Source organism: Physella acuta, unplaced genomic scaffold (assembly GCF_028476545.2).
Source record: "Physella acuta isolate Inbredline_101_S28 unplaced genomic scaffold, ASM2847654v3 ptg000469l, whole genome shotgun sequence".
In the NCBI taxonomy this organism is placed as follows: domain Eukaryota; kingdom Metazoa; phylum Mollusca; class Gastropoda; family Physidae; genus Physella; species Physella acuta.
Window position 1 is genome coordinate 385,466 of NW_026731988.1, and position 72,089 is coordinate 457,554.

The 72,089-nt window shown below is 34.7% G+C and overlaps 2 protein-coding genes across 2 annotated transcripts in view; both read right to left on the reverse strand.

Annotated features, from left to right (window-relative positions):
• Nucleotides 1-16,423: 16,423 nt before the first annotated feature.
• LOC131943840 (hemicentin-2) lies at nucleotides 16,424-53,987 on the reverse strand. Its single transcript, XM_059304124.1, has 18 exons — nucleotides 53,932-53,987; nucleotides 39,086-39,154; nucleotides 38,212-38,375; nucleotides 37,815-37,995; nucleotides 32,497-32,628; nucleotides 31,578-31,745; nucleotides 30,202-30,345; nucleotides 28,998-29,162; nucleotides 28,031-28,171; nucleotides 27,625-27,741; nucleotides 26,848-27,135; nucleotides 22,683-22,724; nucleotides 21,974-22,015; nucleotides 21,749-21,797; nucleotides 21,532-21,590; nucleotides 20,946-21,017; nucleotides 20,706-20,798; nucleotides 16,424-16,521 (listed from the first exon to the last, which is right to left on the reverse strand). Exons 1-18 carry the CDS (start codon nucleotides 53,942-53,944, stop codon nucleotides 16,433-16,435), a joined length of 2,028 nt encoding a protein of 675 aa, XP_059160107.1. The 5' UTR covers nucleotides 53,945-53,987; the 3' UTR covers nucleotides 16,424-16,432.
• An 11,405-nt stretch (nucleotides 53,988-65,392) lies between these two features.
• The window catches only part of LOC131943841 (uncharacterized), a 12,668-nt gene continuing 5,971 nt past the window's right edge, over nucleotides 65,393-72,089 (reverse strand). The window contains exons 4-9 of the mRNA XM_059304125.1: nucleotides 70,654-70,855; nucleotides 69,458-69,754; nucleotides 67,658-67,939; nucleotides 67,001-67,333; nucleotides 65,810-65,914; nucleotides 65,393-65,526 (exon numbers count right to left, since the gene is read on the reverse strand). Coding sequence (XP_059160108.1) covers nucleotides 65,393-65,526; nucleotides 65,810-65,914; nucleotides 67,001-67,333; nucleotides 67,658-67,939; nucleotides 69,458-69,754; nucleotides 70,654-70,855 — 1,353 coding nt within the window. The remainder of the gene's footprint in view (nucleotides 65,527-65,809; nucleotides 65,915-67,000; nucleotides 67,334-67,657; nucleotides 67,940-69,457; nucleotides 69,755-70,653; nucleotides 70,856-72,089) is intronic.

The window sequence follows — 72,089 nt, forward strand, 5'->3', positions numbered from 1 at the left end:
CAGAAAGGGAAGGTTATTATATTGGTCGAAGGCTACAAATATCAAAAGGACAGAGCAAATGCTGATGGAAGTACGACATGGAGATGCTGCAAGAAAGATGGCTGCCGAGGACGAATGAAAATGCTGAACGATGTTGTTCTGTTATCATCGGAATACAATTACGCTCCTGATCCGGCTAAAAACGAAGCAGCGAAAGTTGTTTCGGCTATATAAAAATGGGCAGTGGAAGGGGTAGAAAAACCAAGGCTGATTATACAACAAGCCAGAGCAGGAATTTCGATGGAAGTAGCACCTCATTTGCCGGCATACGTCTCTTCACAACGTGCTATAGAAAGACAGAGAAAACGCATCTGCCCTACCCAAATCCGCAGAACCTTGCAGAGATAACAATTCCTGAACCTTTTCAAACGACAACAAGAGGGCAAAATTTCGTCTTGTAGGATTAAGGACCGAATGACGTTTACAGCATGATGATGTTCGGAACAATGGATAATATCAATCGTCTATACCAGATTTTTAGTTAAAGAAACTGAAATATTAGTTTTTTAATGAAACAATAAAGAGTTAACATAAAAAAATGCCTTTTGATATGAGATAATTTTCTTGTTCTTATTTATTAAATATGGTATTTCGATCTTTAGTTTGCGCTCTTATGTCGGCGCTCTTTTGTCGGCAAATTAGTGTGCTCTTATGTCGGCGCTCTTATGTCGGCGCTCTTTTGTCTGCGCTCTTATGTTGGCGCTCTTTTGTCGTGCGCTCTTTTGACGGGTCACCAAAAAATATATGGGATGGGGGCGCCAAATTGAAAGCTTGTCCCCGGGCGCCGGGAAGGGTTGCTACGCCTTTGATACGGCCTTTACACTATTTACACATAATGGACGCTTGTAAAACAATTGCTAAAATGTATTAACAATTTAATAGTTTGATTGAATCCCCATCTCTTTGCAATGAGAAATGACTATGGTAATTAGTCTTAAAGTAAAATTAACATCTGCATTATGAGTAGTAAATAAAACATATTTTTAAAAAGACAAATATTGAATTCCCTCCTTTAATAATCGAACTTTCAATGTTAAAATTTGTGATGTTAAAGATTATTTAGAGCACATGAAAATTCAACAATTTCTATTGTTTTTATACGTTCACGATAATACTCAATGATAAAGTAGTTTAATTTTAAAAAAAATGAAAAAAAAGTACCATGAATAACAGGAATGTGAGCTGTGTCATTAAGAAAATAACCCACTTGAATCGGTGCCAGTTGCGCACTAAAGATACCATTACTGTAAGTTTTGTTTGCAGTGATATTGACAGTGAAAGTATATAGTTTGTTTTCTTTTTTTGAAGTGTAATAGCATCCTTTGCCATTGTTGCTACAAATGTTGCTCTCCTTAACTGTGCATACCTAGATAAAGAAATGTAAATGTTAATAACTCATACGTCAGCAAAATAAAATGTTACCAAATCTATCTATATATATAATTCTCTTCTTGGAGAAGTGTTTTAAAGCAAATATTTTCAATGGCAGCATTGGTACTGTCGAATTCACAAATTATGAATTACTGAAAAGTAGAAAAAAAACAACTAAATAGCGGCTCGTGTTATATATTACTAGACTACCCGTTATTCTTGAATAACCCCGTCTGTATAGGGGTCAGCCATAAATGACGTCACTTTTGTTTGACGATTTATCTTTCCCGTTCCCTTCCCACTGTCACACATCGTCAGAAAAAGTCAGACCCCACATTGAAAAAGACGTCACACATCAGACAACATGGTTTTGTCTTTTAAAAACACAGATTTTGGCTGAGCATAGGTCTGACCACATTATCCCTTCATATGCTGAGGTCACAGAAAAAGGTGAACTCTACTTCTCCTACCCCGTGTCCCGATAGGCAACATTATCATTCACCTAAAAAAGAAAGATTGAAAAAAATTAATAATGACATGATGTGACTCGAACCCGTACCACCCACATGATAACTGTTACACCATCATCTCTGCCAGCTGGACACATACAATACAGTGCAAATTTATTGAGGTAATTTACTTGGCATAATATTATTATTAATAAAGTTAAATTACGCAAATATTATTTAATATTTAATAATATCCTAATTTAGCCAATTCCAATGCTAAACAAACATCGATTTATATACAATACATATGGCCTGAAATGGTTTAGTATAGAAACTCATTATTTAACTAGATCTAGAATCTAGAGAGCTAGGTCTAGAAATCTAGAACTACAAAATCAACGGCTGGCTTAAGCCTAGTAGCTATCGAAGCCGCAATGTTTCATTGTTTATTGTAAAAAATTAAAAATGAATCAATTGACGTCACTATAAAGTAATAGTTCGGAACTTTTATTATAATTAAAGTGTGTTTCTAACAATAAATTAATTAATGACGTCATTTAAGGGATGGTTTGGCTTTTTGTGATTATGTGTTTAGGTGGGGAAGGTAGAGAGGGGGGGGGGGAAGTATCCACAAAAGTGTGACGTCATTTATTAGTGACCCTTTACAAATCTGTAACAATTAAGAAACTAGACTACATGTTGATATATATTTGGAACTGAATACATCTACTTCCAAATATCTGTGTCACAAACAACACAATCTACACGTTTCAGAAGCGTGACACCATTTAGGGGGGGGGGTGACACCAAGGCAAAAAATAGCAAAATATATAGAGAAAAACTTGAGGGAGGGGGTGCAAATCGAAAACTTAAAAGTTTATCCCCGGCAAGGGTCGCTACGACTTTGGGGGGTGACACTATTAAGTGCCGCACCGGGTGACACCCGACCTCGCTACGCCACTGGTACGTTTACAAGACTTTCTCTATACTTTCGTATATACGAGAAAGTAATAAAGTAGGCTACTCTTCAATTAATTTGGTCAAGAGATTTCATAAAGCAGAGTTCGTGTGTTCCTGTGAACTAAGCATCTGGAAGGTAAATGGCCGCCAACCTATAATTTTATATTATAGCTCGGTGTACTTACATTAAGGCATGCAAGTTAGTTTCTGATTCACCATACAGTTTCATTAATATAGAAATGTTTTCTTTTGAAAACTAAACACATAGAAACAATATTAAAGATTTTAAATCTTACGTTGTGAAATTCTGTTGAAGAATTTTCCCAAAATTCAATAGGAATATTAAGTTTCCAACCGGCTGAACTTGCATTTTGTAAGTCTATTGTACCATTAAGAATGATGTTATCTTTTCCTTCCAGCAATTCTCGATTATCGCAAGACGTCGATGTTGTTACGTACTCTAATGTTATATACTGACCTGAAAATATGGGTATTATATTATTTCTTAATTACTATTAATTCGCTTTTGCGAGAAACATAAGCCTACTTTTAAAAAACCGTTGATATCCATAGGTGTAGTTAAAAGTTGAAAAATTTCAAATGAGGAACAAATAAATGCCTAAGAGAAGAGATCCTTTTCCAATTACGTTATTACCAATATTTACCACATATTCTAAAAATAATTTCAAATCGTAGGATAAATGGGTAAAATGTTATTTACCAACATTGACCCTGAAATGAAGTAGGGTATTACTGTAGTTACTGGTGAAGCTTAAGGGATACATTGTTAGAATTACAATTTAAATTCATTATTCTTAATTCTTTTTGAAAGCTATAAAAATGATAATTATTTTTAAAAAGTGTTTTGTCATTTCAAGATAAAAACGTGTTCATACATGTGACAAAGCACATCGATTTACGGACACCACACATTATTCGTGAATAATTAAAACAAAGAGTTCCTAAAATGATTTTTCCGACTGTATTTCTATACTCTTATTTTTAACTTAACCTAGGTTTCAATTTACTTACAATTAATGTCTTCAAATATCTTCCAAAACGACGTAATTCTAATAGTTGCTCAAGAGGACCCGCAAAAGCATCGTATTTGTTTTCTAAGAATTCTTGTACTTAGTATATTATGTAATATAATGTAGATGCTTTTTGCAGCAAGTGATATGAGATAAATTTTTAACTAGAATGCATCGACAACCATGGTAGGTATACTGGAAAATATTTGACTTTACTGAGAGCTTTACCAGCTCTAATGGGTACTTGTTAGGTTAATTAAGTCTGATGGGCATCATACTGACTATATTAACTCCCTGTATGCCAAGATTATTTAAAAACATATGAGCTTTACATGTTCCGCCGTTTGTGTCTTGGGCACATACACGAAAGGATGACGATATTACCTTTATTAGCAAATCTACAAGAGATTGATATTTTTATAGACGGCTTTATGGTTTGATTTTCTTTTGTAAGTAGCCGTTTGTCTTATACAGCTTTAACACTGGCGTACCAGAGCGGTCACTAGTGAGGCTCATTAAATTTCTCTCAACCGGCCTGACAGCAGGAGTGGTTGATGGTTTATTTGGATTTTGAAGAGGCATATGAGACAATCAAGGAAATATGAAGAAAAAAGTTTAACACAATAGCGTAAAATTAAAACCAAATACGGTTAATTCATCAATAAAATTCAGCTATATTAGAACAAATTAAAGAATTCTATCCCTTCTTTGGGTCGTTTTTCATTTTTTCAATAACACTGTTTTTATCAAAGTGAACTCTTTTAACTACATAAAGTGCAATCTTAATAAAATTAGTAAATAAAATTTAGAAAATAGTTTACCTTTGGCACTACGCAGCAAAAAAAGTAAAATAAGTAGACAGTTGCAGGAATGCAGGTTAACACTTAGACAATTCATTTTATGGATTATAACTGAAGGCCAATAAATAAAATTGTAGATCTTGAAATGTTGGATCTTCTTTTGATTTATGCCTACTTAGTAGCAATGGACATCAATATTACAAACTTTAAGTTCAATTACTTAATAAGAAGTTACGTCAAATATGTAAATATAAAGTTCCCAGCCTGTATTATTTATAATAAATAAACTAAGATGTTCAAAACACTAAAACACAGCGCCTTTTGTATTCTTCAGCATCAAATTGAATGCATAATTTAAGTTCCGAGGATCACTTTTATACTTGCGCAGCGTTCAAAAGTCGATATATTTACGACATAATAGCGTTGCGCGACTTTGCTCCGGCCGCGAAATTTGTAGAAGGACGGAGCGGTAGCTGTCTGTCTGTCTGTCTGTCTGTCTGTCTGTCTGTCTGTCTGTCTGTCTGTCTGTCTGTCTGTCTGTCTGTCTGTCTGTCTGTCTGTCTGTCTGTCTGTCCGTCCGTCCGTCCGTCCGTCCGTCCGTCCGTCCGTCCGTCCGTCCGTCCGTCCGTCCGTCCGTCCGTCCGTCTGTCTGTCTGTCCGTCCGTCCGTCCGTCCGTCCGTCCGTCTGTCTGTCTGTTCGTCTGTTTGTCTGTTTGTCTCTCTGTCTCGCTGTCTCTCTGTCTCTCTGTCTCTCTGTCTGTCTATCCTCTTGTGAACAGGTTTACCACCTGTCTGTAAACAGGGTATAGTTTGAGTAAGGTTTACGAAAGTTCATAAAAAAAAACATCAAATTTGAAGTTTTCTATCCACCTTTGAGCAGTATTGAATTGTAACCAGAAGTAGTTCATTAGTCTATTTTCATCGGAACACAATAACGTCAGTCTAGGGGAGAGCTCTCTCTCGTTTTATTTAGTTACCTCAAAGAATTAGACATTTACAGTTTGCATAAGCTCATAAATATAAAAATCGTTACACCAAATTTAGATGTAAGCTTAGTTTTAGTGATACAATTTATTGTTTTGTAACCTAAAGATTAAGTCATTACATGTTTAATAATCCAAACATTTTGTTTTAAGAGAAAACGTGTCGTAGAAAGGAAGCATTCGTTTTGGGCATTTAGCTCTGGGGTCATTCATTAAGTTGATGTTTATTTTAAATTTCAGAATAGTTGTTACTTGTTGTGTCATGTTAGTTCCGTTTGCGCTATAACATTTTGGGTTGCTTTTTTTTTGTTTTGTTTTTTTCAATTTAACCCATTTTGTAATATTATACTTACTTTTCAATCGTCCACACTGTGGCCACTTGCATAGGCTTTATACAGGCATTGTACTGTCCATTGTCTTTACATATTTATGAAATGGGGGAATGGGAACATCAAAACAGAGCAATGTTGTAGTAGTCATTAGCACGCCCTAGTTTTATGCAGTCTTCTAAAGTGTGTATCTGATGTCAACATTCATTATATTAGTGCTATAGATACCCAAATATTAATCATATTTAATATCATTATTTAAACAATTGTAGGGCAACTTTAAAGTAATGTGGTAATATTCATTATATAATTAACTTAATGATATATACAAAGAAAATATACAACAATTATGTTATCTTTGTTTTATATATTATCACTAACAATATAGGCCTACGGTATTTATGTGTATAGTTTATTTTAATGGGATCCACAGAGTAATTATGCCCATAATAATTTATACATACTATATATATATATATATATATATATATATATATATATATATATATATATATATATATATATACATATATATATATATATATATATATATATATATATATATATATATATATATATATATATATATATATATATATATATATATATATATATATATATATATATATATAATAGGCTTATTTTGTCTGTCACATAACTCGAAAATATTTCAAATAGCTTTTATTTTAAAACCATACGTTTCCATAATAAAAAACATTTCGTAAAATCTATAGAAATTTTAATTTAAACTTTGGTTTAGCATTTTGTTAAAAAAAATCAATTATTATATAGTTTATTAAATGTTTTTTAAAATGGCATAATTATTGTAAACAAGCTGATATATAATAAAATAATAACTGGATTACATATTTGCAATATTAAAACTTTAGAAGCAATATATTTAGTTCATAGTCGAATAATGATCAATGATGGTGATATAATAATCACTAGAAGTCTGTGCTGGCTGTAAACGCTGATTAGTCGTGGCTGTGTTTGTTTCATACTCATCTAAAGGTGTTATATAATCATCGTGAACGTCTTGTGTGACCTTTGGCCCCGTTGGGACCTTGCATTCTGCCTGAATGTGCTGGTGACTTTGGCTGTCCACACCCGGATCACCAATCACACTGTAGTGGTTACTGTGGCTGTCGTAACCAGGTACAGCAGAGTCACCAGTCACACTGTAGTGGTTACTGTGGTTGTCGTTACCAGGTACAGCTACGTCACCAGTCATACTGTAGTGGTCTTTGTGGCTGTCGTTACCAGGTACAGCTACGTCATGAATCACACTGTAGTGGTTACTGTGGCTGTCGTTAACAGGTACAGCTACGTCACCAATCACACTGTAGTGGTTACTGTGGCTGTCGTTAACAGGTACAGCTACGTCATGAATCACACTGTAGTGGTTACTCGGTGCAGCTGTCCCCTTGGTATCATCAACAGGCCGATAGCTCTCGTTGTTGTACGTGGTAGCTGTTCCAGAGCGTACACCATAGGTCCTAGCCAGGTGACGAGGTGTTTTTAAATCTAGGTCAATAGAAAATAATTAGCTGCGAGTAATTAATACTGTTGCTGTGGGTTTTGTTTTATCGTCGCATTAGTTTAACAAATGTGTTGTTTTTATTTTTTGATTTTAATAAGTGTGCTCATTTATGATTGCATTTTAAATTCAGGCATTTTATACAGTCAGAACAAAGCTTGGCCAGAAACCCTACTTTTTATAAATTTGTTCTACGCTGTTCAACAAATGAAATAATTGAAATATATTACTTTTAATATATATATGAATATATTATTTATTTCGTATGTGTTAATTGCAAATTTAGAAAAACATCGAATTGTTTTTTTTTTCTAAAAATCGTAAGAAATTCTAACATTCTACGTAGGTGTAGACAAGCATGCACAATGCGATATCGTGTTTAGATAAAACAGTAAAAAGCAAAAAATAGATGGCAGTTCAAATACATATTTTAGATACTCACACTTACACATATGAGTGGTATTTGCAGTATTACAATATCCCAAAAGTTAACTACTTCTGGAGGCCAAGCAACCTCGGTCACCGCCCCTCTGATATAAAAATTTTTATAGCATAAACCTTTCCAGGAGTTTTCTAAGAAACTTCGCAAAATTTTATAGCATAAACCTTTCCAGGAGTTTACTAAGAAACTTCGCAAAATTTTATGTCGATCAATATGAGGGGTTTAGTAATCCATAACAGACCCACAGACATTATTTTTTGCAAATATAATACTAAAATATATTATGTAACTGAGTAACATGGTTATACCTCTCTCGTTTAATGGAGGGGATGCAGCATTTTTTAAACGTCGAAGTTTTTTCCCTATTGAAAAACACATTTATTTTACACGTTAGTAAAATTACGTTGTATTACTTTTAAAAATAAATGCATAGTAATATCAGGTTTTTTTAATGAATAAGAATACAAGTAATTATGTATATTAAAAAATTATCATTTGCCGATTCAGTACATACGTTTTATGACAATCAACAGTAGTACGCCTAAGGTCTCTAAGCTAACAATGACTCCACCAAGAGCAGCAGGAACCACCACTGCTGATACGCTTGTGGCAGGTGTGTTTTCTTCTGTATTTACAGATAACATAATTTACTTGTCGATATATATATATATATATATATATATATATATATATATATATATATATATATATATATATATATATACGCTAAATATATAAGGTAGTATTTAATTATCAAATTTGTACGTTATTGAACTTTCGCCGGATGTCTGAAATTATATTGTTTTGCTACTCTTATAATCATTTAACAATTTTTTTTGGTAATTTTCAATTAACTGCATAACATGTCAAACATATATCAAATTATCTTCACTTGTTTACGATATTATTCATATAAAAAACTCATTCAAAAGTTTATAAAATACGGCATTTTATATTTAAGCATGTTCAGTTTCGTTAAGTAGTGCAAAGTATATTTAAGACATAGGCCTACTTTTTTTATGGAACTGATTATACATATTTATATATTATTTCTCATTTTTTTTATTGATTCGCTTCATGTTATATTCACATATTTACATCGATAATCTTATGCTAAAGTAAGTTTGGTATAACGTAAAACCTTACTTATATCAATGCTCAGGTCATTAGCTCTGACAGCAAACTGTGTACCGTTGATGACATCAGGATAAAGGTAGGCAGAAAAGACATTTGTACCCAGCTGTAAGCCGCCAACTTGTGTTACAAAGCTGCAGGTTGTTGTCATGTACTCGTTACCAGAGATGGTGTAGGATGTTGATGTACACGTTGTGTTGGTGTAGGTTTCGTTGTGCTGAAAGTTTAATTTTATTTTGTGTTTTACAACAATTGTAGTTATAAAAAGAATGATAAAGACTATTAATTATTTCACATGAATGGTAGAAAATGTACCACACTTGGTATACTCATACATAAGTTAAAATGAGTATGTTATAGTAACACAATCGGCATTGGACATTACTCCATTCATTAATCTCCAGGTCTTTAACCCTAAGTAAATTACCCCGCCTTACCCCTGTCGTATTATTTGTAACTTAATTACCCCGCAGGTGAGTTCCCCCCCCCCCCACCGCATTATTAGCTCCCTTGGAAATACGTCATACCTATTTCTATCCAACCCCGTATCCAGATCCCTACTTATAATCGTAACCATATAAATATCTATCACAATCACAATCATATCCTTTACTTATCCTTAACCTATCCCTAACACAATATCTAGTGCTACCCCAACACTGATCTTAACTCTAATACTAACCTAAACTGTATCCTTGTCTCACTCTCTCTCTCTTAGATCCTATAAATTAGTAACTGCAAGTGGGGGAGAGAGGGGGAGGCGTGGCAAAGGTCAACTGTAATAGTTTTGGGTATCGGGGGTTTATTGACAGAGAATAGATGTACAACTTACAAGCCAGACCGTCAATATTAAAATTTATACTAGTACCTTAATTTATCAACATCCATACCAACCTACCATAGCAACATAACCATACCAACCTACCACAGCAACATAACCATACCAACCTACCACAGTAACAAAACCATACCAACCTACCTCAGCAACAATACCATAAGACAAAACCTACCACAGTAACAAAACTATATAAACCTACCACAAACACATTACAATGTAAACCTACCACAGACACAATACACTTCGCTGCTGGATAAGTCTTGTTTGTGGTGCAGACAATAGAGACGTCCTGGCCGTCCGCTGACAAAGTTGGAGTGTTGCATACAACGTTTTCAGGTGGCACTGAAACCAACGAGACTCAAGTTTAGAGTTTTCTCCATCGTCAAAACGAGAGCTTTCACAAAATACTTTAAAGTGTTTTTTGGTACAAATCTAATTATTTTAAATAACTTTGTTTGCCTGTGTATACAAAGTCATAATATGTACATCTATTTATTATAAATGTAATGCTTCTTACCGTAGAATATAAAAGATAAGCAAGGGATGATCAAACCACCTATGTAACTACAACGCAACGGAAATGTAAGTTCAAACCAAGCTCGGTTGCTGCGAATAATTACTAATGTACTGCTTTCTATGTAATTGTTTACACATTTCACAGAAAATTTGTAATATTCAGGCGAATAGGAATCGCAGTGACAACCTTCACATGTAGTCATAACAGCACCTGCCTTTGTCTTCCAGGCAAATGTGGTGACTGCTTTAGAAATTCCGAAATAACAATTAACTTCATTGGAGGCTTCCTCTTTAAACAGACACGTGTCATGGCTACTTGCCTCTGTGATTTTAAAAAAAAGGAAACAACACGATTTAATTCGCTGTGATATAAATGTTTTTAACTTAACATGAACGTGTGTTTGTATTACTTTATCTAGGTGTATTTTGGTCTGCCGATATGCTACTCACTCATATAAACTTTTATTTATACAAACACACACACATATTATATATATATATATATATATATATATATATATATATATATATATATATATATATATATATGTGTGTGTGTGTGTGTGTGTGTGTGTATTTGTGTGTGTGTGTGAGAGAGAGAGATAGAGAGAGTATATTTGTGTGATTTACTTTTAACTTTACATCTATTACTATATTACCTGCCGTGTTATCAACTAAAACAATAAATAATACTCCACATAATGTAATGGTGTAGAAACCCATGTTTATCAATGTTTCAGTTGCTTCTTATGTATTCCTTTGTCTCTTTTTAAACATCAACTTGTTTGAAACCTTTTTTTGTAACTTTTCTAACTCTGAATACTAACTACGTAAACACTGGAAAACTTTCACAAGCGTATAAAACATCACCTTCCAAATGTTTGTGTGAAAGTAAATTACGCCACGTTTCAAACAGATAAATATTTAATATTCTATTAAACCAAAAAAACATCTTCACTAATTATAAATAATGAATTTTTTTACAAGTTCAAAAGTAAAAACACACTCATTATTCGGTAGTGAACAGCCAAGAATTAATATAAAAAACATGCTTGTTTTACACACCCTTAAGTAGGATTGTTTTCTGAATATATACATTAAGTCTAGTAAATATTTTTAAAATTAAATTCTCAACCATCGAAAAATACATTTTAATACAACAATGTTCTGAACTCTTATCATAATGTATTGTTTAGAATCTTGTAAAGTTAATAAAAAAATGTCCATCATCTAACTATCATATTATTTTAAATATCCTTTTTGTAAGACACGGTTTAATGTTAGTACTTGGCATACTTAAAATAAACCAAAACCAAGCTACGGTAGTATATTTGTTGTTAATTTTACTCCTAACTAGAGGCCTAATACTGAATATCAACATTGTTTGTGTAGACCAGGGGTCTCCAAAATACGGCCCGTGGGCCGAATGCGGCCCGCGAGTTCCTCTCATCCGGCCCTCGGAGATCTTTTTGTCCACAGAAAAAAACATGTTTGTTGTCGGTGGCTGAGGAAAAATGCCCCCCCCCCCCCCCAATGAGATGCCTGGAAGAAACTCTGGCCCTCGAACTTAGAAATTGATAGTTAATGCGGCCCTCGGGCTGAAAAGTTTGGAGACCCCTGGTGTAGACAAAACGATGTTTTAAATATGCAAACGATGAATCACTGTGTTTTAATTGCATTATCTTTAGTTTGCACAATGCACTGACATTAAATCGAAAACACTTATACTAGATAATATCATTATCAGCAGCTAACATCAGGACATCATTTCGATCATCCGTTTTCTAAAGATTTTTTTATGGAAACAGAAGAACAAATTAATTCGGCACTTTTAAAAAAGCAGATTATCTCCTTTGATTTTAAACAAGCATAAACCCATATTACATGTTTAAATTTTACATTTTTACGTAATATATTTAAATTTGAATAAGTAAACATTCATACGCATCCGTATTTAAGCGACCTTCTATTTTATTGATTGAACAGGTGTAAAAATCATTTTTTTTAAAATTATATTTACTCTTCGATCTGACTCTGACACCCCTCTGCCCTCCCCCCTTTTCCCCGATGTTATTGTGTTACAGTGGGGAAGTTGACAGCGTGATAGTCGCCTTATGTTATGGTAGTAAGTGCATGTGTACCTGTGATGGATAAATGAGTCAAGTCTGACACAGAGTACCTCAGTATACAACGGTGCTGAAAAAAAGTTTTAAATCTTAACAGAATTTAAAGTTCCACAAGAAGAGATTTAGGAAAGAGTTCGTGCTTTATGCCAAACATCCTGAATATAAAGTGACTTCATGGTCGGATGGTGGAGCTTATTACTGCTAGCCAGTGGCGTCGACTGGTCGGGTGTCACCCGGTGCGGCATATCGCGGTGTCACCCCTCCGCCAAAGAAAAAAGTGTATATATATATGTATATATATGTGTGTGTGTGTATGTGTGTGTGTCGGCCTAAATAGGCCTATAATACCCTGCCCTTTTGCAATAATTGTTAATTTGTACTTAAAAGACTATTTAACTTTAATCACTAAAATGGATCTGACAAAAAAGTCATTTTTCTTCTGTACTTTTTGCAATTTTTTTCCTTGGTGTCACCCCCCCCTCCTAAATGGTGTCACCCGGTGCGGTCCGCACCCCCCCCCCCCCCCTCCCCGCCACCCCTCGCCTCTGCTGCTAGTTTGAAATTTTTCAGTAAAGATCCCAGGTTGAGTCTGTAGGACATCTTCGAGTCCATCCAGCTTTGACAGTTAGCGTTAAGGAAACTTTATAGGGAAGTAAAGGTGGCTGGGCAGTGCTGACTGTAGTCGGACACATCAGGATCTGGATAGGTTAATATTTACGGTCCAGACAATACAGCATTCTTAGTATGATGGTTGCTAATTGCTCAAGAAAAAGATCTTAATCTCGCCTGAAGAGGATCAACTAAATTAACTTAGAAAAATATGATCTCACTTTCATGTACATTGAAAATGAAAAAAAAAAAATACTCAATGCAAACAGGTCTTATATAACTAATTCGAAAACCCCAGATAGACCCAAAATGTACTCAAAAATTTATTCTCCTAATAACCACTAAAAAAGTCTAACAAAAACCTTAGTCTCCAAAAAAAGAACAGTTCCTACACAAATTAATATATGTAACATCACAGTGAGGAACAAACAAAATCACTATCACCTAATCACAGAGATTATTCAGTATACACATGATAAAAATACCCAAGCATGCATTCTCAACTTAGACCAGGAAAAAGCTTTCGACTGAGTAGCGCACACATATCTTCACAAAATTCTCAAAACAATTTAGATTTGCTTTTCGTGACATGGGTTCTACTAAAACGCAGACAACCACCTACTGATAGACCATAACATGTCACAACCCTTTATTATTTTAAAATCAGTTTGACAAGGATTAGACAAATAGACATAATATTGAAAAAATGTAAATATTCTCAAAACCCGAAAAGCGCCGGGTGCTGCTAGATTCCAAATAATTATCAGACTATCTTATTAATCAAGTTCTCAAGTCAGGAATCTTTTCAGGGAGGAGGGGGGGGGTGAGATGCAGTAGAAGGGCAGCCCCCCCCCCCCCCATTAAAATAAAAAGTTATGATGGTAAAAAAAAATACTTTATCCAGCTTTCGCCCCTCGGAAATTTTAAGTGCCCCCCCCCCCCCCCCGAAGGAAAAAAGTCATAAAGAAACCACTAGAAGGCTTAACTATTCTTCAAAACAACATTTAGGCCAGGTGCTTTGGTGAAAAGTAAAATCTGTGTTTCTGAAATTTAAACATTACCACTGTTTGATGGTAGTTAATGCGATTGGCTCGAACGCGACTTGGCATTACAGAAGGTATATGGGACAAAACGTAATAGTGGCAATAAAAGTTGGCTATCCCCTAAAAAAATGTCAAAGTATTTCTTTCATACTTCACTTGAAGGGGGGTTACCTCAAGTAAGATTCTCCCAAAAGGGCGGAATAAGAATATTATTAAAAACGAGCTGACCCGCAGCGTATCATACGCCGCTATTTAGTTGTTTTATTTTCTACTTTTCAGTAATTCATAATTTGTCAATTCGACAGTACCAATGCTGCCACTGAAAATATTTGCTTTAAAACACTACCCCCCCCCCCCTTTCCCCTAACCCCGACCCTACACCCAACCCCCCCCCCCCCCCCCCCCCCCCCCCCCCGTGAAACAGCCTCCTCTTAGTTATTTCTTAGTTACCTCCTGTAAGTTTAAAATCAAACTAAATTATCTGCCCCTAATAGAAACCCGGCTCTACGATTTGTAAACATTCAGCTTTGTAAACATTTAGCGTGACAACAGCTCACCAGACAATGTGGGGGTGGTAGTGATAGTGAAAGAGAGGGGACTGCAAGGAGGCGCTTGCAGCTTGTTTTCTAACGGCTCCCAGAAGAGAATTATATATATAGATATTTGCTTTGATCTCTAGGGAGAATTGTCTGAAAGAAAAATTGCTAATATGCCTACTGTAGTATCATTACTGACAGACGAAGTAGTTCCCAACACCCTCTACTGCGCCTCCCTCCCCAACTAGGTGCCTCTCAGAAACTCCAGCTTCAAAAAGATGCAAGGTTTATTGCCTTTCTCAAACTCACAACCCAAATAAACCTTATCAGCAGTCTGGATAGTAGGTAACATGATACATTTTTTAATTTATCAGAATCACAATATACGTATTTTGTATATACTATACAAAAATATTAGTCCCAATATAGTGGGCTTTAGTTAGATCAAGAGAAAAAGTTGTTTGTAAATTAGTTGGTTTTTAATGATTTTCAAAGAATGATCAGCCACATACTTAAAAGAAAAACAAGGGTTTCTAGGTTTTGGAATTCTTTAATTTACAACACATCATGATTCAATACCAAACACCATGCACACACAGCCAGAAGACAACAGTTAAATAATGTAAATAAATTATGTACAGTATTTATAGTACAATGAATTTATATCTCTAAGTACTAAAATGTGTAAAAGTAATAAAAGTAAAAGTATAATTTACATAAATATCTTAAGAATGTTGACAATCAAGGAATGTATATAGGAAGGCCTACTTGATATGAATGTTTACCTTTTCAAGATAACTGTTGTGTTACAATAAAAAAACAATACAAGAACAATAATTTCATACTTTGGTACATTACAGTCCATTGTTTTTGTGTAGATGGTAGAATTTAGTGTAGATGTTTAAAATTTAAGCAATCACACTTAAATACAGGCACTGAAACCATAACCATTAAAATCAAATGTTAAGAACCAGATAATCAGACTTATTATTATAAAGTCTAATATCAGTAACATATTTATAAATGTAAATTTCAGTAAAATTATTTCGCATATGTAAATCACCGAGTAATATTTTTTTTAAAAATACCATTTATTTATAAAATTTAACAAAATCATCTCATAAAATAACTACATTTAAATGACAAACCACAGAGATTAGATGTCTTAACTTTTTAAAAATCCATCATTAGGAAGAGTACAATTCAAAAGTGTAAATAGATGTAGTTGACATTGGTTAATTTATCATACAATGTGGAGATTATGCATTAAAACAGTTTTAAACATGTTTCAAAGTGACCTCAAAAATTTACATTAAGAATATTTAGTCCTACATGGTATCAGACACAAGAATTGGGAATTAAAGTTTGGAATGGTGTGGTTGCATAATTAAGATTCAACAAGAACACTCAAATGTATTGGTATTAAAAGCAATAATAACACATATTGCAAGCCACCTAACAGTAGGTCTCAAAGTCGTACCTTTTATACGAAAAGTTAAAAAAAAAACATGTAGCAATAGCTGAAGTTGTTAATTTAAAATTATTATAGCTGCTAACAAAATCTTCCTTATAAGTCTACTTAAGGTAAAATAATAGCATCAACCCAGTGATATTATTAAACAAAGGGCTGGACAACCTTGACAATTACGATAATATTCTTGTAAAAGATTATATCATTTGAGGGTCCTACACCTCCGCTATGGTAACTGTAGTTGTCTCTGCAGTTGTTCGAGGAGTTACAGCATGTTCAATGGCTTCATTTTTCATTTCAGCATCTAAAAAAATATTTGTATAAATTATTTAAAAAAAGGACATTTGAAATTTATACTAAGAAATAGAGTTTAAATGCTCTTAAAATGTCCTTAGGAAAAAAAGGAAAATGATACACCTACTTTTGGTCATTTCGGTTAAACCATAAATCTGACCCCAAACACTAAAACAGACTATTTCCTAAATTAAAGCCAACTCAAACCATAAACCTAACCCTATGTCTAACCCTAATACTGCCTAATGATTAAGTTTTATGGTCAATTGGAATTTTTAAAAAATTTCTTAGATTTTTAAAAATTGTACAAAGCTTAAAATGGCTAAGATCTTAAATTCACTGAAAATCTTTTTTAATTGCAAGTGTGTCACTTAAGTTTAAATTAGTTTAGGAATAAGGAAACCTTCAGCAATTGACGTAAAATAAACAATTGCTATTTGAGATCGCTGATGTTGCTATTTTTTCCCCAAGTACGAAGAACATAAGTATTCAGGGTCACAGTCAGTTCACATAGGTTTAGAAATAAGTTGCTACAAGGAGGGGCAGATTAGTAACTTTTTTCAAAGTTTCAAAATTACTTAGAGGTTCAGAATTAAATGGTAAGCAGCATGAATTGGTAGAGGTGATTAAAATACTGATAGGCAAATTATATGTGATAACTTGTAAACAGAGCTACAAGGAACCATAAGTTACAAGATGAAAACCCCTAATTTAAGAAGATGACTCCAGAAACAATCAAAACTCAAAACCTTTCCCCGCCGTGGATCTCTCACCATACATTAACCATCAGTGACTCAATAGACACCATAGATAAAAAATCTGACTACGATCAAGAAGAACTAAAGAAAATAACATATAAGGACATTAAGGATCAGTACCCCAGCAATACCTTGATTAGAGTATTCACAGATGGCTCAGCTCAAGATGCCACAAAAAATGGCAGGGCTGGAATCCTTATTGAATGGCCAAACGGAGAAAGCTTAGAAAAGTCAATAGCCACAGGCAGCCTATCCGACAATTTTAGAGCAGAAAAAGAAGCTTTAGAGCATGCAGCAAACCTCCTGTCAGAACACCCTGTATCTCCAAATAGTCAGTCTTTCTTACAGATGCAAAATCTGTCCTGCAATCCCTAAAAAATCCAGAAACCTATACTCAATCACTCAGGACAGCCCTTGAAATACAAAATACCTGCAGCATAATTTTCTGCAGTGGATCCCGGGCCACTGCCAGATACAAGGAAACAAGATCGCGGACCGGCTGGCAAAAATTGGGGGAGAGAAAAAACAACCAGAAATCTCGCTACATCCAAAAGAAATCAAAAGAATCTTGAAAAAAACAAATAAACACAAATGTGGTCTGACACACACCCTCATTACAAAAAAGATGATGGATATAACAATTTGACACAAAAACAACAATGCATTATCTTTAGACTCAGAACAGGCCACAACAGACTAAAACAGCACATGCATAAAAAAACTAAAAATTGGGTGTGGCGAAATTTGCCCTTGTGGCAAGGCCCCGGAGAAAACGGAGCCCGTCCTTCAAGAATGTCCAAACTCTGGCCCCTACACACCCCACTCAGGAAAAATTATATGAGGCACCTGCTGATCTGGAGACCACAGTCCAGTTCATACACGAATTTGGGCTTGTAGTTAAATCTTTCATTATATACTTAACTAGCCGTCCCGGCCAGGCCCTGCTCTGGCTTCTGTGAAAAACCTTTCTGTTAAAGACCATTACCTGTGTGTTTAGTAATCATCATAAACCCGGCATTGCACACCCAAACCAAAACCAAAACAACAAAACGCAAACATAACGCTAACACAATTACAAATACAAACGAAAACAAAAACCTAACAACTAACCCAACCACAACCACAAACACCAATACGAACACAAAGAAAAAAAACAACGAAAAAGCAAACGAAAACAAACCGAATCCAAATGCAAAACCAACCACAAACCCAAAGAAAAAAACACAAACGAAAAAACAAACGAAAACAAACCAAATACAAACGCAAAACCAACCACAAACACAAATACAAACACAAACGCAAAGAAGATAAAACACAAACGAAAACGAAAAAAGAAAGAACAAAAACGAACCAAATCAAAACGCAACCACTAACGCAAACCCAACCTAAACACAAAGAAAACACTAACGCGAACATAAACGCACAGTGCTCAGAGTCTAGCCCGGGGCGGAATCGCCTGTTTCAGCTTAATAAACGACTATAGTACCCCAACTTATTCATAGTCTTTTGCACTCACTTTAATGAACGTAGGCGCGAAACCGAACACGGGAGGCCCGGGACCCCAAATAGCACCCTGTCTGGGCGCCAGAGGACGCACCAAGACGTCACCGCCTGATTGAACTTAGTAAACGACTATAGTACATAACTTATTCATAGTCTTTTGAACTCACGCGAACGTAGATACCATAGCGTACACCGGAAGGCCCGGGGCGCCAAATAGCACCCTGTCGGGGTGCCGGAGGACGCCCGGATTTGATTCACTTAAAGACTATAGTAACCTTTCTTATCCATTGTCTATCGCACTGTTAAAAACAAAATTATGCAGCATAGCGCTCACATGATAGCCCAGGGTGCCAAATCGAACCGTGCAAGGGCGCCGGCGGACGCGCCTGTTTCAATTTAGTGAACAAAAATGATAATACTCCAAGCTTATCCGTAAATGGAAAGAAATAAACATATAGGATTTGTAGGACCTGGCTTATTAAATGTTATTGATTTAAAAAAAAAAAATTATTGAACTGTATGTTCAGTGTATAGAATAAATAAAAGGCAGTGTTAAAAATACCTAACGACATTGCACTTAATCAATCCCCGCTAATTATGTAATTATTTTTTTTTCTTAACACCAAAAACAAAGTAATAAAATGTAAATTCTTCCTTCTTAAGAATTTTTTTTATTAAAGGGAAGTAACTGTGCAGTCAATACATTTCCGACACAATTTTAGAAATTTTATAAACGGCGATACACTTTTTAAAAATTTTATGTCGCGTTCATAATTGAAAATTATTCTTCTAAGTAAATAGAGTGAAAATTGTTTTTAAAGACTTTCAATGGTAATTTTTTGACTCGTAAATTTAGACTGTGAGCACGATAAAAAATCTAACACTTAAATCCATAGAACTGTCAACGACAAACTTTTTTTTTGCCACACGTTACAGAACTGAGCTTTATATATTAGATTAAGAACGAAGAAGAAGAAGAAGTTGACAATTTCGATTTTTAGGAAAGATAAATCATAATAGTTTAGGCATAATCGCAATATGTCATCCCTCGCTACTTCATGGTTCATTTAGTGCGGCCTCAATTCATCATGGATTGTGCAAAAATATTCATTAAAAATTCAAAATTGAGTATTTATAACATGAGAGTTATCTGCACATAAAGCAGAAGGCAGGGAATGTCCAAGCAATTCAAAATCCACATCTCAGATTGGCTGGCTAGTAAGCCCCCATTTGATACCCTTCCGATTTAACAGTCACGCCCCCAGTACCTGATGATGAGGCATCAACTAAGGAGCAGTATTAACCTGTGCAGGAAATCATCTTCATCTTCAACATTTCTAAAATCCAAGCGAAGAGAAGCTATCATCTGATAGTTACAGTTACGTTTTTTTTACGTACTTTATAATAAACCCAAAGTTGTTATAATAAGTATAAAAGAGTTCTAAAACCATATAGTAGGTACACTTTATTTACATCTACATGTTACCACACTCATATTATATTAATATTATTTCTACATTATTTTATTAATGTTATTTATACTATTAATATTTTATTTACGTTTGAAACTATTCTTAATTGTTCTTATGACAACATATGTACTTACATATTATACATACACAAAAAAGTACTAGGTTAAAAAGGAGAGGGTAACACTACTTTGCGGATTTTTCACTTATAGCGGCCAGTTCTGATCCCTATTAACCATGATAACTGGGGGATGACAGTATAATAACCATGATATTGAAAAAGTAAAACTACTTGCTAAACCACACAAGTATGCAACCCTGCAAATGTCGTTTTTAATAGTTAACGTTTTCAAAGTTTAGAATCTAATGTGACACTCTACAAATTATATACCAAATGAATCTGATGTAGAAGTAATTTAATAAAATATTGAAAAAATATAAAAATTTTGAAATTTGGTCATTACCATTAGGCAAATCACTTTCTCGGATTTCTTTAATTTTTGATATTTTCAGTGAGTTCTTCTTTTCTGCAGGGCCAATATCTTCTGGTCCTTGATCTGTAATTTCAATGAGAAAAAATTCATTGAAAATCAATACAAACATATCTCTTACATTTCTTTAACGTTTAAAATTACCACTTAATTCTAATATCATTAACTTATAATTCTAAATAGTAAACATAAAATAAATTTATCACAAATTACCTGTCATATTAATCTGGGTGTTTTCGGATCCATTACCCAACAATGTTCTATTTTGTTCAATGTGACTTTCACCTTTTAAAAGTAAATATAAACTTAAACTGTTATGGTAACACATGCCTACCCCTGACTACCAGAAGTAGAAACAGTCATAAACAAAAAGAGGAATTTGAATAAAAAAAAGAGGAAGATAAGCCCCCCCCCCCCCCTCCGAAGAGATGCCTGGAAGAAACTCTGAATGAGTTAGAGGAAGTGCTCCACTTTGCTAAGGCCATTTAGATTAGGCATGTTTACCATCTTTGTGGTTTTCTTAAAATAAATGCAATGAAGACTTCATTTTATTCATTAAATGTGTTGTCCTTGTAAAGGTTTTTAAAAAATTTATGTTTGTTGTTAATGAAAGTTTGTTTATTGTGAATTTATAAAAAGCCCATTCTACTTATAGATCTAGTTATATTTTAATTAAAGCTCCTTTCCTTAAAAATGGGGAAGGGGTGAGAAATGTGCACTTTTCTTAATTTCACATATGTATGAACACATAAAGGTCATGAAATATATGTATGTATAAAGCCACTAACTATATATTTACCTTTGGAGTAATTCACTTTGCTTTGATCTTTTCCATGGACTTTTTTACGCTTGAAATTGCTAAAAATAAAAGAGTGAAACTCATTGATTCGAGAAATCTTATCATTATCAATACTTTGCATTTCTTATTTAAATATAATTGAAGGCAAAAATTGAGATATCATTGCTACTAACAATAAAGAGGGTACGTATAATATTGAAATAACTAAATAGCATACTTAAGAAATAGATGGAGTTTTTTCCGACAGCAAACACAGCATAATACACCTAATCAGAAAAAAATATATTTCATTCAACAAACTTAAGTATATTTCTTGAATTTTTTAAAACATTACATGTAACAAATTTACTTCAAAAGATTGGGTTTTAAATTGCACATATTCAATGTAATAAAACAAATTGCCCATTTAAATAGAAATATAGGCCCATTATATATTTATTACCTGCAATAATGACCAAGACACTGCCTATACTTAATGATATCACTGAAAAAGATAAAATAATAAATTAATTAAAAACACTACCTAAACAGTATTGAGTTTTGCTGTAAAGCATTTAATTAACTACATGTCTCCTCCTCCATAAAAAATTAATAATGTATGTTACAAATCATGGGACGGAGTGGTCTAGCGGTAGAGAACTAGACTGCTAACCCATAAGTCTCGAATTCCCTTTCAAACCTTACGGTCTACAGGGCAAGTGAAGTAGAGTTCACTTGTTTCTGTGACCTCGGCATATGAAGGGATAATGTAGTCAGCACTATGCCCAGCTGCTTTTACTTTCCCTAATGTGAGTTAGGTACCCATTAGGGTTGGGTGGACTCAGGGACGGACTAATGACTTGAAGCCAGATTCAAATTTGCTAGGCCACTCTGTCCAATTTAATTTTAATGCTTAATTTTTCATAGAAATGTGGTTATTATATGCTGATGGTGGTCAATTTTGTATCAAATTTTTCTACTAGCTGAGCTGCAAAAGTTAATTTGAGCAATTTGGCAAGTAGCCTACTTTAAAGAAGAGATAGGGATATAATTAAAGGTGATGACTCATTAATAATGTAAAAATGAGGAAGTCTATCAAGCAAGGAAAAAAGATTCACATTATAATTACAAATAATATCATGTGCTTTAAGTGTTAAAAAACTATGGAATACCTAAAGTTCTGTTTTCCTTTGTTTCTTCTTGTGGTGTATTATCTGGAAAAAAATAAGTGTTTCATTTTATTTTCAAAATAATCATCAAACACTTTTATATTCTTTATAAAATACAAGCAAACCCACATCTCTACTTAATTAAAAGTTGTTATTGAGAATAAAGTAGTTTATGTTAATTATACAGTGTATTTCTTCTTTGTTTTTAATTGTAGTGGTAGAAGGGATTTAATCCAACACAAATTCAGTTATAGTGTGAACTGATTATGCGCTATATGGGCGGATGACTGCAATGTCAGACCATACTGACCCCTATGCAGTAAAAAAATACTACAAACAAAATAGCTTAACCATAGACACCATCGATAGAATTTTTTTTATGTGACACATTTATGGGTGTTTAATAAGTTCATATGTCAATAGTTGTTAACCTATAGACAAAAATAATATATAGCCGTCAATAGCAGTATTGGTTGCCATGGAAACCATGTAAAGGTGTGAAAACTAACACCTTCTCAAACCTCTATGACTTTGTTCTTATAAGAAATTATTAAAAGCTGATAAAAGATGCAGATTTCTCAAGCCAAACCATACATTTCTACATGTATTCATTGCGATAGCTTCTCAATTTTTAATACAAATTTTTACGTAAATTTATGTACAAAAATTAGGGGGTGGTGCTACATAAATATCAATATTTTCTAAAGTATTGTTGTAGACTTAATGTACAAACATAGTTTTGCAGATGGTATAATGCTAAATGAACTTGGAATGTTTCAGTCTTGTATGACAAGCGTTCCAAAGCCTTAGCAATTTTAATGTTGAATTTTGAGTAAAAATGCTAAGTTGAGAAAATGTGAAAAGAAGGGCGGAAATGGACAAAGGCACTGTGCGTTTCCTCTTATAGAAAACAGAAAAGGATGTCTTGTTATGTGTGGAAGAACAATTTGGCTAATAAAATATGCATAAATTTATGTTGTAAGTTTTAGATTTTGGATAGATTTTTCTATGTAAGCAGAAAATATGTATACAACAGGTAATGAATTAATTGAATGACTATTAAGCCTTACACATCCTATCAATCGATTCTTATTTTCAGAACAACTATCATCAAACCAGATTAAGTTCTGTTTGTTAGCCGATCTTCTCACTTCAATACAATGTCTATCCCTATTTAAATTGTAGCTTACACAAGTTTATAGCCTTTTGATAATAGCCTACTACACAATGCTGGGTACAGCGCTTGAGGCTAGACACGCCCCCGCCCAACCACCCCACAGCTGAATAGTGAGTGAAGATCCCAAAATGTTACCAATCCTGAAACTACAATTGGACAATTTTTAAAACCCTGAAACTTCATTTTGCACGGAATTTCAAAATACAATGTTAGTCCCATCTCAAACCTGACGGTCTATGGGGCAAGTGAAGTAGAGTTCACTTGTTTTCCCATCTCTAGGCCTACCCCCATAATGTGTTATTCTAGAACTCCCCCCCCCCCACCTTATGCTTGTAAGCCACAATACATAACAATTATTTATGTTACTAATACTTTGTTTATAGCCACAATAGTCACAGTTTGCCTTTTGTTCATAATACAGAAATGTGTAAAAATATCTAAGAACTATTTTAGTAGGCCTGAACAAGTGGTAGGCCTACAATAGAAATGTAGACTGTTGTATACCTGCTTTGATAGCATAACCCAGTATTTAATGTTTTTAGAACTTCCTTGCTTGATTTAAAGTGTGTAGTCAAGTAACAAATATTTTGCTAACCTCTACGTCTTGTTATTGAATAATAAGCCCACTATATGCAGACCCCTAATAAGATTGTCACTGTATTTCATACAGGGCTGACTTACTGTAGTTATTCAGAGCTTTAATTATTAACAGCCACAACAAAAACCTAAAACCCTGTTTTCCCAATTAACCACCAATAGGGTCATCCGTAAATGACGTCATGCTTTTTTTGACAATTTTTTACCCCCCCCCCCTCCCCTATGTCACAAAAAACCACCCCCCCACCCTAAAATGACGTCCCCAGTTTTTCTTCCAGACTTTTTTTCTCTGGAGGGGGGGGGGGGGGCGGGCATGGAAGAGATGCCTGGAAGAAACTCTGGATGTCCCACCTCAGCCTACAACCCCTCACCCCCCTCAAAATTTGCAGTTGAATTTTTCTTAAAATACGATTTTTTTTCAAAAATCTCGTCTGAACTCTGTCAACAGAGAATTTTAATCAATTCCTATTACAATTTATTAAAACAGATTTCTAAAACATGAAATAAATGCTAAAATTTGTTTTAATATTGCTTTTCAATAATGTAAAAGTGTGACGTCACACCATCTGAACCTCTCCCCCCCCAATCACACACCATCACAAAATTACGGACCCCTCCTCCTCCTACAAGTGTGACATCATTTATGAATGACCCCAATGTCCTTAAAGATATACATGATGACATAAAGATATATGGAAGTTTTAAGAAAGTTCATGTTGCGGAATAAAATAATTAAGTTGTTTTTTTTTCTACAAAGAAATAATTTTATAAGTCATTTCATGTCAGAGATGTAGCTAGAACGTGTAACTAAATTATTATTATAGCAGGACTACAAATTTTGTTTAATGACCTAAAACAATGCAGATCGAATTGTTTTTCTTAAATCTAGTAGTAGGCCCTTATTAATAATAAGCACTTTAAAATTAAACAGCGCTTGTACTTGTAGAACTGCCTTGACCGTGAGACAAGTTCTGTCAACAGCCTCACCCATCTGATACAGTCAATGTGTATTTGGTCCATAGCGCACGTGAGATTGACGATTACGTCATTTGCTATTGGTTTTTTTAACGACCGTGATAAATATGCCTATTGGCATTAGGAAATCTTGTTGGTTAATAGTTAAAAATCTAGATCTAGATCCACGACTATATTAATTATTAATATACTGCGAGGTCACTGTAAGTTGAGAGAGACCTAGAAGACCTTCTAAGGTCGCAGTGACCAAAACATCTGCTATCGTGGGGTACACAAAGAACCGTGATTGATCTAGGTTAGTAAAAACGTGTCTTCTTGCACATCTAAAATAACAGAACACAATAATTCGATAAATTATGTCTCGCTATTTACCCGTAATTCCGCAGCTACGTTTCGCCCTTTTGTGTTTTACCAACACCGAGAAAATTTTAATTTAAATAAATAGAAACCTACGCTCGCATAGTTCAGGCTATTCTTTTTTTTATTTAAACCTAAGGCTTATTTTCTTGAAGAAAAAATATTAGTTCTAGATGTAGGTTTAATTATAATCGAGATAATTTCCATGCGCGACCAGAATTTTAATGATTTAGGCCACATTCCAATTTTTTTCTTTACGGACATCACAGATCATGAGACAACAGACCACTCGCGGGGTCAATAAAGTTCACAATATAGAGTCAACGACTGCCGAGATATTGTCGGGAAGGGATTTGGGGGGGGGGGGGGGGGGTCGATTGTTATGATTGAAGATGTTTGAAACCATAGAACCGGATAACACGGAAATTTAACACAAGAAAAAAAAAGGTCGACACTAAATCGATTTTGATGTTTACTGTGGGCTTTTGCGTAACATTTGCGGCCTAATTCGGCAACAGGGGTGTCAAAATCGAAAAATTACGGACAAAACCGTACAAGTAGGTAGGCCCTAACAGAAAACAATGAATCTAGATCTAGAATCTAGTAACTCGTTAACGGAGATACCCGAAAAACGATGCTAAATTTAGCCCTCGGCTATCGTTTACGTCACGATCTAGAATCTAGGTTAGGAAGAGCCTATGCAAAACTGGTCAGGTTGAGGTCATACCGCGAGGCTCAGCAAAGGAGAGGGTTGGAAATAGTAGACTCCGAAGTTAACGCAGACCCATGGCAAAAAAAAAAAAGCCAGAAAAAGTTTAGATCCATCAGAATTGAATTTTTTTTAAAAATTCGATTTACGCACGGTCTTCAAGGTTTACATATAAAATTCAAGGGGTTTTGCTCATTTTTGGGGAAATTCAAGGGTTTTTAAAGGCCTTGAGATGTTTTTTGGAATTCAAGGGTTTTTCAAGGATTCAAGGTCCGCTACGGACCCTGTGTAAACTCCTCTTCATCTGCCCAATTGAGCGCCATGATAACTTTAATTTTTAAAACTTGACTCACACTGAACATAAACATAGGTGAAGGTCTCAGCAGTGACAAACTCAACACTCTCCCCGGAGATCCGCAGCTGGCTCTGGGTCCTGCAGGAGTAGTTCCCAGCATCCCCGGGGCTGGCGGAGTCTATTCGCAGCATGTCTGAAGTTGATCGAGTCTGGGCGGTTCCGTCAGGAAGTATTTTCATCCACGTAACTTCGTAAGGTTTAGGGTTGGCGTCCATGCTGCATTTCACTGCTATTACTTGTCCTTCGTCGACTGTCTGGGTAGAACTGATGTTAAAGATTGGGGGATCTGAAAGTGGTAAATCATGTTGTCAAATGTCATCGGTGACTTTATAAAATGATACTGCATTTTAAAAAAATATATGAGAGTCTCAATCCTTTAAACTTAGGGGTCATCCATTTATGACGTCCACAATTTTTTAAAATTTTGGACCACCCCTCCACAAAAATCCACTTTTTTTCCTTATACAAGTCCATATGCGTGTGGACGTCATAAATGGATGACCCCTTAAAAATAATTTTAAAAAAAATAAGCAATTGATGATAGAAATCAAAATTTTGTGTTTTTAAAATATGTGGCTTGAAATTATAATCTAATGTGTTTATTTTTTTAAATTGTAACCCATGATAAGATGGCCTTAATATACTTAATTTGCTTTTAAAAAATAAAATATTTGTTAAAAAATTCAATCAATAATATAGTGACACCCTTAATTCTTGGTAAATTAATTACCACTAACTAAATTTAATAATGCAGGAATTTGTATTAAGTACTTACATTGAATATTGAACTCCAGTGATCCTGAATTTTCACCAATGTTATTTTTAGCAAAGCAGGTGTATGTCCCATTATCTGCTTTACTGACTTGAGAAATTATTCGTCTTGGGTTATTTCCTTTAAGTAAAAAAAATGTTTGATAAATTAGGCAATAATAAGTATTAAGAATGTCTTTTATCATAATTTTTTATTTTTATTTAGACTTTTATTTTTTTTTATACATGGGAAACTACTCAAGATATTTTTTAAAAAATGAATTTGAAAACAGGAGTAGCTTCCCATTACACCTAATAAAAAAACAACAGTATGAACTTTAAGAATTCAAAATTTACACTAGAGATTATGTGGTCTATAATGTAGTAGATAAACAGAGTAGATGCTTAGTTATAAGTTCTCCTTATATTACCGTATAAACTGATACCATCTTTTGACCAAGACACAGATGTCACCACTGGGTTGGCATCTACGTCACAATATATTTCAATCTTCTTGCCAAGCTTTACACTGTAGGTGGGGGAATAGGGCTGGAATCCAATGGATGGGGAATCTGCCAAGGTGCGAAAATAACCAGATTATTATTATTATATAGAGCATGTAACTGTAATATTAGAAATATAACTTGGTATATAGTATAATAAAATAACAGAAAACATCCTAGATGTTTGTATTTATAAGCTATGTGGGCTAATCTACTTAAAACAAAATAAATCCCAATTCTTTGTTAACATTGGATACCTAATCCTCATTACAGAGAAAACTATCTAAAGCTTTAATCAGTTTTCTGATCAGCCTTAAATAAGTTGGTGTCTTGAACTTAAACACTGTTTATCTTTCAAATATTGATGCTCACTTTAAATGTAAAAGATGCAAATTTTTAGTGGCTGATTTTTAAAGCAAAATATGGTCCACATATTATACAAGGTAAGGATTCTACCGCTGAATTTTATTAGTTTTTGCAATATGTTAATAGTTAAAATATATATCCTTACAGCTATTTTTCAAAAGCTCTAGACTACTAACCCAAAAGTCTTCAGTCTAATCTGGGATCATGTAAAGAGAATACCATTTAGTCTACCCAACTCTAATGGGTACCTAGTACATGTTAGGGAAATTAAAGGCGTATGGGTATAGTATTGACCACACTATCCCCGTTTTCATAAGCCGAGGTAACAGAACTCTTCATCACTTGCCCCATGGACTATCAAGTTCAAAAAGAAAACTACTTTCTATCATACTGACCCCACCATACCTTCATAAGCCGAAGTCACAGAAACTGATGGAAGAGTAACTTTACTTTTTAAACTGATGAAGCATGAAGTAGCAATGCCTCTATTTAATTTGCAGGGACACCATTAAAAAACGAAGATACTTACATCGGACACTCATAACCACATAGTCTATCAGTTTGGTCATAACGTTGACATCGTTGTAGACAAGACAGGAATAGTTGGCCTGGTGGTCACTTTTGTCCAGTCTAACGCTGATGGTCAGACTAGATGTTCCACCTATCACAGTGGATGCTTTGTAATCAGAATTCTCTGGAATTTGAAACAATTTAAAAATGATGCAACTGTACACACATTTAAATCAATTAATTTATTAGTAGGATGAGAATTGGCAATTATGTAAAAATGTTTTGCTTAGAATATTTTGTAATACCAAGATATTTAGCTGGAATTGTTGTAAAATGTTGAGCTGACATTAGTTGGAGGAAAATAAATGAATCATAAACTCTTACTCCCTTTTTTATCTTATTACTGAATTTACTCAGAAAAAAACAATGGTATGCTTGATAAAAGCATGAATAGGTAGTATAATTTTGCAATAATTTAAAAAATTAACATTTCTAATTTTTTTTCTGAATGACTCACAGTTTTCTAAATGGTAGTTGGATAGTCGACAGAGATTTTAGGGTGGAGGGAATAAAAAAAAAACTTGCTTGGGACTTGTTTAAGATCATTTTAACTAGATTAACCAAGTAGAATTATATTTTATTACTGACTGACAATCATGAAAGGGGTTAAGGATTCCTTTATTTAAAGAAATAAAATATGACAAATTATTTACTCATTTAACATATTCAAAATTTTACAAGGAGGTATAGATATAATAAGAATATTCTGTGAAGTGCTGATGTAATGTGGTGTATATTCTTAACCTGCTGTGATGTGTGTGTGTATGTATATGTGATGTGGTGTGTATATACGTGCCAGCTGTGATGTGTGTGTATCTATACTAGATGTATTGATAATATACTTGCCTGCTGTGATGTATGTGTGTGTGTATATACTTGCCTGCTGTGATGTGTGTGTGTATCTATGCTTGATGTATTGTGTATATACTTGCCTGCTGTAATGTGTGTGTGTATCTATGCTTGATGAATTTTGTATATACTTGCCTGCTGTAATGTGTGTGTGTGTATCTATACTTGATGTATTGTCTATATACTTGCCTGCTGTGATGTGTGTGTATGAATACTTGATGTATTGTCTATATACTTGCCTGCTGTGATGTGTGTGTGTATACTTGTATATACTTGCCTGCTGTGATGTGGTGTATATACTTGTATATACTTGCCTGCTGTGATGTTGCCATTTTTTAACCATGTGATCCTGGGGTCAGGGTTACCGCCAGATGAAGAACAGGTAAGGTTGAGTACAGTCCCCTCATTGTAGACAGAACTTGTGTCACTTCTGGTGATAACAGGTGGGCCAGGTGGCACTACAGGGATGAAGGTATTGAATAATTAATGATCAGGTTTTTCTTCTAATTGTTTATTCTACAGAATAATCTTACAGCAGATAAGGTACAGAAGAGATTGAAGACCTCCTTAAACACACTCATAGACTGGAATAACACACTATCAAATCAATTTTTGCTGACAACACTATCTTTTCATATGCCGAGGTCACAGAAACAGGTGAACTCTACTTCATCAGCCCCATGTGTCTATGACACAAAATGGAAAAAACGATGATATTGCTTTCTAGGAACCAGACTGTTCTAAATCTACCAATGTGCAGAGGCATAGCAAGGGGGGGGGACATATGTCCCCGGGCGCCGACCTTAGGGGGGGGGCACCAAATTGAAAGTTTGAAGGGGGGGGGGTGCAAATCGAAAGTTTGTCCCTGGGCACCAGGAAGGGTCGCTACGCCTCTGCCAATGTGTCTTGGCCAAATCTTTCACCAGTGTTACACAAAAATTCAAGAGCTTAATATAAAAAATTTTAAGAAAATATAACTTCAAGCCTTGTAAACATTTTCAACATTACAGAAAATACAACAGAATTTTTTTTTAAAATTGGAATTAACACTATGGGGTCATCCATAAATGACGTCACACTCGTAGGGGGGAGGGGGGGTCCGTAATTTTGTGATGATGAGTGATGAGGGGGAGGGGGGGGGGGGGGTTTAGATGTTGCGCGGTCACACTTTTGCATTATAAAAAAGCAATGTTAGAAAACGAATTTTAGACGTTATTTCGCATTTTAGATAACTGTTTTAATAAATTGTAATAGTTTAGGCAAGATTTTAGAAAAATATCGATGTTTTAAAAAAATTCAACTGCAATTTTAAGGGGGGGGGGGGTCTGGCTTTTTGTGACAACGTGTGACGGAGGGAGGGGGGGAGGTAAAAATCGCCAAAAAAAGCGTGATGTCATTTATGGATAACCCCTATTAGTCAGTTAATGATGAAACTAATTGAATAGCTTTGTAATTAGAAAAAGATATAGATATGAGAAATATTGGGAGTGATTTTTTGGACAAAAATATTGAGTTCATTTGTTTTATCGCAGCCAGCAAAAAGGTTATGTTAAATAGTAGCCAGATTTTTCTATTTGAATTACCATGTTGGGCATCAATGGAGAGCCAAAGAAAAAAAACCCCAAAAAAAAAAGCATGGATAGTATGATATTATTTAGCAGACTATAAATGAAAAAAATGTTAGTTTTACATAAAACAGTGAGAGAGGCCTTCTGTATCCCTGCGTCTTTTGTCCTACAGGCGAAGTATCCATTGTCTGCTTTCTGTACATTGGTGATGACTAGGTCGTATTTGTTGATGATGGAATATCTAGGTGGTGCATCAAATCTGTTATCTTTCACAAACAGTATCGAGGTATCTGGTTTAATGAGGAAAGATAATTATCATGATATAATTTTTAATTGAATTTGTTTTCTTTTACAAGTATCTAAATTAAATGAAAAGTAATGTTTATTGTGCAAGAGAAATAGTCATATCAAGGGACTGAATTTTATGGAGACAAATATTTATACGGTTATTTCCCTTGAATCATTAGTGATGAAAATTTAAATTGTCAAATATATAGATATCTAGGCCTAAGCACAGATTTTTGTTCTTTTTTTTAATAAATTAAACAGGAACATTTATTTTCATTCAATACGCAGAGGTAACTAGATACAAATCTTTTTTTTCTAATTTCTCTAAGAGTGAAAAAGGATAAGACGAAACTTTAAAGTTTCAGCGAAATAGAGGTTTATAATTTTTTTTTTTTTTTTTTTTTTTTTTTTTTTTTTTTTTTTTTTTTTTTTTTTTTTTTTTTTTTTTTTTTTTTTTTATGATTGGAAATTGTTTAGCCATGTACGTCTTCTCAGCTCTTTATAAAAAAAAAAATTAGCTCTATGAAGAACACATATACAAGTATAACTACATTACATGTATGACTGTGAAGGGGATAATGATCGAGGGGGGGGGGGGGTCCGCTGGAAACTAGAAGACTGAGCCAAGTATACAGATGGGTGTTAGGAGATATAAAAATAAAAGGGAGGTGGCAGTTTGGTATGAAGAGAAAAGATGGATGGGTATAACATTGGGGGGAGGGGGTGTATGAAGACAGAGGTCAAAGGTCTTACTTGAGTCGTCCTTGCTCCATATGAGGTTGGGGTCATCTGTGTTGAGTCGGCAGACGAAGGTAACGTTGTCGCCCAGCTTCACCACGGCACCCTGCGGCCGCCCTATCCACTCGACCGCCTGCCCACTGACCGCTGGGGAGGAGAGAGAACACTGGGTTAGTCACACTAGATGGTCACCTGGTACATTTAGTCACACTGGCTGGTCACAAGGTACATTTAGTCACACTGGCTGGTCACCTGGTACATTTAGTCACACTGGCTGTTCGCATGGTACATTTAGTCACACTGGCTGGTCACGTGGTACATTTAGTCACACGTCACGTGGTACATTTAGTCTGGTCACGTGGTACATTTAGTCTGGTCACGTGGAACATTTAGCCACACTTCACGTGGTACATTTAGTCACACTAGCTGAGCACATGGTACATTTAGTCTGGTCACGTGGTACATTTAGTCTGGTCACGTGGTACATTTAGTCACACGTCACGTGGTACATTTAGTCACACTAGCTGGTCACGTGGTACATTTAGTCTGGTCACGTGGTACATTTAGTCACACGTCACATGGTACATTTAGTCACACTAGCTGGTCACGTGGTACATTTAGTCTGGTCACGTGGTGCATTTAGTCTGGTCACGTGGTACACTTAGTCTGGTCACGTGGTGCATTTTGTCACGTTAGCTGGTCACGTGGTACACAATTAGTCACACTGGTCCCTCTTGGTCGGATTGTAGAGTGTACGACTGCTAACCTGAAAGTCTCGAGTTCGAATCTCGGGCTGATTCACCCAGCTATGGTGGGTACCTGACTCACGTTCAGTAAATGCGGCTGGGCATTGTGCTGACCACTTTACATTATCACATGCCGTGGTCACAGAAACAGGTGAACTCTACTTCACCTGCACCGAGGACCCATCATGACCCTCGCATTGTTAATCTTGAACCAGATATACATACCACTCCCCCCCCACCACCGAATGACTTCATTAATGGATGACCCTTAATAGTAGTAGAAATAGCGTAGAAGAAACCGTCAAAACTGTTGTCCCACTTTAGCATACTTAACTCCACAGAAAGTACAGATATGTATCTTCTTAATCAGGGAATAATCGTATTGGCTCAACCTCACCATAAATGTTGACATTATGTAAGGTCTCCCATAGGAGCGCAGATCAAGGGCGATAATACATCAAACATACAACCCGGGCTAAAGGTCCCGCTGATTACAACCATCAAGGGAGGTTACCCAATCCCCGTGACTAATGGTCAACAAGCCCGGTGAATTATAAACAAAGGGGGCATAATCCTCGTTGAAATGGGGAAATCACTTTTAATTCCTGCGGTTATTTTTAGAACAATGTTAGCGTGTTATCGCAGGTTTTGTTGTAGGGAGGGAGGGAGATGAGCGATAAAATTAAACGGGGAAAAACAGAGAGTTGATTAGTTAAAAGATGATGAAGGCGATGACAAAACATCGACATGCAAACCGTGCAGTGCGGTAAATTTGATTAAGTGATGCAAGATAATGAATGTTGCATGCTGGGATTTTTATAATTTTTTTTTGTGTGCATCGAAGATAAAGAAACTATTTCTACCAGAAAACGAATTCAATTTAAATTGTCAACATGATTAACGACCCGTTGAGCCTTTAACAAAGATTGTAAACACCTTATTAAATAGGGGCTTTGAAATTTATATTTGTATACGAATTAATAATTTGCGCTTTAAGATGTTAAAAAACTAAGAAATACCTACACACACAGACAAGATTGCAAAATTATGTTTTTCCGTATCAGTGAGGTGTAAAACGTCGAGATTTGTAAAAATCTCGATTTTATTTTTTGCACGATTACAATACTTCTCTATACTACGTATATACGAGTAAGTAAAAAAGGGCCCTTTATTTGCTATTATCTACTATAATCTACTATTTACCTAACTATATAGTCTTTTGGAAACATTACTTGAATTTTTTTTTTAAATTGAGATGAAAATGGTCATTTTAATAGTAGTCACGTAACTTTTTTGTGCTTTTAGAATAGGTTAAGACAGCTATTAGGTCTACTTTATAGACTCATAATTCCTGAAAAAATGGTATAATCTACCAAGCAAGGTGAAAAACATAAAAATGAACAAAACTAAGAAAAAAATTCATAAAAAACGGTTTAATAACAAGCTTGTATGTATTAATGAACTAAAAAGTAAAAAAATAAATTATAAACTATTATTTAAATAACTATAAAGTAAAGCATGGGTCTCTCCTAAACATTAGTAAAGGTATCCAATAGATACTAAAGTGAACCACGCTTTTCTTTATAGTTATTTAAATAGTAGTCTATAATTTATTTTCTAATTTTAGTGCATTAGTACATAAAAGCTTGTTATTAGAACGTTTTTTTATTAAAAAAAAATCAGTACTTTACATGTTTTATTTACACTAGAGTTTATTATCTATTAGATACCTTTATTAATATTTCTTTTCTTTATAGTTATTTAAATAGTAGTGTACAATTTATTTTCTACATTTTAGTGCATTATTACATAAAATTTTATTATTATAACATTTTTTTTTTAAATTTTCAGTACTTTAAATTTTTAATTTACAATGGAGTTGCATGACGAAAAACCATTGCGCACCTAATGAACGTGATGATGCATGTATAATAGGGCGGAACAGTTGGGTAAGACTGCTGGCTCATTTGGTCAAAATTTTTATCAATTCATAAAAAATTAATTAGGCAACCAATTAAGTCAAATTTAATTTCATGTGGCATTGTCTTTATATCTTGACCCACGTGGCAACATACGAGCCATATCTGTCAGTTAGAAGTGGCCGAAACTTCACTCGGGCGTTTTGATCTAGACTGACTACAGACAGAAAGTGAGTGAAATAGGGCACTCCCCAGCGCCGCAGGGGCTTCAAATTTGGCAGGATCATGCCTTAGGGCAATAGAACACGAGAGCTGGTGCTGGTTGGCCGCCAAGTCCACGGAGAGGGGGTCAAAACTGACCTCTACTGACTGGCGCCTTATATGGGCTATATTACGAACAAAAACTTTTGCCCAACGACCCCCCCCCTTGATATTTTGTGAGGTGGTAGGAGAACGCCTAGGGCTGTCAGAAAAAACTTGCCACATCTGGGAAAATTCTGCAAATGGGTCAAAACTGACCAGTTGTATTTCCCAATATAATCTTTGTATTTTAAGGGAAAAACAGAGGGTAATTTCAACACAGATTTTAGGGCACTTACTGTCTTTACATCTGGCTAATTTTTTGCATGCTTATAGGTAAATGGCTATGCCGTACGGTCAAGATGTCGGTTTGAATCAAAGCCCTTAATGAGGGCTAAAAAGTGACCACAAGTGACATTCTCCGTGCATGAGCTATATAAAAAAAATGCCTAGCGATCCCCCTGATATTTTGTGAGGTCGTAGACTGACCCTGGATGGTAACAAAAAAACTTTATTCCCGTAGGAAAAAGCCATTATGGTCGTTAAATGTCCAGATACCGTATTTTCTTATATAAGCATAGCAACTGTTTGTTTTAAAAAAAAAGTAAACAAAGACATACATTATTTGTTCAATTTTCAAGGGAAGTAACTTTTTAAAAATAATTATTTCTCAAACAATTGTATACTATTTTAAACATAAACAGAAAATGACGAAGTATAGCATTTGTTTCAGTAAAAAATAAGTTGTTAATTAAGGTATGTATCCAAATTTAAAAAATTAATTAATTTTAAAAGTCAATGTAATATAAATTATGAGATATACTGTTCATGTATTTTTGTAGTTCTAATTCCATTTTGTCATACATTGTGAACTTTCCAATACTTTCTCTTAAAATGGAATTTAAACAACAAACAAGAACAACATTTTCTCTAAAATTAGCATTACTGTTTAAATTTAAGCACTCCACACCTCAGCCATCACTAAATAATTAAGTATTCAATTTCTCAAATGTTTTTGAAAACCTAAGCGAAGCTAGGCAGTATGCCTAGTATTAAATAATGCAATTCACGTTTTGTTAATTTTTATTATGTTCTGCTTGATATTCACAGCAATTAGAACACACAAAAAATGTACAAATGGCAAGTTTGACATTAAAATAGATTTTTAAAAAGCATAACTTAACATTGTAAAAATCTTATAAATCAAATGCTTGAAGATAAAATGTTATCATGCAGGATAATCTAAAAACCTATTTTCTCATAATTTACAAATGTCACACCCCTCCTCTCAAGATGTGATGTTATGAATGTTGTGGAAGTTTGGGGATGTTTATGTCACTTAATCACAAAATTATGCTATTTTACTAAGAAACGATTCAATGTGTGAAGTTTGCCCCTTAGCATTCTTATGATTGGTGGGATGTCATTAGCTAGAAACATTGGCATAAACAAATTACTTGGTTTTTTTAAATTACGTGCCAAGTTTATTCATACAAGCTACTAGTTATCCTTTTAGCATGTGCGAGAATGGATTCAGTGTTAATATGTGGTAACCATCATTTTTAAATTAGCTGGCAATAATGTTTTTTAAAACAATTGTTTATCTTTTTCAATAATCTATATATATAATTCTCTTCTGGGAGCCGTTAGAAAACAAGCTGCAAGCGCGCCTTTGCAGTCCCCTCTCTTCTTCTCTATCACTATCACCCCCACATGATCTGGTGAGTTGTGGTTCACTCTAAATGTTTACAAATCGTAGAGCCGGGTTTGTTGACGGCTATTATGGGCAGATAATTTTGTTTTGAAATGATTTTAAACTTACAGGAGGTAACTAAGAAGAGGCTGCTATTCACGGGGGGGGGGGGGGGGGGGGGGTTAGTGTTGTAAAGCAAATATTTTCGGTGGCAGCATTGGTACTGTCGAATTCACAAATTATGAATTACTGAAAAGTAGAAAATAAAACAACTAAATAGCGGCGTATGATACGCAGCGGGTCGGCTCGTTATTATTAGTTTTTCTGATTCAAACTGACAATCAATATTGATTATTTATTCTCCTTCAATAATATACCAAACTCAAATACAAAGTTTTAACTTTTATTATATTTTTATTCTAAGAATCGTTATTATTGTGGTATGGTTAGTTTTCTTTTTAATTCATAATAATAGCTAGAGATAATGATTAAAATGTTTTTGCCCAAGTGAAAGCAATCAAAGTATGTTTAAAGATTTAATTCTAGAAAAAGAAGAAATGACGACAAGTGGTTGAAAAGTCTTTGCAAAATAATATCTGAACTCAAATAATAAAGAAATAAAAAGTTTGTAAATTTATTTACAATTTTTAATAGTTTACAAAAGTAAACTTTTACCTCTTAGACCTGACAGTTTGTAGGTGTAATTGAAATCTCCATGTTTAGATAAAGTCTCCCCAATTAAACAGCGGTCTTCATCTGAAATGGGCACTTTTACAACTATAGTAGAATTCTGGTGGTAGCAGGTCCGTACACTACTGTAATTGGCTTCCTGTCTGTTAGTACTGACAAAACAATACTGAAAAAAAGAATCCAATATACATTTTTATTCAAATGAGGCAAGGAGAATGTTCAGATGTTTTATTTTAACACTATATCAAATGAGCAGCTGCAGAGGTCAAATAAATTGTTCTGTATTTGTTTTGACATTACAATAATGTCAAAACAAATACACAGTTTTTAGCCAGGGCCAGGTAAGCAAAACAACAATGAACAATAAACCTATGATACTCACTGCTTTACAGTTCAAGCAAATTGAATTACAAAGGTAGAATGAAAGAGTTGGATTAATGCCATCCTGTTCCAAAACATGTAGTGAGAATTGAACCTTGGTAATATTCTCCTCTAGTACAAGCTTGTCAAAATATATAGCACTTACATTTGTACTGATTGAAAAATCTGTAGAACAAAAGACGTAATATATTGTTATTTATTACAAATTAAATTTTTTTCAATCGGCTACTAAACAATAAAATGTGAAGATTGAGAAATTATAGCATAGCAAGTTGTGTTTAGTTTTGAGTGTAGTGTGATCAAATAATGCTTTCTATGAATAGCAAATTCATCAGTGAAAGACAAACATACAACAGTTTATATCACACCTAAAAAATAAAAAAAAGTAAAAGTAACCTTATATGATATATATTATTCCACCAATAAAGTTAAACACTGAAGTAAAGTAAATTTTCTGGACCAACACTTAAGAACATTTTAACTGTCAGTCATCTTTATGACTGTAAGGTAGAGTTTAAGACTGCTAACCCAAAACTCTATAGTTATGGATGTCCATGAGTCTACTTAAATCAGATGGGTACCTGACTCAAATTCAGCAAAGTAATTAGTAAAGACAGCTGGGCACAGTGCTGATCACACTATGATTCACTATCACTGGTGAACTCTGCTTTCTCTGCCCATTGAAATGGTATTTAAATACAACTTTACATCTATATGATTTAAATTAGTGCCTAACTTAGTGGGAAGTAATTTAAGGTGAGCTAAACAGAAAAAGAAATCTAGGCATTAACTCCAACAAACACAAAAACAACCTTTACCTTATCATAAAACAATACAAGCTTAAGGATTGTATTGGAGAAAATAGTACAACTTACCTACTAGAAGCAATACAACCAGTAATGAAATTTTCATTGAAAAAGTACTGTAAAAACTGATAGCTTGCTCTAAAATGGAGGCAAAAGTAAGGCCATTAAAAGAATAAAAAATTACACACATAATAATTTCATGAGTTAGAGCATAACACATCTATATCCACAGAAGATTAGATATTATGATTTAAATAGCCTTAAGTGCCCTAAAGCAGACTAAATTTTTAGGGCCTACAAAAATCAACACATTTTGGACCGTTTTGAACTAAGTGGGATTCAAACTCATTGTCAAAACAATAGAAACAAGTTGTTCAATCATCAACACATTGTGTGTGAGATAAATATTGAAACATCAGACTCATTGGATTTGTAGCAATGCAGTGATAGCATTATTTATAATACAAACTTGTGTTTAAAAAATAGTCTGAATCACAGTTTATGTAAATTACAGTAAATCATCTGTACATTGATGTAAAACCAAAAAAGGGCACCAAATACTTTGGTACTTTGTAAGAAAATAGCTTATACTACAATTTTAATTGAAATCTAGAAGCCGTTTAGATCTAGTAAGTGTTTAAGTTTAAATAAAACTGAAAATTCCTTAAAACAAAAACTAGGCCTATTGGGCTTTGAATGAAATTTATGTGGATATTGAATGGCATATCACCCGTCTAGCTAGAATCTGGACTCTTGAGTAGTCTAAACTCAATGATTCAAAGTAAATCAACTAGATTTATCTAGATCTAGATTTATTCTAGGACGAAAAACTGATCTAATACTCATCTACTTCAAGGGTCAATTTTCAAAGTAACAAATATTGACATATTGTATATCAATTTTGATGCTTAACAATGGATGAATTAAAAAGGCTGCAACTATTCAGATCCTTAAAGGGCTACTGTTACTATTTGGACCAGGCATTAAATTTGTTAACATTTAGTTACACAATAATACTTTTAAAATGTAGACTAAATCTTTTATGTTGTGATCTTTTTTCTTGTAATACCATACGATACCTTTTTCCAAATAGACATAACTTGGGAAACTTCACTTTGTAATATACCAAATGAGTTTTTCAAGCCCATTCTTTGTTCTTGTATTAGAGCATTGGTTGTTGTATGTTTTAATACTATTTTTATAGCTATGGGTAGAATAGTTTTATTTTGGTGAATTTTTTTGCACAGTGATTATTGGTGCCAAAACAAAATGGCCGACATTAGTCCCATTTTACCATGCTATAAAGTTTTTATCATTATCAGAGTAAAACTTGACTGATCATTACCGTAATGGTTTTATTTGTTAGATAATAACTAAATCTACATGAATACATTAATTTTGTCCACTAGCTTGCCTGTTCAGAAAAGTTATAACACATACTGTTATGTGGCTCTTGATACCCTATGTGCAAGTTTCTCATTTATTAGACCACCGAATTTGACACTGGTATAGGAATAGTTAACACAAAATGTATTAATTGTTAAACAGACTTGTGTCTAAATGATAGAAATACAATTCTAACCTGCTAAAAAGTAAAAATTCAGCCATCTGATGTTAGCCAGGTAATTTTTAAAATGGTACACATACTTGTTACCCCCAGGAATAAATAACAGGAATAAATGTTTTTAGGTCTCAGCCAATATATGACCTTCATGGTCTAGCAGGGTGGAGACCAAAGAGGAAACAGTACCACTGCTCTCCCCTCACAATTTCTCACCCCCATGAAAGCCAGACCCCACCTGTATCTAACCCACCATAAAACTTCATCTCTTTGTAGGTAACATGGACTTAGTTCTTAGATCTCAGCCAACCAGAGATAGCATCTCCTTATGCAATTTATGGCCCTCAGGGTCCATCAAGGATAACAAAGGGGAAACCAGTACCACTGCTCTCCCCTCAAAATTTCTCACCCCCATGATACCCGATTGTAGGAAAAAAAGTCACAGGAAAAAAAAACACAGAAAAAAAGTCACAGGAAAAAAAGTCACAGGAAAAAAAGTCACAAATATATATTTGCATGATATTTGTTAATATTTTTATGTATTAAATATTTAGAGAGTGCAAATTAACTTAGGATTAATTAAATGTGATGTAATGTGTGTAGGCTGTATACGCATAGGATTTTTAATAATTCATCTAAAAATATTTATTATGAAGTATGTAGATTGTAATTATTTTAAACTTAAGATTAGTAGCATTTAATAGAATGCTCCAAAGTCACGTTTTTCATCGTGTTTTTTTTTAAATACCAATATTAAATTACCGTGAAATGGTAAGTTCGTCTGACTTGCTGCCCTCAACTCATGGCCACAATAGTTATGATTAGATGTTTAGTTCAACCACCTTTACTGCCCACATTTATTACGCTCATTACATAACAAAACTTAGGATCAAAACAGAAAGCCGACAAGGTTCAAAGGCTGTCATTGACGCATAACGTCAGCAACACAAAATATGTTCGGACAATGCCTATTGAGGAGAGGCCGACCAGAGAATAGCCTACGGCAAAATGTGCCTAAATTTCTTTTATAATTAACTTTTCTACCGCGTATTTAACTAAATACGTAACAAAAGTTGAGATTGTTGTGTTAATTATCTTAGAGTATTTTTACTTACAATTGTTATAAATCATATTGCTTTTAACGTCTATGAATAATTTATGCTATCAAAAAATACAACCCACAACTATAAACATACAAAATTTACAATTCTTAACAAATTCATAAAAATATTTCTAAAAAGATTTTTGTGACTTTTTTTCTGTGACTTTATTTCTGTGACTTTTTTTCAGATAAAATTTTTCCACTGTGACTTTTTTTCCTAGCAAAAACTGTGACTTTTTTTCTGTGTTTTTTTTCCTGTGGCTTTTTTTCCGTTTACCTGATACCCAGCCCCACCTGTATCTAACCCACCATAAAACTTATCTCTTTGTAGGTAGCATGGACTTAGTTTTTAGATCTCAGCCAACCAGAGATAGCATCTCCTTATGCAATTTATGGCCCTCAGGGTCCAGCAAGGAGAACAAAGGGGAAATCAGTACCACTGCTCTCCCCTCAACATTTCTCACCTCCATGACGTTATGTAATGTATAGCACACATGGCTTATCAGGGGAAAGCATTAAGGCAGATTAGTTAGTACTATCCCTTTTTACATCCAAAAATGTTAACTCTGGACAGCTACACACTAGTATACTAGCTACACACTAGGCATACTAATGTGCCTACTGTAAACTACTAGACTGTAGGCCCTGCAATTGTATCAATTGTAGACTGGGCCCATTGGGCAGTGATAGCTAGTATCAATTAAAGTGTGTGTACACAGCATTAACTATTTTGGGGTTAGAAATTAATTATTTTTATTTTGGAGTTAGTCTAAACTAGGAGATAATACTTATTGCCCCATTGCCCGGCTCCTTATACCCCAAATGTGAATTTTGGGGGTATGACAATAAATGTTCAATTAAACCCATTTAAAGTATGTTTAATAGACTTTGTTATTATTTATGTTGTAATTGCTATGACATCATGCTACGAATGGAAAATACAAACCAACGTAACTTTTTGACCTCTTTTGATGGCGAAAAAGAATTTCCCATTTTATAGGCTTTTTGATGAGAATTACAGAATGATTTTTTTATTAAAAATGTATCAATAATAGCTAGAACACTAGTAAACTAAGCTAATTTAGCATATTTTAACTTTCTGTGCAAAGTCATTATTACTGAAAAAAATTCCAAAGTCAGGTCAGCCTGTGGCACCCTCCACTGAACCTTAAATTAAAGAAGGAAAAAAAAACTTGACCCATGACCTTCATTAAAACAGAATTTACTTATGTTTCTTTTTAACTATTAGTAAACATGTGCTTAATATTACCCAATAAGTAATAAAAATTTGACAATTAATTTTAATTACTGTTGTAAAGTGAGATAAACAGCTTATTAAACACGTGTTTTCTTGAGGGGGTGTGACCCGGGTGTGGCACATCGCATGTAACTTTTTATTTCTGTGTTTTATGACTATTTGTTCACAATCAGCATGCTATGCTTTTAAAATTGATAAAGGGTAAGTATACCAAGCTACATAACCTACAATCTAACTAATAATTCATACTTTCAGTTTAAAAAATAATAAAAACGATCATCAATGAAGAAAGCGTAAACATTCTATTTTTAGGTGTGACATAAAAAAAACAGTCATAAACCTAGCCAAATGATTGGATTCTTGCGCGGCACACATTTTCCAGCGCCTCGTGTTCACCAAAAAAGATTATAATAAAATGGCATTATTACTTGAACAGACACATCTCATTCCAACCATAAGTTATTACCAGTTAATTGTAATGTGTGTAAAATTGATACTTTCAAGTTTCATATACACATAGTTTGGTTTATTATACACGGGGTATTTTAGAGTTATTTGATCCGAAAGATGAGAATTATATAGAGCTACTTTCACTAAGGCGCCGCTTGTGAGACAAAGAAATTAGGCCAAAAGTAGATCCGACAATTCTCAATTAATAGACTTACATAGAAACGGATAGTTCCAATTTCTAAAAGTAACGATGGCTTCATAATCATTAGTTTTATCCCTCTACCTATTAGTGAAAGCGAAACTGGTCGCCATTTTTGGTAAGCGCATGAGCCGTGAGATGGCTTCAAAACAACAAACCCAGAAGCTGTGAATCGAACGGCCTACATTTTAAGAAGTTAATTGGTCATTTTGTTTTTGTTTGTTTTCTCGGCCCCTAATTAAGCTAGACTATTAAATTTGGTCTCAAATTAACCAGTAAATGATATGGTTTGTAATGATATATGATAAGTGACAGAAAATTTTAACTGAAGAATTTAATAATTTCTGCTACAACAAACATTACCCGATAATTTCCGGCGCTAAAGTTTAGCGGCTAAACTAAGGGTAATCTATCGTTTTAGCGTAATCAATTCGGCCGCAGTAATAATGTGCGGGAGAGGTAACTGATGAATATATTTGTTTAATTAAGTATATTTAAGTCAAATTTTACAAAATACAACAGATAATTGATTTAAAATAAAAAACAGTGACCAAAACAATTTAAAATATCATGAAACTAACTTTAAACAAGGTTTTTGAGATAAATATAAGTAGAAAAAAAGCAGCGGCCATCTTTCCAAATAAAATTTAGAGTAGTTTCCCTTGATAAAAATGTCTATTCGTGTGTATATTGTGTTGACTTTGTTGTTTAATATACATAGCTGTCTTGTTTAATATAAGTATAAGTAGGACAGAAGGCCTTCTTCTTATACTTTAACTTCAATTGAAATGAAGGCTATGTATTATATATGTTTGTACATCCAATGTCCAACATTTATTAAATCCTTTTGTACTTATTAACTTGTCAATTATTAGGTCGTCCACATTACTCATAAATGACGTTGGACTCAAAATATGGGTCGGAGTAAAATATTTTTTTAAAAATGACGAAGAATATATTCATATTTGTTTTCGTTAGAAATTGTGATTAATGGTTCGGGTATAGTAGAACTGCGATATGATATTAAATCATCATCTTGCTTTTAGTGACGATTGGGGGAAAGGGAATTCATCGGGAAAAGGATGACGTCATTTATGTGTGATCCATTCAAGCCAAATTGTTTATTTTGTCTGTAGACATTAGTCTTAGGCCTACACTTTTTCTGAATCAAGATTATTGTGTTTATAAAAATAGTTTTAAATTTTAATTAGTTACATTTGAATACCACAGTTTTTTTTTTCTTTGCATTCTGTTATCAGTTTTTTATTTATTCAGTAGTCGATGTTTACCCCTCCCCAACATCCATTATTACAAAAACATAAAACACCCATTATATAGTGATATCTCCCTCTAGAAAAAAACGAGATCAACCTATAGTTCGTAGAAAAATTAGAATCTATCACTTATTCGTCTGTTAAAAAAAGAAATACGTCATTTTTTTCCTCCCCCCCCCCCCCCGTTTCATCCCCCCACTAAGCACAACGTCACCAAGTTCGCGGTGCGCGTGACGTCATTTGTCATTAGGCTGTTAAAGAGATACCGCGTAATTAAAAAAAAAACCAAAACAGGCACTATGGAGTTGAGACTTTAGCGACGTTTAGCCTGAAGAATAAATCGGTAAATTATATTGGTTTTTAATTTATTACAGTGGCATGCTGTTCTCCCTCTACTATACAAATTCACATGCTTTTAATTTTTGCAATCTGCTGCCCTGAGACGTTCGGCTGTAAAATGCTCATGACACAGCGGCTTCCAGTCCCACCTATAAACTTTGTCTGTCCATTAAGCTCCACGCAAAACTTGTGATTAATATGTGGACATAAGCGGCGCTAGTGGTGGTGACAATAGAACCCCCCCCCCCCCAAACTCAGCTCTTAAGGTGCTCAGCACTTCATAAAAGACAATACTGATGTTCAGATATCGTCGGACTCGGCGTTATGCCGACGGCCGTATTTCTAATGCACCGTCTAAGAGGCTGTCCACTGCTAACACTATATTAAACTCAAGCGTATACTGAGCTCTGGCTTTACATTAGCTGCTGTCGTATTAAGAGTTGATCTTTTGTTAGGCCCCATGTCACGAAACTTGCTGTTTTGCCCAATTTTATCTGCAAGCCAATAATTGTCTTGGACTCTTGTCGAATATCGTTGCCAGGAGCTACTCGGTTTGAGCCTTATTGTCAGAAGTTATTTTATTTGGAGTCAATATAGTGCGGCCTATTTTCGTCTGTAGGCATTTAGTGGCAGGTCCTTTTTGGCGGGGATGATGTGCTGAGGTTAACACCGCTTAGAACAACAGGCGTGCAATAGTTATGATCATTCGTATCGTTATGAGCAAAGGTATGCATGAAAATGAACGCTTTATGTTCCTCAATTTCATTGAGCACAGTTTTATAGAAGTCTTCCATAATTGACGTCACGCATCCTCCCCCCCGATCACCCCTTCATTATAGGTCATAAATTGCGGTCCTGCGTAAGTTGACGTCACATTAGCATAGTATATGTGACATTGTTTATGGACAACTCCATATAACTCATTTTGGGTATTTGGTATCAACATTTTGACAACAAAGGTTATTCAAAATGTACGTTGGAGGTTAGGACTTGAGATCTACCATAAATGTGGTGGAGTAACTGGTTTTGAGACGACGTTTTACGTGGGAAGGTAAGAAATGTGAAACGTTATGTATTTCGCCTAATTAAAAAATGCTGAAAATAATTCTTTTTCGTTAGAATTATGGCTTGACCTTTTAACAGGCAGGCCAAAAAGGTAATTTTCGACATAACGGCTATTTCTTGAAGGCGACAATGGGGGGGGGGGGGGTTAAGGTGAAGCGAGGTCAAAAATGTGACGTCATTTATGATTAAATCACTAATTAAAGGGAAAAAACCATGAAAATATGAAATGAAAATAGCAAACAAACAATAACAATTAACTCAAACTAATATTTAAATAAACATTAGATATGTAGTATGTAGTAGTGGTAGCTCTATAAAAATAGGGACTCTCTTAATGTATAAAAATTGTATCTCATAATAATAATTCTAGAACTGATGTTTGTCAGTCAATTAAATTGTTTAAAGGGCAGAATAAAAAAAAAAAACACACGCTTTGTAACTTTGTACTATTTAAACTTTAAACACAAGACAATCGTATTTAATAGCAAACATCAATACATTTCCATACAAATAGAAATTAAAGGGAAATGACTCTAAATAGGCTAATATTTTCTTAAGATGGCCGCGGTTTTTAATAGCAAATTTAGTATCTGGAACATCGTTAAACCTTAATTTTATAACATTTTTATTAATTTAACCCTAAAATGTGGTTTAGTATTCAGTTATCTTTAGTATTTTAGTAGAATATGCAAAAATATATTCATATTTAAGCCATATTTATTAGTTACCTTATCCCTACATTACTAGTGACGGCCCAATTGATTACGCTAAACGATAGCGGATAGATTACGGTAATCTATCGTTTTGGGTACGTAAAATCGCCCGCGATTTGTAATGTGAAAAACAGGTGACTCCTTAAATTTTAATAGGCCTAATTATTTCACATTTTGAGGAGGATTTATGTTTTAAAAAATTCAAAAAAGTTTCCTTGATTCATTTATGTACCTGTTTTTAAACAATTGAATTAAAACTTTTCCGTAATAAATGAAGACTAGCGATGTTTCCAACAGATGCAACCATGCTCATTTACTATAGCAGCCATCTTGTCTGTTTTATTTTTATAAGCTTTAAGCGCCAGATTCAGGGGGAAGCCACTCTATTTTACAAATGGCTGCTGTTTATATAGTAATATATAATACGAGCCGACCCGCAGCGTATCATACGCCACTATTTAGTTGTTTTATTTTCTACTTTTCAGTAATTCATAATTTGTGAATTCGACAGTACCAATGCTGCCACTTAAAATATTTGCTTTAAAACACTAAAACTCTCCTCCCCCCCCCCCCCACCCGTGAAAGTAGCCTTCTCTTAGTTACCTCCCCTAAGTTTAGAATAGTTTCAAACTAAATTATCTGCCCCTAATACTAAAAATAGCCGTCACTAAACCCGATTGTAAAATGTAAACATTTAGAGTGAACTACAGCTCATCAGACCATGCGGGGGTGGGGGAGGTTGATTTATGCCTAGTGAGGAAGAGAGGGGATTGCAAGGCGCGTTTGCAGAATGTTTTAAAACGGCTCGCAGAAGAGAATTATATATATAGATAATTAGATATACAGGGTTCATGCTCAAAAGTTCAAATAAAATTCCAGGAGTTTTCCAGGACTTTTCCAGGAGTTTAAAAAAAAATTCAAGGAGATTTTAAAAACAAAAAAGAAACCCAATTTGTACATTAAAAAAAAAGCGTACTTAATAATACATTTAATTAGCTAAGCCGATGCAAAAATTTAATTTCAGTAAAAGTTAAACAATATATTAGTTACATATTAGGATAGATGCTATCAATCTGACTACAGACCAGTTTGAATGTTCAAAATCTGACCATAAACAAAAAAGTTATTTTATGATAAATACTGGGAGGGTATGGACCAAATTTTTAAGAGTTTTTCACTATAAAAGAGGTATAAATGCAAGCAGACTTCACCAATTAATATTATTTCGTGATATTTTATTGATTTTTGGATGCCAAATCCAATGATGCTAGGCTAGTCGGCCAACCCGATGAACGTGTCAGACGAATATTATGTAATTTCAGAACAAAAGTTTGGCAAGATTTCTTGATCTATGTCCCAGGATTAGTAACATCAACTCCACAAAGTGAAGGGGGAAGGGAGGTGGAGTATGAAACCACCACGACCTGCTCGAGTACCATACGGGTGTTACACAACATCAAAGGCGACGATAGTCAGCTTGTCGCGTCACGGCGTAGTGGGGGCGGGTGGAGGCTATGGATGTTACGTTGGGTGTTAAATACCGTGTAGGATGGTCAGTTGTCTTCCCCCACCCACCCCAACCCATTTTGGTCGATTTGGCAAGCTAGTATTAAGCGTACTAACAACTTTTAGACAACCGGAAAAAAGAGCCACGGGAAAAATTTATTTTCTATAGCCATTTTTACGAAAAATTAATGAATAAAATAATGAAACGTTACGCGAATCAGCACTGTTTGATCGGGTCGCAGCTATCCGGGTTTTCTAAAGAAGATTAATTTTGACGATTAGTCCTGAGCCGTAAATACTACTACAACTTTTTTTTGCCGTTTCAATAGTTTAAGACAAAGTTATGAAACATGCCTGTCTACTTTAAAAATCCAATAGCCGACAAGTCAAACACGGGAACACATGTAGGCCAATCTATCTTTAGAAATTGTTTATAGTTATAGTATCATCCAGTCGGGTCAATCGCCTAGCGTCACGTGACCACACACTCGGCTGTGCCACACGATGTGTAGATCACGGCAGTGCGATTTAGTCAGACGACGGCCGATGCGTTTATTTTTTATTTTCGTCCCATTTAAAAACTACTATTCAATTATTGGCGGAACAAAATCAAATAATTTCGGTCGGGTTTTGCGCCGCGGGTTAATACAATTTCATGAGATTTTAGGAAAATTTTTAAAATTTCAGGAGAATTCCAGGAGGTTTTTATATTTTTTCAAATTCCAGGAGAATTCCAGGAGATTTTTAAGTTTTTTAAGATTCCAGGAGTTTTCCAGGACCTCCTGGAATTTCAGGAGGCCGCACGAACCCTGGATATAGCAAATCTTGCTCTCGGACACTGCTGTTTAAAGTTAATTTCTGGCCTATATCGATATATTTTATTATTTAGCCATTGATTTAGGTTTATTATTCATTTATCTAGATCTATAATATTTGACACAAAAGTATGACAATATACTTCTATTAAAGCCTTGACAAAGAGGTAACGTTTTCGTACATAAATACTAGCCGCGGGCGATTTTACGTACCCAAAACGATAGATTACCTAGATTGGTATACCATTCGAATCGTCCTTAGAGGATTTCATAGTGTCAGCCGCCAACCAATCAAACGCGCGCTTTCTCCGCGTTTTGGTTGGCGGCTGACGTCACGGTGACGTCACGCGACGCGTTTTTGGAGCTAAAAAGGGCCGAAAAAGCCATTTTTTTCTACGTGTAGTTCGGATTTTTTTACGTTTTTTAAAATGGGCCCGAAAATGACACTTTTTCAAACTGGACTTAGCCATTTTTTCAAACAAATTTATCGAAAAAAGGCCGTTTTGGGTGATTTTTGGATGTAAACAATGGCCTAGGTCAACACGTGTCAAACCACGTGAAGGCACCCAATCGACGATTTCGGTCACGCATGAGTGGTTTTCATACGTTCTCGTGAACTAAATACCAGTTTCTTGACAACAAAATGGAAAACGACAATTTCGTGAAAATAACGACCCTAGAGGAATGGCTCTTGAAGATTATTAAATAAAAATCGGTGTGTTGGCTCTATGTATTGATTCTAAACTTGTCTATAATTGACTAGTAGGGCATGCTGAAACAACGGCCTAAGGGCGCCGTGTAGTGTGTAGTTTTGCTAATGGTAAATTAATCAGCCCAGCCGCAGATCAATCGCAAACTGTTAAAATGGTTGGATGTGAAAAGCTTCTACTTACAAATTACTTCTGAATAATCACATCACACAAAATAATCCCAAAGAAAGCACAAAATAAAATCCTTTAGAAAAGCATCACCATGAAATTTGAAAACCACAGTTTGTCAACCTTAACCAGCCATCTTTGGCTCGATCTAGATCTAGAGGTCATTCTTTAGCCTACACATGTGTCTTGTCAACCAATTTAGTTTCTGATGGTACACGACATTTAGATAAATATAATATAACAAACTAACTGAATTCCAACATTATATCCATCTAATCCAATATTGAAACAGAATTTGAAGCACAATATGATCTAACGAATAAATCCAACTCTATGCGAGTGTCGCAGCTTTAGTCCTGGATACAACCATAGTGTGTAGTGTGTAGTCGTGTTGTGAGTAAATTTGCACGAGATACAACACCGACCTAGACCTTCCTGATGTGTATGGCCCCAAAGTGCTGCGAGTAGGGGAGGGCAATTTAACGCCAGAATAGTTTTTTTTTTTCAATAGTTAGGTCACCAGTAGCTCACGCATCCTAACGGGGTTGAAAGTGTAACTTTAAATTGAACTAGGTGAGAGGAGGAGGGTGAGGTCATTAGAACAACGGAGCTATATTTCTAGTAGAAGTACGGGGAAATCATAGCTTGAAGTTTGAAGCCGGCATTTCATTTTTTTCATTGTTATTGAGTACAGCCCTTTAATGCACGACTAGGCTACTCATTATGAAATCTAAAATGTAGTTGTGCTACCATGCAAAAGTAGCCTAATAGGTCTTGTTTATTTAAATGCAGATCCTGTTAGCCTAAAAATATTTGGATACACATTTTAGTTATATCGTAATGATTAATGTTATAATACAATGCATATATTCTGATAGTCCTTCAAGTTTTTGGGCAATCCATAACTTGTATTTCAAATTTATAATGAGCGGGATGCACTCGATGTTTTAAGTGCTACATTCGGTAGCTGTTACTTTGTGTATGACAGCATCCCAATAGTTCACTGTAAATATAAACTGAGCTTGACGAGATTCCCATCGCCAAGCAATCGTATGATAGACCCACCAAGCATCACTCGTTAAATTCGACATCATGGCTAAACCAGTCCTTGATTTTCATTACAGCCTTTAAACGCCTAGTTCTTGGTTTAAAAAAAAAAGTGTCTCCCCCCCCCCTCCCCGCTTGCGCCGACGTCATCATAGGCCAATACCATGTTGCGATTTTTTTTAAACGGATATAACACACCCCTCTCCCCCTCACAGCAAACGCCAACAACGTCACCGAAGGCCCAAGGCCAATAACACGCACCACGGTGGATTTTTTCTTCATACAACATACCGCATGTCTCTACGAACGGGGTTAAAAGTTTAACTTTGAGTTCAAGAAGGGGACGGGGTGGTATTCAAACAACGAAGCTGTTTCTTTATAGTACAAATACATAGTTTAAAAAATGATACTTACTGTAGCTTACCTAATGCTATAGCATCATACATAATTTTATAAATTAGCTAATTAATTAATTAATTAATTAACTAATGAAATATATTAGGTTGAATTATGGATTTTTTAAAATAAAATATTCTGTTATTTCAAAAACACCATTAACTTCCTTACCCCTTAAGAGAACATTTGATACCACATTTAAATATCTAGCTTAATCGGTTGACGAGAAAAGAGAGAATTTGAAATTTTTCCGATATTGGAAAATGAAAGACAAAACCGCGTTTTATCCCCTCGACCGGCTTAACATTACGTCGTGGACTTGTGTCCACGAGCTTTTAATTCCCGCCATGGTAATTGCGTCAGCTTAGGTTATTTACTCACCGGAAAATAACAAAAAGCAACTGGTTGATAATAAAACTAGATCTAGTTATTTTATTATTTATTAAATTCTACTCTACATGTTATTCATACCATTTTATGAAGTAATGAACACCTGCATAAATCAAATGACCATAATAAATATTTTCATTTCAAATAATAAATATGCATAAAATAATATGATAGTAATTGCTAAGATAGTTTATAAATACAAATACATTTTACACTCAATCACATTATATTGAGTCAACAGTGTGGCAGCTGAGGTTCATACATGGTATTAGTGTCCCCCCCTTTTTTTTTTTTTACATTACATTTTTTTTTTCATCTTGAAAACATGACGTATGTGATTTTTTTTTTAAAATAAAATCTCCAAACATCGTCACTCGCGTGATTGCTTGCTTATGTTTACTATCCTGTGGATGAAAAATCCCACCACGGTCGCGGGGTAACCGTGACCTATAGTACACGTCATAGAACGAACACGCGTACACGAGATGGTCGGTGTCTTCACTTCTCTCTCCCCCCCCCCTTCTTCAAGCAAATTGAATAACAGACCTACTTCCCTACTTCTGGTCATTTTTTTTTTTAAAGTTCGGTCATTTTTTTTAAAGTTCACATATCAGGCATGCTAGACAGCCAGCTGTATAAAAAAAATTTTAACTAGATCTACGTCTAGCTTAAAATAAATAAATAAATAAACGCGTAAAATGCCCGTAAACAGATTATTTAGCGCCAAAAAAAAAGGCAGCTGAACGAGCATTTTTTTAAAAATACGCAGCAATGAAAAGGGCTAACGGCCGATCAATTAAGTCTAAAATCGCCCGTAATTAGGCCTAGCTCCGAAAAAGGCCACTGAACGAGCATCACTGATTATATAAACGAATAGGCCACGCAGCTTTGACGAGGTTAACCACCGGTCACGAATGCAGCAACTGTCGGCCCACAGTGAAGAAAAAATCAATATACTAATACAATTACTAATACAACAATAATGTCCATAATTTTACTTTTTCCACACATGCTACAATTTAATTATAATTAAAATACTAGACTTAACAGTTCATTCCGTAAAAAACAAAAACTAGTTGTTTCAGTCTGGCAACTAGCGTAGCAATGACGTCATGTTACTAAAAATAGCGGATAGAAATGTCAGCGTGGGTACCTCATTTTGGGATAAGATTTTGGAAACCAGAATCAATAATAATGTAAATATACAAGGTAAATATCTCAATTATATATTAATTTAGAGGAGGTCGGGCCGTTTTCCCCGGAGGTCGGTCGTTTTTAGCGGCGGTTCAGTTTTTACGGAGAGCGCTCCACTAGAAATCCTCTCATTATTTACAACAACAAATCTCTCGATTTTTTCTGGCATTCTAAGGCATATTATCCATTTTATTAGCATTCTGCATTAAAATAATGATGAGAATTTGCGAGATTAACAGTTTTTTCATTTGTCGTGGATGGGACCCCTAAAATAAACGTAAAAACCGTCTAAAAACGACGCGTGACGTTTCAGGGTCAGAGGTCAATCCAGCCATCTAAGCAACGCGCCAGACTAAAATATATCTAATGATAATGAAGGGAGATAGTTTATTTTGGTTAAGGCACGACACACAACACTGTGCGTGCCTGGTATGTGGCCTGACCGACCTAAAAGGAGATTGTTTATATTATTGTTTTGAGTTTATATTTAACTCAATGCAACGAGCCCGCCGGTTGGCTGAGGCCACGCCGGGGGGACGATCTGTCCGGGATTCAAAGGGACGACTCGAAATATCGTCCCCTAGATTACCAAACTAAGGTTTTACCGATCAAGATTTTCAAATGTTAATGGCTAATGCTATGTTATTATAAGGCCTAGATTCTAGATTCTATACATTTTCAAAGTATGTTTCAGTAATTATTTATGGAAATGTCTGGCTAAATCTTACCAGTCTCCACCATGCTTTAGTTCCGGAGTGTCTAGTCTAGGCTGTTAGGCCTAAACAGGAAGTTCCAAGTTACAGGAAAAAAATAAACCGGGAGTGATCTCCCCTAAACTTTCTCGAATATTCTTATATAAAATAACAGGGGATGGGAACTCGGGCTATAGACATGATTTTTAATCCATTTTAAATACTTAAAATTTTAAAGTTAGAATAAAATCTCGTATACAAATTAATTGCACACTAAGTGAACGCCAAATAAAAAAGTTCATAATAGTGCGCAATATTATTAGTACTTTAAAAATTTACATTTGTTTTTTGAGAAATCGGAAGTAGCGTAAATTACTACTTCCGGTCAACGGAAATTACTCAAAATTTAACAGAAGGTAGAGAATTAGATCTTTTACTTACATGTGAAATTTCATTTATCTATATGAAATAGTACTCAAATTATAGGCTTTTGAAAAATTCAAAGTAGGAAAAGTACCACTTCCGGTTATCGGAAATCGCTCAAAAGTTGATACGGATCTACGATTTTGATAAAATACTTATATATGAAATTTCATCAACCTAGCTGTAACGGTACTCAAGTAATCGTGTTTACACACACACAGACACACACACACACAGACACACAGACATACGGACAAGATTGCAAAATTATGTTTTTCCGTATCAATGATGTGTAAAACGTCGAGATTTGTAAAAATCTCGATTTTTTTTTTTGCACGATTACAATAATTTCTCTATACTACGTATATACGAGAAAGTAAAAAGAAGTTAACAGCTAACAATCTAATATACATCGGTAATCATAATCAATTCGGCCGGTGCTAGTAATAATGTAGTGATAAGGTAACTAATGTGGCTTAAATATGAATATATTTTTGCAAATTGTATTAAAATACTAAAAATGATTGAATATTAAACCACAGTTTATGGATACAATCAATAAACATATCATGAAATTTACGTTTAACAACGATGTTCCATATACTAAATTTGCAATTAAAAGCAGCGACCATCTTAAGAAAGTGTTATTTTGAGTTATTTCCCCTCAATTTCTATTTGTATGGAAATGTATTGCTGTTTGCTTCCTTCCTTATACGGAAACCGGTTCAGAAGGTTCACTTCCATTAGCCAGGCAGGCCTCAGTGTGGCAAACCCCGAGAGAGTTTCCCACACCTCGGTCGCTACTTCCGTGGGCTCTCACCGGGCTTTCCTTCCCCACCCACCAGACGCGGGACGTCTTCCTACCGCCTGGTACCCAGCTTGATCGTGGGGGGCATTCCGCCAGATCAAAACCCTCTAGCTGCTGTTATCTGCCACTTGCCATTCCACACCCACTAGGGGGGACATGAGTTTGGTCGGACCAGTAGCATTATCCGAAGCCCCGTTAAGGCCGCCGCTTAAAGTCAAAAGAAAGATCTGGAGGCGGACTCTTTTGGTTCCCGGCAGTCTTGCACCTCTCCCCCCCCCCCACGCTATTATGTGGGGGACTTGGGAGTCCGACGTACCAGGCTCTTCGGAAGAGCCGAACGCATACTGCTGTTTGCTATTAAATACGATTGTCTTCTTTTTAAAAACAAAGTATGCGTTTTTTACTTTCTCGTATATACGAAGTATAGAGAAAGTCTTGTAATCGTGCAAAAAAAAAAAAAAACAACCGAGATTTTTACAAATCTCAACGTTTTACACCTCACTGATACGGAAAAACATAATTTTGCAATCTTGTCCGTATGTCTGTGTGTGTGTCTGTGTATTTATAATACAGCTTGATGTAGCATGTTTTCACAATCATTAGCAGGTTTACGTCATGGTGTCCCCCCCCCCTCCTCCACCCTAGTCGGGATTTGTCAAATTTGCTCTTAAAAGACTATTTAACACTCAAATTAATCACTTAATCAAGTGGAACTATCCCTTTTCTGTATATATGTTGCTATTTTTTGCCTTGGTGTCACCCCCTAAATGGTGTCACCCGGTGCGGTCCGAACTCTAGCCCGCCCACCCCCCTCCTCGCTACGCCCCTGCTGCCTTTTATTTATTTTATACACTGAACGTACTGTTTACTAATTACTATGTTTGACGGATACCAAGTGATATGAAAACCGCTATGGAACCGTCGATTGACCAAAAATTAATAGATCTAAGAAATCAAATAGATCAAGTCTATCCAATATATACAAAAAATCTTAAAGTAGATCTATAGATCTAAATCAAATTTGAATGAAATAGTTCATTTCTTCATATTCTAAAATTGGAAGATGACGAATTAGTTTTGTGCACTTTCCGTAGTTTAAACATGTGACCTGTGACGTTTTTATCGTTCTTGTCACAACAATAAACACTTTTTCCAGTTGCATAATTAAAAAAATATCTTTCTACATTCAAATACGCCTTTTTTTATTTTCCTTTTTTTAAAAAAATAAAATTTAGTTTATACATTTAAAACATCAAACATATTATTTTCAACTAAAGTCGGTATCTTTAAGTTCTCCATATATTGCTGAACATACTGATCACAGCCTCAAAAATATTGCGCACATGGGAATTTATACATTAGGACAGGGGTCTCCAAACTACGGGTAACTAAAAAACATTATTCCCGTCGGAAAACCCCTTAGATTTGTGCATATTATGAAAATAATTTATTATGAATTTTCAAAATTTGTGTCCGTTCGAAACAAATAATTTTGGGGAATTTTGGGGCATTAAAACTAGTGTTATTAATGGACCCACAATTTGAAAATTCATAGAAAATTAGTTTGAAAATATGCACTTAAATTTTTTAGCTGAGTAGGCCTACCCCAAAATATGGAAGAAGATTATGAATTCATTTTTTATTGGGCTTAAAATATAATATTTTATGAATGGTAGAAAACCTACGAAGAGTTAATTTTTCAAGATGGCCGCCGTTGTCGTAGTTATCAAAATTTTTTCACCAATTTTTTTAGCGCAATTTCCATTCTGGAGAATTGCGTTTATTAACCCGTCATTTCTGGATGTATGAATGTATGAATGAATGGATGGATGGATGTGTGTCCGCAGCTTTAGGTCGTATCTCCTCCTCAACGAAGCAATATCGATGACTAGTTCCAAAAACAATTATGTTAAGCAAGCTACGAGGATGAACATAGGCCATAAAAGTTCCGGGTTTCTTTCATGGATTTCCCAGAAAAGCCAAAAAAACTCGAAAAAAGCAGTTTTTGGCCCATATCTCGGCAATCAGACCACTTAGCGACTTGAAACATATACCAATCGATTCCTGCCATAATTTAGAACAATATTGCCGAAGAAAGTTTTCAAAAATATCCTTTCGTTTGGTCACAAAAATTTTTTTGAATTAATTAAAATTTGGACCGAATTAGTAGGCATTTTTTCCAACCACACCACACGCGTCATCACGTTCAATAGCTGCGCCATCACGTTCAATGGCTGCGTCATCACGTTCAGTAGCTAGGCGCGCAATGGTTTTTAGTCATGTAACTCTATTGTAAATAAAACATGTATTTTAACCAATGGTTTACTAACCCTGCTCTTGATTTACGCTACGACAGAGCTATTTTTAGATAACATAAGGAAATTGCGCGAAAATTGTCACTAGACTTTTTAATTACCTTGTTTTAGTGGAAATGCAAACGCGGATGTATCTTATTGAAGCTGTAAAGAAATAACTGTTTTGTAACGAGTATTAAAAAGTTGTTTTTTTTTACCGGAGCTTACCCCCTTAAATATTACACTATGGTGATGAAGTCGAGTTTTTTACTATATGCTTGTGTTCCACTGGTCCGCTGTCCGCCCGCCACGTACAGAGACACATTTTAGTTTTTTTTTTATATTAGAAAGACTTGTATTACATATAAAATATCTAATTCTCTGCCTTCTGTCAAATTTTGAGTAATTTCCGTTGATCGTAAGTAGTACTTTACAGTAGCGTATCGAGGGGGGGGGGGGCGGGGGCGAGGGGGGGGGGAACATATGTTTGGGGGCGCCAAAATGGGTTGGAAAAATAAATTGAAAGGTTGAGGGGGGTGCAAATCGAAAAGTTTGTCCCCGGACGCCGGGAAGGGTCGCTACGCCTCTGGTACTTTACTCTATTTCCAATTTCTCAAAAAAAAAAAAAAAACAACGCATATATATTATATAATTTTTTTCTTGGAGACGCTAGAAAACAAGCTGTAAGCGCGCTCCCTACCACCCCACCCCTACATGATCTGCTGAGCTGTGGTTCACGCTAAATGTTTACAATTGTAGAACCGGGTTTAGTGACGGCTATTGGTATTGTCGAATTCACAAATTATGAATCACTGAAAAGTAGAAAATAAAACAACTAAATAGCGGCGTACGATATGCCGCGGGTCGGCTCGTATAATATAAAAAGCAATGTATGTGTGAGTGTGTTTGTTTGTGTGTGTGTGTGTGTCTTTTATGCATAAGTACACCTTTCATCCGATTGAGTTTTCTGCGAAATAAAAAAAAAAATCGTATGGGCCGCCCGTTAGGGAACTATTTGGCGCCCAGGGCTATCCAGGGAGCTGTATATCGTCTACGTTCGTTTTAAACAGTTATAAGGTGTTGTGCCTACATTGTGGTCTCAAATTCGGACTAGCTATAATCGTGTTTCAACAATGTCAGTATCTCATTTAGAAATTCACGAGCCGACCCGCGTTCCTTTTATAGCTGTGTCATTCTTTAGTATGCCTTATTGAAATAATAATTAAGAGAAGAAATCGCTTTTTCATCTGCTTAGTACCAAAACTACTAAAATGAGCTTTTGGGGCACTCGTTTTAGACAATTTAAAAAGAAGCAATAAGTCATGAAATTTTTTTTGAGGTTTCCTATTTTTCACATTAGAGCTCATGTGGTTTATTTGGGTTTGCAACGGCGAGTGGCGGTCACTGTAGAACAATCACCGTTTTTTTTCCTACAAAACCACTAGTTTATCCAGGTGCCAAAAAATCATATTGTTGTTTGGGGCAATTCGGACCCTATAAAGGTCCTGCAACCTCCTGCATTTCCGAGTCTACATGTATGGTAATTTCGCCCCTGCTAATGAGTTCGTGTAAGTCGAGGTTGCCGTCTGTCCTAAAATGTCACTTAATGAGGGCATGTGTATTTAACTGTTTGTCAAATTAACCTATTTACGACATGACTTGACCCATTTTCCACCTTTTTCCCACGTTTTCTTTAACTTGCTTCCGCGTCTGTTTGTTTGTTTGGTTCTCCAATCAAATCTTGCGATCGAAATTTCGGGCACTTCCCAGTTAGCTAGCGCGCTGAAATTTTCAGGGAAGCTTTGTTTCCAATGACAATAGAATATACAATTGTTATTATTACTAAAGTGATCCATTGAAACATTTTATTGATCATTTTAGACCCCTATATATTTGTACAAAAAACGTGGGGAAAAAGGGACATAACCCAGTAATTGTAATTTGATGAAAACAAGGTTCGGTACTCTCCCTCTTTTGGCTTACTGAGTAGTGGTCACGCGGTGTTTGTGTACAAACAACCGGAACGTAACAACTGGTGGCCAGTATGGGGGAGACGATATGGTCGAGTGGTTGGGCACACGATTGCTAACCCACTCGACACGGGTTCAAGGCACGTGTTTTTTACGAGTTGTCTTCGTTTACCCAAAAATAAAGTGAATGCGAAAAGATAAAATCGATAGCAAGATTTTAATGCAAACAAACAGATAAAGACTAAAAAGTAGAAAATAATTATCATTAAAAAAGTTTTTAAAAAAACACGTTTTCTGATTGAACTAAAAAGTAGAAAATAAATGCTATACCTCACAATAATGCAAGCGATCACTCTACTATAAGCGATGAAAAACGTGGGGCGCCGTGATTTTCTTACAGTTTCTAATACTGTTGACTCTCTACAAGCTCTCTAATAAAAGTCAATAGTTATATCTAATCAATAGTAATATAACTTTTACATCTTATATTAACAATGACCGATAAAAAACTTTTACTTAGGCGCTCCACGTTTTTCATCGTTTATAGTAGAGTGATCGCTTGCATTATTGTGATGTATAGCATTTATTTTCTACTTTTTAGTTCAATCAGAAAACGTGTTTTTTTTAAACTTTTTTAAAGATAATTATTTGGCTTTTAGATGTGGGATATAAGTGATGAATATCAGTCAATATAGTCCAAGTCTTGCTCAGACAGAACTAGACATATTGTGACTTATTTTATAAATTTAAAACAATGTACAATCATATAGGTTTATTTATTGATTTGATATACATTTTTAATTAATACATTAATAATACATAGGTATGCAGAAAAAAAAGCAAAAAACAGTAACGTTTGCAATGAATTAAGATATAAAAAGTTATTAAAATATCCCATCATATCAATATTAAGCTGCTTTCATTACAAATTGTTTTTTTCCGGCCAGTCTATGAAATGTATGAGCTCTTCACAAGGGGTTAGATAAAAAGAAATGGGGACAACAGCTGAACATTAAAAAAAAAATGTTTAAAGGTGAAAGTTTACAGAAATATGCTTAGAACTAAATAAGTTATAAATTAAACAGAATAAAAGCTAAAGCTGCAATCTTTAAGATTCAAAATTAAATTTTATAGGTATGGTATTTACAAATGCAAAGGATATCAATGTAAAAACAATTCACTACCTGAATGATTTATCAGGGGCTTCCGCAGCCTCATAAATGAGACCAATAGAGATCATTAGTTTTATTATTAATGTAGCTATCAACTAAATCTGTGCATGCGAGAACAGACTCAATAACTGTTACTCTTGGTAAACACAATGGTAACATCGACTTTTACAGAGAACTCTGGAGGGGGGAGAGGGATACTACATGGGTATTCCTACACTATATCACAAGTTTACATATTGTGATTCATCTGGTTTCCCATCTACTCTACAATCCTTGTGGTTACAGATCGCATTTGAACCTATAGCTCATGATTTTCAGTACACTTTTACCGCACGTATACGTGTACATATAACTTATGATTGAATAATGTATGACGGTAGTGTTTACGTTATATCTTTAAAATAAAAGGCTATCTTTAATTTTACATTTTGAATAAATGAAAAGCTAAGATGATCTTCTGAGATTTTACTTAAATACTAAATGTATATCATGCATATAGCAATCTGTAAAATTCAAATGTTCGTATCTTCTTTATTAATTAAAAAGTAGAATTGTTATTACATACGAACAGAATGCGTGTTTCAACTAATTTTGTTTAATTTCTTTTAGAATAAGAGAGTGAGTCTGGGTTAATGTCATATATATATATATATATATATATATATATATATATATATATATATATATATATATATATATATATATATATATATATATATCGTGCGGCGTCAATTCGGCCAATGACGAAACGGCCCCGTCAAAACGACCCCGACAAAACGACCCCGTCAAAACGACCCCGTCAAATCGGCCCCGTCAAAAGGGCCAGCGACATATGGACCCCGTCATATAGGCTCCCGACAAATAGGCTCCCGTCATTTAGGCTACCGACAAATAGGCTCCCGTTATATAGGCTCCCGACAAAAGGGCTCCAGTCAATAAGGCTCCTGACAAATAGGCTCCCGTCATTTTGGCTCCCGACATATAGTCTCCCGTCATTTAGTTTTTTCCACAAAACGGCCCCCGTCATTACGACTCCCGACAAATAGGCTAGCGTCATTTTGGCTCCCGACAAAAAGGCTCCTGTCAATTTGGCTCCAGACAAAAGGACCACTGACACAGTGGCGTAGCTACCGAAAAGCTAGCGTAAGCAAGGCATGGGGGCCCAAGGCACATAGGGGCCCTTTTCCCTCATAAAAAATTAAAACTTTTACAATGGAATTTTAATATTTGTTACATATAAATAATTTTAAAAAAGAAAAAGGTTAAACGTTCCAAAAAGCCCCCCCCCCCCCCCCCCACCGTTTCGGCAGTGGGATTCAGTGTTTGTGGGTCAAACAGAGCCCAATCGTTATAATAACACTACAGGCTATATCACTTTGTCGTGCAAGACATTGAGAGAATCAGCCTATAAATAAACTTTTTAGCAGTAGTAGGCAAGCATAATAATATAGTATAAATACAAAATCAGGACATATAAAATACAAAATGTTGCCTTCAGAATATTTATATATTAATAAATATCCATCGTAAGTAGAAGTTGATCTCTTCGTTTAACTCCTCTGTAGCCTAACGCAGAGGCGTAGCGAAGGCGAGGCGGGGGGGTGCGGACCGCAACGGGTGACACCATTTAGGGAGGGGGGGTGACACCAAAGGCAAAAAATTGTAAAATTTATAGAATCTTCTTCTTCTTCTTCGTTCTTAATTATTAGTGTTGAAGGGGGTCGAGATTTATTTGCCAGTGGGTTGAAACTCGAGACTTTGTTCGAATTTATCAACCATGATCTTTTTGCCGACTCGACCACGCCTCCAACACAATTAAGCGTTACGTGTCAACTGGTTATGCGCCATTGAGGCCATTGACTCCGATTTCAGCCTGCTTTTCTTTTTGGATTTGCTTCCATAGCCTTTGTCCAACCAAGAACAAACTACAAGGCAGCAGTTGTTTGATTTTGGAGTTGTCTCTCCTAGAAGAGTGGCTGTCCCCAGCTAACGAGCCTCATCTGCCCGAGGGTTCGAACTCGAGACTTTTCGGTTTAGCAACCATGAGCTATACCGACTCGACCACGCAGACCCTATTTATAGAATGAAATGCCATTTTCCAGATCCATTAGTTAAAGTTAATTAGTCTTCTAAGTACAAATCGAAAATTATATCAAGAGGGGGGGGGGGTGTGACATCACGACGTAAACGTAAACTATAAAGAAAACAATGCTACATCCAACTGTATTATAAACAGACTGTAGATAAACATCGTTACTATTAAGTCAGCCGTGATTAAAGCTTAAACACGTACGTGTACCAGTATGTGGCATATATATAAATTTTAGGCCTATGTAGGCCGACACACACACACACACACACATATATATATATATATATATATATATATATATATATATATATATATATATATATATATATATATATGTATATATATATATATATATATATGCTTTGTTTCCTGGGAGGGGGTGACAATACGAAGTGCCGCACCGGGTGAGACCCGACCTAGCGACGCCACTGGCCTAACGGCTGACGAAGGGGCCCCACTGGTAATTTTTGCATAGGGGCCCAAAAATCCTAGCTACGCCACTGCACAGACAATACCGTTTCTGTAGAGACTAAGTCTCCCGGCAAAGCGGTCTCATTGAATATGACATCTGCCAGTGGGACCCCTTCATCAATATTCTTTAGAGTTAGCTTATCCAACACTCTTATGTAATACAACGTATGCATCTCTTGTTCGACAGGCCTTATTTTTATATTAGTTTAGCTATTATAAAATATAGTATGTTTTAATTTAAGGGTCATCTATCTATGACATCCATAATTGAGTCGGTTATAGGCTGTTCCAACTCACTGTGTGGGGAGAAGGGTCCACGCTGTACCTTCCTAACTGCAATATGCTTGTACAGGGGCGTAGCGAGGGGGGGGCGGGGGTGCGGACCGCACCGGGTGACACCATTTAGGGGGGTGACACAAAGGCAAAAAATAGCAAAATATATAGAGAAAAAGTTGAGGGGGTGGGGGTGCAAATCAAAAGTTTGGGGGGGGGGGGGTGCAAATCGAAAACTTGAAAGTTTGTCCCCGGGAAGGGTCGCAACGCCTCTAGGGGAGGGTGACACCATTAAGTGCCGCACCGGGTGACACCCGACCTCGCTACTCCACTGTGCTTGTAGGTTATCAAAACAAAATGCTGTTGTCATGTTAACATCATGTATATCATACATTTACACTTCTGTGCTCGCTTTTAAGCAACAGATCTTTTCTGTTGTAAATTAAACATTATCAAAACTTTAGAATTGGTGGAATTTAGCTGTTAAGGGCTCGATTTGTTTGTGAATTAATGTTGGTTCATGAAAAAATAATTTCATTCGGGCATTAAAAAGAGGTTATGGTGGTATTGGAGGTAGGACACAATGGTTACTTTTATGCCAATAGTGGTCATATCATTCATTTTTCTGGAGCCAATATGTCGGGAGTCATTTTGTCAAAAGCCAATATGTCGGGAGCCCAATTGCCGGGAGCCAATATGTCGGGAGCCCATTTGTCGGTAGCCAAAATGTCGTGAGCCCATTTGCCGGGAGCCCATTTGTCTTGAGCCCTTATGTCGGGAGCCAATATGTCGGGAGCCGCTTTGTCGGGAGCCAATATGTCCTGAGCCTATTTGTCAGGGGTTAATATGTCGGGAGTCCATTTGTCGGGAGCCTAAATGTCGGGAGCCCATTTGTCGGGAGCCTATATGTCGCAAGTCAATATGACGGGAGCCCATTTGACGGGAGCCAATAAGTCGGGGCCCTTTTGACGGGGCTATTTTGACGGGGTCGGTTTGTCGGGAGTCGATTTGACGGGGTCGTATTAACGGGGCCGTTTTGACGGGGCCGATTTGTCCCGGGCCGTTTTGACAGGGCACCATATATATATATATATATATATATATATATATATATATATATATATATATATATATATATATATATATATATATAATTGTACTTCTAGGTGGACAGGAGAAATTGATTTTTGGTTAAAAGACAAAAACAGGTAGATCTATATATTCTTGTTTTTTTAACTGCAATCTTTATTGCACATTGCACATTGCAGCCGAAAATGGGGCTTCCATACAGCGTGGATGAATTATCGATTAATGCTGACTATTGACATTTTAGGATTTACAACAAAGAAACATTCTGTCCGAATACACTACATATAAGACCAAAAACACTTTCTTGAAACCTATTGATGGTGAAGCATCACAGGCGGAGAATCGAAGAGAGTTTCCCTATTTGCTTTCCCTATTGATCTACTTTCTGATTAACTATATTTAGCCGTGTTAGACAACATTGGTACAGATAATCTTTTAGCGATAATGATTGCTAAATCGAATGAGCAAAGCTATTATTGGACAATGCACTTATTAAAAAAGAAAATGCATTGTGTACAAGTTGTATGCATTTTTACCGTTTTATATAATTAAATGTAAAATAAGTAAATTAAGGGTTCGTATTTTAACTGTGTTCATTTGAAGGCTGTTAATGCTAAAGCATTTATTTTGTGTTAGTTACACATGGTAAAAATTTGTAATAAATAGGAAGGCTTGGTTACTGAAAAGTATTCATAAGGCTTTGGTTATTAACTATAGCTAGGGACAGGGAACCCTGGACGATGCGCCAGCAGAAATTGATGCACATTTTAAATACTAAGGGCCGTATTTAATTTACTCTGTATTTTAGAAACCCAAGTCTCTGAAATATAAGTGCAGCTATGGAGATACCCAATTCTGTAAAGATTATTAATATTTCTTTAACAAGAATTTTCATTTTTCTTGTATTATTCAACAACTTCGTACTCATTAATAAGTTCATATGGGTCAATGGCATCAATGTAAATGTTATCTTCTTCTGCTACTGCAAAATCTCTTTTCATTCCTATATCTTTGCTTTTCTTCAGCAAATCGTATGACGCTGTGAAAGGAAATAAAATAATATTATTAAAAATGCTAGACACTATTTGAAAATAATTATCTATTAAATAAAAATACAAAGATAAACACTGATTTACTTAAAAACTAGCTTAGGTTATTAAATGATAATTATTTCTACCAACTGACACGGTAACATATCCTAGAATAGTGAGCAATTGTCTTTTATCATATGTAGATGACTATAAACACATTATGAATCATATGCGTAATACAACATTTTCAGTATTTGAAAAAATTAATTACTGTCAACTTTAATCACTTACTTATATATTTGAAAATCCAGATACCAAATACTAGAAAAACAAGCAAGGACACTGAACCAACACCTATTTCAATAATTACTTTTAGAAATGATTCGAAAATACTATCTGAAAATTAAGATATTTTATCACAATTAGTGGGATAACAATAGAGAGCAATAATTAAAGTAGAAATGTATCTCTATCTTAAGTTTAAAATTGTAGAAATGTATGTAATATTACATTTACAAAATTCAAAGCCCAATTGTAGCTGCTATTGCTCCTAAATCTACAATATCAAGGAACACATTTTCAAATATTTAGCACTTTTGATAAATGGTTGTTCTAGATACAATAAATTTAGGGGTACATTTATCTATCGAAGTGGTTCGTGAAGGAATCAGCAATGTCATTCTTCCTGTGTATAACCTGCTAAGTATTTTCAGAGGAAAGATTTTCTGATGGTATGCTATCATTCAGGTTACGTTTTCATGAGGGAGAAGGCAAGGGAGGGTAAGACGAAATTGGATTGAGGGCATCAAGAAATATACTGGGCTACCTGTGTTGTGATAAGGTAAACGTAAAGCAGAGAAAATGGCAAAAGAAAATTATGAAAAACTAAGCCAATGGGCAAATTTAATTTATTCCCATGGATTTTAAAAGGCATACATTGCTATATATTCTTTGAGAATTACTACTGTATAGCAAAAAAAAATACAATTATGGATTATGAATAAATCAATTATACGCTTTCAATATGCCTCTATACACAATTTTGAGAAGAGATTTCATGCTAATTGAATGCTTTGGGCGTTTTTATGTAAAAAAAAAACCCCACACATTTTAATTTAACGATGAAATTACATTTTTATACAAGCCATGAAATGAAATAAAAATTCCCTTAATTCTGTTAAAAATAACAGTTTATGACTTATTAAAATTTTTTGACATTTTAATAAACAAAGAAACAAAATACGATCCATTTGCCTTGGTATATTTATGACGATGCCTTATATCTTCTAGTTATAATCTCTTGATTTATTAAAATAGTAACCCGTGCACTCATTGATATTACCTTAGGAGCTTATTTATAGTAAAAATTACAACTAATAAAAGTCTAATTAAAACAGATTAACTTTTCTCATTTAAGCTGCCTAACTTGTCAGATTATTTATGAAAATCGTATATTAATATAATATTTTCACAGTCACTTACCTGCTTTAATAGTAAACATATATACAAGGCTTGCCCCAATTCCATTATCAATGTGAAGCTTCATTTCTGTGAAATCTGAATCTTGAATATCAGTCAGGGTTAAGATAACACATCCGTGTGGTGATAATGTAACAACATACTCAATGGTATACAAAGATTGATTCAGAGTTTTTAAATTAACATCCATGATAAAAACACGAGTTTCATTAATATAAAGCAAATACTTTAGGGGTTGTGGGTAGCCATACACCTCTATCTTTATTATAAGTCTGCCTTGCCTTTTCCCATGATAAACCGTATTATTCTTTTCAGGGTAAGTCATTTGAAAGGGACCTAAAATACAACATTGAATGATGACTTAATTGTAATGGTAATTCAGAAGTCTTAGAAATGAAGAGTAAAAAATTAATATTATCCAATATCTAAAATTATCTTCATTTTTAATTATCGATATAATAAATACAATAGTATATTTTTGCAAAAGAATATATATATATATATATATATATATATATATATATATATATATATATATATATATATATATATATATATAATTAAAGATTTGAATGTTTTGATATAGTTAATTTATAAATATAAATTAATAAATATACGTATATTTTAAAACACATTAACAATTAACTTGTTTAAACTTACATAATACATTTATTTGCACACTGCTGATAGCCTCATGTTCAGTATAGTTGGCAACACATTTATAAAGTCCTGTATCTTTGCAATCGCTATTCATTTTCCAGTCCAAAAATTTGCTTTTTGAACTTTGTAGCATGAAAGTGGTTAGGTCTTCTTTATAAAGTTTAACTTCTGGTGTTGGGTTTCCCTTTGTTTCACAGGCAAAGTTCAATGCTTCAAATGTATTTACTGTCAAACTTTTTACATTTTTACCATTCACCTGGAAACTCTTTATCGTTGGTGCATCTATGATTATACAATGACTAGTTCAAATAATAATATACATATAGTTTTTATATTTCATTTTATTCTATTATAAACGCTAATTGTAAAATACAATATATTTCCTGTTAAAATAGTTTACTATATAATATAAATAGTTTTCTGAATATGGTAAATATTTTTCATTAATTATAATATCCTACTTATTTATTAAAATCAAGTTAGTACACATATTTAGACAAACATAAATAGTGAATTAATATTTTAATTTCATTATCAATATAATAAAAAAGCTGAAGTTATAAGTAAAAAGAACGCAAAAATAGATGTTAATGTACTTAAATTATGCATTAAGCTTAAATGAAATTGCATTATTAAAAAAATATTAAATTAACTATAAGAACGCATCTCTCTAATTTATAGGCATAGCCGGTTAATCATCATCATTTTTCCTTTTCGTTCCTTGCGGAGCATAAAGCCTTTATCAAAGCTTTCCACTCTTTATGGTCTCTTGCAACTCTTTTCAGCTCTTCTCAATTCCTTTCTGTTCTTCGGCCCACTAACACTTTTTGCATATGGCCCAAAAATCCTAGCTACGCCACTGCATGTCTCTATAGTAATCTCTTTGCAAATTATCCCAAATTGTGTCTATGGTTTCCATGATTTTCATCTAATTATACAGCCGCTAATCGGCTATAATGAGTTCATTGTAGCTCATTCTGTGTGTTCTTGAGTTTCTCTAGGCCAAAACTTGTTCTCTCGTTTAATTTTGTTCTACCGTGTGCCAGCTTTATTTTAATCTCGGAGACTACCAGATGGTGGTCTGTTCCAATATGCCCCACTTCTTGCTCGTACATCTTCTAATGTACTGCTCCAATTTCAATGTTACTTTGTGATATTTTAAGGTATGTGGAAAGTTGCCTTCTCCTATCACCAGTTTATTGACCGTATATGTCTGCGAACTTCATTCCGTTTTCATACAGTTGCCAAGTCCATATGTACCCATTACTTTCTCTCTGTCACTCTTTCTCTCTATATCTTTATTTCTTTTATCGTCTTGTCAGCGCAGAGGCGTAGCGATGGGGGGTGGGTGGGGGAAGGAGGGGGGGGGGGGGGGGGGCAGGGGGGGACATGTCCCCGGGCGCCGACCTTAGGGCCGCCAAAATGGGTTGTAAAAAGTAATCGAAAGTTTGAGGGGGGGGGGGGTGCAAATCGAAAGTTTGTCCCCGGGTGCCGGGAAGAGTCGCTACGCCTCTGTGTTAGCGGCCTATGTCCTTGTAGGGACGACTAGCAAATCTAACTCCTAACCTCTCTTTATTGTTTTTATTGCCATTTCTAATTTGAGGATCAGTAAGACTTTCTTGGATGCTGTATCCACAATAGTTTGGAGTTATTCCTAAAATTTAGTTTTTTTCTTACCCAGGTTTAGACAATTTTAAGGATTTATAAGTAGATAATAAAGTTAAAATATATTAAAATATAAATAATTCCATTAGCATTCAGAAAGAGACTTTGGAAATACTGTTAACTAAATATACTCACATAAAACATTTATCATTATGATTGTGGTGTAATTTTCATAAAGCAGGCGTACATGTGATGCTTCACATTTGCAACGTATACTCGTTTGCGATCTTGATATATTTAATATTTTCATTTCATCGTTTATGCTGAACTGGGTTTGCAAACATTCTAATTTAACAGCTGATGTTGTTGCATTAAATATACAGTTTATGTTGTATAATCCCTCTTCTACTTTAATATTGTTTGAATTTCTTGAATTGTACCTGACTTGACTATTTAATCTTATTAATTCAATAACTGGTTCTGGCAGTATTTCTGGAAATAGAGAATGTGTAAGCTTAAATTATATTTTTACTATTATACATCACTAAAAATTGAAATAGAAAAAATAAACCATGTAAATGTATTTTATCAATGTATATACTACTAAAACAAGAGGTTCTTGTATTTTTATTTTTTGTTTGCTTTTTGATTTTGGTTCTTCTTGATCAGAACATCTGCACTATGTGTAGAACTGCAGAATACGTATTTATATAGAGTACAATATTAGTTTTTCCCAAAATGTTATAGGTCTGCACAGATTTATTTAAAGACGTCCATTAATTTATTGATGTATTCATACGTAGAATCACACATTTAATTATACGTTATTTGCGGGCTGGGTGTGGGAAATGATTGGAAGGAAATACTATTTATGTGTTTTGGCATAACTGATTGAATAAGTGATTGATAATTAAATTAGCATTAAATGTAAATGCAATATTAGATGTTTTAGGGAAAAGAAGAATTCATTTTATTGAGTCTCGTCTATATTTTGTAAATATATCGTACCAAACCATTTTCTTAAATTCGTCGTCACACAAACTTAAGTCAATGGTTACCGGACATGGGGGGACAGTAGGCTCGTACTTGACCGTGACAAGTCACTAATGGGTCCATGCGTTAATGAGAGTACACATTACACATGGAGTCTTTGAAGTTGCTTACATCACAATTTAGTTTAAAATCTTAAAAGTTTATGTAATACCATATTTTGCGTCTATGTTTATGTATCACTGAGAAAAAAATGCGGGAAGAAGTGGTTATTCAAGAAACATAATAACACAGAACATGTGGGTTTAAGGGAATTTTATAACTAGGGTAGGTAAAAAGCATTACATTACAATTTTATTAAACTTGTTTATAGTCCCTATAATATAATTATGTCTATTTACCGTAATCATAAAAGTGAGAAATACTTTTTCCAAACACCACGTCCTTCACTGTGTTTGTAACATTAGGATACAGTGTGACATTGAATACATATTGTCCTGCAGTGTTAATCTTTACTTTTATTTTACAATCAGCGTCAAAATAAACCGGACTGCCATGAAGCTGCGTATGTGAACATTCAAAATTCAGATTTTGTATTGGTTTCTGAAAAAAAATTATGATCCTTCATTGTATTTATTATAATGAAAAACAGTATTGTATAAACCTTTCCCCATACATCCAACATTTAATATTTTTTACACAATATTCAGAGAATTCAATTAATTTATAAATCTATATATTTCACAAATAAATAATTATGCATTTATATATATATATATATATATATATATATATATATATATATATATATATATATATATATATATATATATATATATATATATATATATATATATATATATATATATATATATATATATATATATATATATATATATACAATGAAAGTGTGTTTTGAAACTTTGGGAAGAGGATGAGAATACTCCAGAATATGTTTCTGTGGAAGAAAATTAAGTTTCGCAGGGGGGAATGGGTTTTGAAATGTCTCACTTCTTCTGTCTTTGAATCCAAGTCAGAAAACCGCTACTGAAACTGCAGCTGGAGGTCTTTGATGATCTCGCATGCAAATGACCCGGGGGACTCAGCTGTTACTTCAGCCATGAAAACCTTGCACCGCTGAAGGTGCGTCAAGTTGATGGCCTGTACTTGTTCCAAAAACATGACAAGTTTTAATCTGAAGGCCTTTAGTGGGTGTATAGATCAGAAGCTAGATTTCCCTCTCTTGTACTTTTAGGTTCAGAAAATGTAAATGACTAGTTATTCCTGAAGCAGAGGCCAATTTCCATACCAACTCTTCAACAGACATTTATGGCTGTGGCTTGCATTTACTTTCCAGGAAGTCACCTATTTCCTTTCTTAACTTAAATACTCTGCTCAGAATTTTCTAACAACTTAACCATCTTACTGTTGTGTAATATCGTAAATCTTGCGATTCTGTGTTTGTATCTTTCAACATGTCTCTGAACTATCTATGGTTGAGCCCATTTTACCTTATTAAATTCACCATCTTCACCACAGGATTCAGTACACTGCTAATGTTCATATATTTAGCACACAAAGCTTGTTGGTGAATAGTACAGTGTAGGAACATTGGTTGTAGAATGTTTTTCTCTTTCGCTTGTCGCACCTAACCTTTCTTTATGCCACTCATGTTCTTTTCTCCATCAGCAGTCAGGTAACTGAAGTTCTGGTAACTGAGGTTAGACCAGTCCAAGTTAAAATCAGCAAATGTTTTTTTAACTCATTGAATATATCCTCTCGGGTAACAGTGCCATACCCGCTATGTAGGAAAGCCAGCTCTTGTGTTATGTTCATG

Coding starts and splice junctions, on each gene's coding strand:
- LOC131943840 (XM_059304124.1), bottom strand. Junction 21,018..21,531: donor CAAAGTGAATTACTCCAAAG/GTAAATATATAG, acceptor TACTTTTAAAAG/GTGAAAGTCACATTGAACAA. Junction 20,799..20,945: donor CACCCAGATTAATATGACAG/GTAATTTGTGAT, acceptor TTGAAATTACAG/ATCAAGGACCAGAAGATATT.